Raw genomic sequence first — 70,183 nt, 5'->3', positions numbered from 1 at the left:
GCACAGTTGTTTTGAATAAAAAGACATCCGCTAGAAGAGCAGAGATGTTTGAAATAAAGGACAATGCAAATATGCTGTACAGAAAGATCAGGCAATTTTTGAGCATTCCATTACCATGGGTATCTCGTTACACACAAAACCTGCCATTAGTGTTTTAAGTGACAAGGAAAACTTTTTTCAGGGATTATGTTAAGTCAGAAGTTCATGCAAGGAACCGAGGATCAAAGCAGTGCCTACTTGAAATGGAAAACAAGCGACATACTAGGCCAATAGCCTACTTGAAGCTTCCATGTTAGAACATGGACACACTGTATGATTAACCCGTTGAGAGAAATATAATGGAACCCACTAGGAACGAATTGAAATCTACGATATTTCCCAGATTATTACATATGCTAGATTGCTAATGAGCATTGTCATGTAAAATCTCTCAAGTTGATATGCTAGGTCAGCACTGAAGTTCAAAAGCCTTGAGAGATCATTTAGCACACCAACTTATTAGAAGGCATACCACAGCGCTGGTGCGTGACCCATAAGCTGCCCAAAGTCCTCCTGAGCCAGAATCATTGTATGGATATGAAATGCAAGCCTGCATAGTATGGTGGAAAAATAATATCAGATGCACGCCCCATGTAAAGAATAGGATGAACTTTATAAAAGAACTTTTATCATAACTAAAATAGTGACTTTATCAGTGTTGACAAAATTAAATTTTTAGTTCACATGGGATCTTACTATTGGTTGGCCATAGTCAATGTTTTGACCCACAAAGAGAGAATGCTTATTATCAAAAGTCAAATTTGACCTCATATGATCACCAACCGTTTTCCTGAAGGAGTCACCTGATAAAAAAAATGAAAGTGTTACTGTAGAACGTTAAACGACCAAATGAAACCTGATGTAACATTTTAAGAATTCTGTGTAACAAGATAAACAGTTAAAGAAGAAACATCATCCAATACTTCGATATGTTTTTCTTATGCTAAGTTGCTAATCGAGTAAAGGTCTAAGCCGACCCCTCAACTTGCGATTGTCATTTCTACCTAGAGCGTTACCAATCGCTTGTGCCTATCCTGAAGAACATTCCTAAGAAACTAGAGAAAGAAAAACATTTACTCCCTCCAGTCAACAATAAGTAATGTTTTAGAATGTTTGTAGTTAGACTCTACCTCTTTTAGTTTGCACAACAAATATATGTATGAATGTTCGGATTGGACATATGAAAATGATAAGTAAACTTGCCCTATAACTTACTAAAATATTATTTTATTAGGCTTTAGAAAGATATTAAAATAAAAATTTGTGGTTAATGTTATGTTTTGGAGGTCATGGCCATGACCAAAACAACAATTATTTGTAAACTTTCAGAAAAAAATTATTTGTGACAGGAGGGAGTGCTAGAATATGGTTTGTGAATCAGCACGAGCAGATGTGTGCTCTCCGTCAAGCTAATTTTGAATCACGTTCTTGTTGTGTAATGAGCACTAATACTCATATAGATAAGCGTGTGTGCAGTGATACAAAGTATTTTGTTCAATGCTCCAAAGACCCAAGTTCTTCATGTGTTTTCGCTCAAGAAAATCTCAGTACACGGCCAAGTCTGGCTTTCTTTGTGGGTATGAAAATGAGATTCCGTACGACATAGATTTCCAGCATATGTCGTTCAAATTCTTAAATCATAATGAGAAAAATACTTTGTGGAGTAAGAAAGCACGATCAGCATAACACACACCACCAAATAATTTTAGTTACTAAAAATACATTCCTATTACTAAATTACTAGTGTAATTTTTTGCTATCTTTACATGAGCAGGCCTGAACTCTTGTATTTTTAGGCAAAGATAAACAAATGAAAGCTTTCCTCCAGTAAAGCTAGACTGCTAGACTACCTCAGTTTACTAATCACAATATCACTAGCTAATATATGAACACGCACATACATGGAAAGATTAGAAGGATAACAAACAAATTAAGAGGATTAGTCCTTACAAACAATAAGGGGCAAAGAGCAAACGAAACCTGAAGACCAGGCCGCGAATTTGGACACTAATCATAGAAATGAAAACGATGGCCGCATGACTTCAGTAATCATACCATCAGTTTTTATGATCCATAGAACATATGTCAAAGAAACAAATAGCACTATATAAGCACATGGACAACTAAATAAAAAAAACACATGGACAACTAAGAAAAGTCACCACCAACACGAAGCATACTGGAGTATACACATAATCCCTTTTCCCAAAAACATACATATAGATAAGGAGTAGAACAATACTACAAGCAGTAAAAACACCAAACTACTACATGATACGGGGCCAAGAACCACGATGGTATGCCAACGAGTCCTCCACCACGATCTAAAAGACATCCAATAGCAGCATTTCAAGTCCAGAGGACTAGTCAACTCCCTCCATATGCCATCAATCTTTGTGTCCAAAAGGACATGCAACCAGATCCTCCCACACACCACCGTATCAAAACAAGATGTTCCCAAAACACAACCACGATCTAAAAATCCGTAAGTGCGAACTAAGAAAACATCTGACCAGGCAACTTCAGTAGAACACCAAGAACGCATGCGGGAAATAAAAACTCCAAGAAAGCAAGATTACCAGGGCAGAAGTCCAAGGACTCTTACACGAGAGATCGACACAGCAAGAAGGCTACTAGTCTTATGGCGGAGGGAGAAGGAAACCTTTGGAACCGGAAGAGGAAGACGAAGCAGGGAGAAACATGGCTCCCAGTCTCCCACGCTCCTCCCTCGGTGCGTCCGCCAAGCAAGGCTGCTCTTTGCGCCTGCTCCCCTCCCCGCCGTCCCTTCCGCTGGTCTGGCCCCCTCGACTGCATCACTCCCACTTGCGCTGTTCTTTTATCCCCCATCTCGTTCCAAGGCAAGGAGCCCCCACAGCCCTTAATTTGCTGCAATTTTGTATGTCTACATCAGGTGTGCTACTGTTATGTTATGGCAAGTGGGTGCAGGAGAAAAATTAGGTTCAAGAAAGTGCAAATGGTTTGGCTCCCTCAAGAAAGCTGCAGGCTTGCCACTTTGCCAGTACAAGCTTATATGGATTGTTTTTTTTAAGGTGGTTGTTTGTTTAATACCAATGGTTTAATTTGTATCAAGATCCTGGATACACATTAAGTATATATTGCTATGAGCGAGTAACGAATGATGGAAACAAATATTATTATGATCTATATCGCATGATCTAATTAATTAGTAACGATTTTTTAGTCTAGATGAGAGTAGTAAATTGGTGCTGGCACAACTTGATACATATAATGATGTAGTTGTGTGATGACTTTCTACAGTTTCGTATACTTTTCTTCAACGATACCATGCTTATATTTACTTTATTTATGTTGACATGTGAATATGGTTGTGACAATGTTTCTTAAATTAAATGTAGTAATATTATAATTTATTTTCTATCATCTTTGTATATTTATTGAAATAAAATTTAGTATGTTGAATTAGTTGCAGTAATGATTTTCTCTTGTAATTGAAAACAAAAGCCATCAACAGCCAACAGGATTTTATAAGGCAAATAAAAGAAAAAAATGGTTACTTATTGCATGTTTATATGAGTTGGTCTCATCTATTTAGAGGCAGGTTGTTTGTTTTATTAACAGTGGGGACCAGTTTGTATATTGATTCTAGATATATTAAGTTAGTTGTTTCTATGCGTGAGGAGTGAATGATAACTTAGATATTATTATAATTGGTTTACATGGTTTGATCAATCGTTGTAGTAATATTTATTTAGTCTCGATGAGAGTAACAAATTGGTTATGAGGCAACTTGATACATATAATTTAGTAGTGGTATGTCAACTTTTCAGAGTTTGGTATACTTTTTTCAAGAATACCATGCTTATAATTTACGTTACCGACATGCTATGTGTACACTATCACAATAGTATTTATTAATTACCTAAGTAGCCATGTATTGTAATTGTTTTTCTTTCATCTTCATATATTTTAGGGATCCCTATATTTTATGGAGTAAAACTTGCGTGGATTAATCTTAGTAACGAGATTTTCTAGTAAATAAAGATAAAGAACCATCGACAAACTACATGACCCTTATATAAGTCAAAAGAAAAGAAAAAACCACTCTACATCACAAAGTTAGTGTACCCATAGCAAGGACTGTGGTTATCGTGACACATTTGGGTAATTAAAAAGAGAAAATATGGCACTCGACCCCATGAGCACCGAATTTTCCAATTGGCAACGTCAGGCCATGGGCCATCCCTGATGTCACCTATGGTTCGTTGGGGGAGCATCCAATGATCCAATGCGCTGGCAGGGGGCTGGTTCGATGAATGGGTAGGGTAGCTAGGTCCCAATAATTTATTCCGGGATTTGCTATCTATAGCAACGTTCATTAAAGATAATTAAATGGAATATGGTTTGTGGCACCCACGGGTTCGGCGATGACGATTTGATTTTAGGTTACTATCTCATCCAAATATAAATTCATCAGAACATCGACACGATCTTCGTAATATTATGACTAGCATTAGCTATAAAATATATTATTTTAAATAGAGGATTATAAATTATGAAAGTATTTTTTATGATGAATTCAGTAATATTAATCCTATGTTATCAATTTACCACATTCGTTCTTTCTTAATTATCGTTTAGAACAAGGATATAGTCTCAAATGCACATGCTTTAGCATTATTTTTTATAATCATTTTTAGTGAAATTTGTTAAACATATAATCATATGAAATTATTTTTCATGAGAAATCCACTCATATCATTTTCATGTGTCTAATGCTAGCAATTTTGTGCGTATTAATGGTCAAAGTTTTTAAATTTTGATTGCACACATTCTAAAACGGTATATATTTGAGAATGAGTATATATTTTTTAATAAATTTATGGTCAAATATAGAAATGGTTGACTAAATATAATTATAAATAAATTTATATTTAGAAGTAGAGGAAGTACTCCTACTTGTTAAATTAGACAACTCAAGTGGTAGATATAACGCGCGGCATGCAAAAATACCAAGAATCTTCTTGTCCCCCCTCGCAGTGTCAGTGTCTTACTACCCAAGCATTACCACCACTATTAGTATATTTGAGAGTCTCAAGCTTACTACTAAGTAGTAGGCAGTAGAGCAGCAGGCTCACGAGGAACGGACGAAGGGTACGGTCCCCATGAGAGAAGCCCAAAAGAGCGTGCGTGTACTCGTGCAGTGCCCGCTGCCCCCGTAAGATACAGCAACTTGCATGTTCTGCCGTAATGGAGATCGAACCCGTGCAAATATACAACGCCAAATTGGGCATCGCCGGACCACGGGAGCACCCGGCGAGCCCTGCAGGTAGGCAGGCGATCATGCTATCCACTTTGGGGGCTCCATGCGCGCCAGGCTTCCCGAAGTAGCATTATTCTGCCCATTGCTTTCCCATTTCTGCCAAAGGTTGCCTGCTCTGTTAGCTTTCATGATGCAGTCCAATGGCAATCAGGTCCGGGTACTCGGTAGCCATGATGTAAGATGTTCCAGTTTCCAAAGGACATGCAAGTGCAACAGCATGAGTACTTTGGTGGCCTATGAGCCTATCAGGAGGGAAGAGACACGGTACACCGTTTGGACCTTCGGTTTGTGCGTAGCTTCCATTTTCTACACGTTATTTTTTCTCAGGATTCACGAAGAAAAAAGGGAAAAACCAGAAGTTGAGCTCATCGCCGAACTCCGGTCACTGTGTTGTACTGTTTCGAGTGATGAAAAAGGAAGAACAACCGCAGCATAAAAAATATAGTACGACAGAATGACGAGTGATCAGTTGATTACTTTGTAACTCAAGTTCCCACTTCTGATTTCTGAATAAACAGTGGCTCTGTACATTAGCAGAACCTCTGGACTTATCTCTACACAGATATAACCGAAGTGGTGGATATTTCTTTTCTTAAAGAAAGTGGTCCTAATAGGATTCTTTCAGCATCTTACTGAGAAAGTTAACCACGGTATATGATCACAGCGCAGACAGGCAGAAAGCAACCGATGGATCTAGACAAAGCTAGCGGGCTACAGTTGAAGCCAAAGACTACTGTATCTAGCAGGCAGAACCAAGAAGCAGGCCTCCACAGAACAGAGGCGATGTGTTTGTAGGTGACGACTCGACCATCTAAAGCCGTGGAACGTAAGATCACAAGAGATCATGGTTGTTCCAGAGGAAACAGTCGCTTCACGTCAGATTTAGCATCACGCACGGTCGCATACTTGAGTTTTTGCTGCAATGCGGACGGCGTCAATTCAGTGATGCGACCGTGGGGATCCAGGCCGGGGCCGACGGCGCGCCGTGGATAGAGTAACCGAGCGGCCTGCTGTACTCTATGTTGGGCTCGCTCTCTCCAAAAAGTCCAGATAGCTACGTGTGTCGCCCAGTGGGCGGCCTGTATCCTAAGAACGAAAGGGGCCTGCAAGAGAGCCTCTCTGGAATCAAAACAGGGACCAACTGCTGCTTATTTGATCAACGTTCCTAATCAACAAGTGCAAGCCATCTCAAAAAGAGGAATGCAATTGCTTGATGGAACATTGGGCAAGTAGCAATACACCAGGGTGAAAAATTGCGTGCATCATATATACTACCCTTGAATGTAGACATTTCGATGCATTTTTAGCCTTTGTCATGAGCTATTGGAAATTTCTGAATTTGTTTGTCTTATGCCACCGGACAGAGAGTAGTACGTGGAAGTGCCATGATCCTTAACTTGCATGATGCATCGTCACATTGGGTGCTGGAGAGAGAATGAAAACCAAGCAAATGGAAAATTTGTAATGCCATTTCCAGCATTGGCATCTAGAGATTTAGCTTCAGTGCCAGATAAAACCATCACAAAACAAAAGGCTCAACTTTGCTTTGAGTATTTGAGATCACACAAACCACCAGGACAGGTAGTTCATCGTTATACAACTACGATAGGTGAACTAGCATATCATAAAACGCGGAGACGCGGGCGTGCCAGCCCAGCGCCGGCGGCAGCTCTGGGACGCGGCAGCTCGGTGTCTTCGAACGCCGGCGGCAAGCTCTCGAGCTCGAACAGGTCGGAGCTGGACTCGCTGCTCTCCTTGGCCCTCTCCCTCTCCCCCGCCACGCCGAGCGCGCGCAGCAGCTCCTCCACCCTCTTCTCCGCCTCCGCCGCGGACTCCTTCACCGACGCCACCTCCATCTCCACGTCCCGCAGCCTTGTCGCCGTCCCGATTCCACGGCCGTGCTCGTCGTCCACCACCAACGCCACCGGCGAGAACCTCACCGCCCGCCTCGCCGGAGTCAGGATCCCTCCCGTCGCAGCAGAAGCCCGCCGGGAAGCGCGCGACGAGAGGATCGACCTCGCCGACGCCGGCTCTGGCGCCGCAACTGCAGCGGCCGTAGCCCGCGGTGTATTGTCGACCGACCTGGCCGACTTCCTGTTGCAAAGCAGAGCGTTCAGAAGGCACGCAAATGGCGCCACCTTCGTCTTCGTCTTCTTGTTCTTCCTGTTCCTCTTCTTCTCCCCGCGGTCACCCGTTGACCCATGAGGCGGCGGTGGCGTCAGGAGAAGCAAATTAGGCTGCGGGTCAGGCCGGACACGGCACGGTCGCGGCGGCCTCTGCAGCCGCGGCGACCGTACCGAAGAAACGGACGGCGACAAGGTTGGCGTAGGACGATGACGAATTGAAACCGGCGTCCGCTGCGCCGGGGACGCTGGCGTTCGGCGAGTAGCGTCGGTGCTTGCGCGCGCGTCGGCGTCGGCGTCGGCGTCGGCTTCGAGGGAGTGGTAGATGGCATCGAGGAGCGCGGCGGAGAAGGACGGCTGGTGCCCCCGGTTGGGCCGTGGCGGCGGGGGCTGGATGCTGTCATGTGGCGACATGGTGGCGCGCACGCACGACCGCGGGTGTCTGCGGCCGCGTGCGGGGGTCGGTTAGAGTTGGGTGATCGGTGGACTTGTCGAGAGGAGAGAGCTCAGAGAAGGATGGCCTGCTTGGTGGTGGTGGTGCGTTCGTGCGGAGGTGTTCAGGGGTTTGAAAAATGCCGCGCGCACAGGTGGAAATGGAGGTGGGTGACACTGTCCGCACTCCGCACTCGAGTTTCCGATTACTTTTTTCCCGACGCTCTCCCCTCCACGATGGAGTTTGTTGGGAGTTTTTCTGCCATAATGCTGTAAAATGACAAAGTGAGAATCGTGAGATGATGAGATAACGAGGGCAGTGTGAGGATGACACGTGCGGCATGCATGCCAAGTGGCGCCAAAGCTGTTTCCGGGAGCAAAGAAAAGCCGCTTCTTCGCCGTACTGGTGTGCAACGAACAATTACTTTGCTTGCAAGACATCCCGATGATGCATTTCTTTTCCTGACTAGGGTTCATGATCGTGCAGCCCAATACGAGAGCATAAAGAGTGCTGCTAGTCGAAAGAACATAACTATTCTATTAGAAGCTCGATTCCTACAAAAGCCAAAAAAGTAGAGAGGTTGCAGAGAAACAGTGAATCTAGGACGCACTAATTGCGATCATCACCACGCCATGATTTATGTCCCGACTTTGATCGTGCCAGCCAAAAGTAGAGCTCCATCTCGGTGACAAAGAGACTATCCGCTCTGACCCTAGCACTCTTAATAAGTGACAAACTCTTAATAAAAATGATCTTATGTTTCAGATTAACTTGCTAGGAATTTAGATATCTCACTTGTTAAAAATAATACCACATGAGTTACTATATATGATAGATCATTAATAAATAAAAATTTAATCAGTATCCTTTACACCACTAAAACACAATATGGATCCACACCTGCCCTCAGTGGCTCAATCCTCATGTCCCGATGTTGACACTTGCAATGACATCAACAGATACAAATAGGATTTACTAGCTTCGGAGCTGCGGTCCAAGTCGAATTAACAAGTTGGCCCTGTCCGGCGCCCGAGTGTCCCACGCGAGCCGTCTGACGGTTGGAAGGGTTCACCATGCCGCCGCGCATGGGGCCGCAACTCCACAAGGGCACCGCGCCGAAAGCCATGATTACCCGCGCCGGGGCCGTGCGCCGCGACATCCACCATTCGGTTTCCAGCAGGGCCTCACCATGGTAATCCTCACTTCGCCGCCTGGGCACCGCGCCGCACGGCCAGGCCTGACGCCCCGAACCATGCATGATCCCAGCGAGCGGGTGGAGCGACACAACTCCACGATCCCGCGTCGGCCGCACGAGAAATCTCGTCCGCGCCCACGCTTCGGCCGGCCACGGCCCACCCACATTCCGGCTCCACCTCGGCCGCGGCCGAATGCTCGAGAGACCACACGTGCTCACAGAGAGGAGCTGCCGCGAATTCAGCCCAACAGAGCAGTCCCCGTCTCAGGCCCGTGCCACCGCCCTTATCTGCTGCCCCCGGCGTTGGTTTCCGCCCGGGCCGCAAGGCCGAATCTGCTTCCATGTCTCCGAAGCGCATGCACACAACCTGCCAGTCTGTGGTTAGCAAAATTGGTCCATCGACCCTAGTAAGCTTCACGAATGTTAAGATATGTGTATGATTTTTGTGTCACACCAAACTCTTCCCAAAAAGCAAAGAATCCGATCTCAAAGAAGTTGATAAAAAAAAGGCAAATAAAGACGACATTTTAACTAGTCTTGTCCTCTTCTTATAGTCTTCCCGAACCGTCGCTCCCCTGCTACAGTAGCACGAGGCGAACACAGTGCTATTTACCGATTTTTGTGTGGAACCGACCGGGTCTTCCTCCGACGGGATCTCACCCTTAGAAGTAGGGATATTAATGGGTATTGTCGGAGGATGAACTCTTATCACAGAGATTTGGAGAGACTTTTTTTTAGATTCGGTCGGGGGTGATTCTGAATATGTTTGCGGGAGAAATAAATGAGTGTAAATGCGATGGCAGGTGGGATGGAATGATCGAATGCAGAATACAGTAAATGCACTGGAGGGGTTTTAGACAGGTTCGAACCGCACTGAGCGTAATACCTTACTCCTGTGTGGATGCTATAAATGCCCTGGGAATGTCCCCTCAGGGATGGTGCTGGTTACAAAAATGTTTGTCTATTCTAGAGCTTCGGGCTACTTGTTCTTCGGTGGTCTGAGCTTCTGTGCTTGTACTGAGTGTTCTTCGAGTCTTGGCGTCTGTGTTCCAGAGTTTCTCAATCTCCGAGAGTGTGTATCTGAGCCTTGTCTTTGTCCGTGCCCACCGGCTCTCTTAAATACTCGTCGGCGTTAGCGTGCCCCGAAAGGGAGGGCACGAGTTCCAAGACGCCATAAATGGAAAAGCAGTCATCATGTGCCGCTGCGCGAAACGCCCCCCCCCCCCCGCCCGATCTCGGTCGTCATGATGGCGCTGGCGACGGGTGACGTGGAAAGGGCCCACCGGGCAGCCGCAGAGCAGCCCGGCGTGCCCGTCCGGTCTTGTTCGTCTGACACAGCAGGGCGGCAGGCGGGGCGCCTTGGGCCTTGCGATGCTATCCCGAGGCGCGTCGGATGACGCGGGATGGGACCCGCGCATTAAATGTCCGCACGCCCTTCTGTCAGGATATGGTAGGGACTGACACCGAGCGTGGTAGGAGCAGTTGGAAGTGACAGGCCACGCGTCCTCTTAAATGCGGCATAGGGCCTTTCACAGGCTGACACCTCACCGCTGGACCCCTGTGGGGGCCACTGGCGAAGGACTTCTTAGGCCGTCGGGGAACCGAGTGCTCAGAGGCCACTGTTCACGGCCCCGAGCACTCTCTCCCGGAATTGACTGTTCGGACCCTCGGGAAACCGAGTCCTTGTGGGCCGCTGTTTGCAGCCCCGAGCACTCCCTCCTGGAACTACCTTCCTGGGGTCCTCGGGGTACTCGGGTGCTCGGGGGCCACTGTTCGCAGCCCCGAGCACACCCTTCCCGGTACTCGGCTCTTCTAGTCGTCGGGGGACTTGGGTGCTCGGGAGCCACTGTTCATGACCCCGAGCACTCTCTTCCCGGTACTTGGTCTCCGCAGATCGTCGGGGAACTCGGGCACTCGGAGACCACTGTTCATGGCCCCGAGCACCCCCTCCCAGGACTTAGTCTTCTCATACTTCGCAGAGATGATCCCTGCGGGAGGTCACCACGTGGCAATCTGCTGGTCTGGCCTCGGGATTCGGGGACCCCTGGTTCCTGATTCATCGACAGGTATGGACCTGCCAGTTAGTGTCATCTCGTATTCATACCCGTGTAAAAAAAGCATGTCCGTTATAATGCCCATATCTATCTACGGGTATAATATTTTTCCGTACCCGTACCCATGTGATTAACGGGTACTCGGCGGGTTACCCACACCCGTGTGTGGCCTGTTGCAAACTAGTGGTCACACGGTGGCGGTGGCGGCCACTAGAGTTCAGTGGGGTGGTGGAGGCCAGGAGGATAAGGTGGCAGCGACACTTGAGCACTCGAGCGGTGTGGATTCGGGACAAGTCACGTCATGAGCCAGGGAAACGCAGCCGTCGCGCTATCACATCAGACCCTTGCCTTTACACCTCCTAGATGAGGAGTCGTGACAAGGTTGGATGCTCCCTAAGACCCCAGGTGCGCTGCCCCTTGATCACGTGCTGGACACGTTCTCCACCAACGCCGAGCAGCTCGGGAGCAGGTAGGAGTCCACCATCAACGGTCGATGTGGGGAGGGAGCCTGAGCTGCTGGTGAGAAAGAGGAGGCGAAGGGGGCAGATATCATGATGCACATGCCGCTGTTCTACGCCACTTGTGCCCTCGGCAGGATCCTCAGCACCGGCCTCACCCACCTCACGGCTACGCCACTCTATCTTGTCAAGTACAACATGCAAGTCCATGGTGTGGTTGGGATCTGGCGGTGGCCAGGACGAGAATGGCAGATGACATGGGGCACGGGGCGACTGCACAAGTCGATGAGGACAACTATGCAAGGCTGAGGCGCGACCACACGAGGGCTGATCCACCAAGGGCCGAGGACGAGTGGGAGTGCAGGTGAGCGGCCGTCAGGCGACGAAGTTAGGGAATAGGGACTTAAGGTTACTAAGTACCGGTTACGTGGGCCGTTTGGGCTACGTGGGCCAAATCTGCAACATGTGGAAGGAGATGGGGGACCCATGGGTAAACCACTTTGGGTACAACAAAGGTGAATCTAATGTCAAAGTCACGTACAACCAACACATTCTATGTTGAATATCCATAGCGTCCCACATGTGCAACCACCCTAGAGAAAGGCACAACAACATGTACATGTGTGCCATCTATTGCACCTATGCAATGATTCAAATATGGCAAGAAATGGACATCTTAAAGTCTAGATGCACAGTCTTGAACTCTGGATCTCTTGGTTTAATAATATCTGCAGCAAGAAGGTTGATACTATCCAATACTTGATGGAATTTCCTACTAATAGTTTCAATTGACCTCTCGAACCGATTTTTAACTTGGCTACATGACTATGGTGCCCCGATAGTCCATAAGAACATGCCTAAAGATTGATTCAATAGAACTCATAGCTCTCATTGACTTCAAACTATAATTTGACACCAACAAGTCATGTAGCCTATCAAACAATGGTCTACTCATCCTAAACATGTTATAGCACTCCGTCGGATTGTTCAAGGTGTTTGTCGGTGTATTAGGAACCAGGGGTCCCTGAATCCCGAGACCGGGTCGGCCATCCGCCACATGTCACCATCCCGCGAGATCTACCCTGCTGGATAAGAAGAAACTAAGTCCCAGGGGAAGGTGCTCGGGGCCGTGGCCTCTAGGCTCCCAAGCACCCCAGTTCCCCGATGATCCGCAGAGTCCAAGTACCGGGAAGAAAGTGCTCGGAAGGTTTCTCACTTACCCCCGAGTACTGTAGTCCCCCGATGATCCAAACACCGAAGTGCTCGGGAGAGAGTGCTCGGGGCTGCACGTGGCAGCCCCCGAGGACTCGGTTCCCCGAAGGTCTCACCGAAGTGCTCGGGAGAGAGTGCTCGGGGCTGCACGTGGCAGCCCCCGAGGACTCGGTTCCCCGAAGGTCCCACCGAAGTGCTCGGGAGAGAGTGCTCGGGGCTGCACGTGGCAGCCCCCGAGGACTCGGTTCCCCGAAGATCCCACCGAAATGCTTGGGAGAGAGTCCTCGGGGCTGCACGTGGCAGCCCCCGAGGACTCGGTTCCCCGAAGGTTCGCGCAAGACCGTCCGATGACCCGAAGGGTCCCATCGTCGGGGGGTCAGCCAGTCAAAGGCCCAATGCCGCATTTGATAGGCACACGCGGCCTGACATCCTGACATTCTCAGCTGCCCACGCCCCAGTGTCAGACCCTGCCATGCACTGGCAGGGGGGGCGTGGGTCCATTAAATGCACGGGTCCCGTCCCGTTTCATCCGAGTGCCTCGGGATAACGTTGCCAGAATCGAAGCGTTCCGCCTGCCACCCTGCCCTGGCAAAAAGACAAGACAGGGTGGGCGCACCGGGCACCTCTGAGGCTGCCCGGTGGGCCCCCTTTATGGCGCCCGAGGGCTTCCACAGTGGCGGGTGGTCGGATGCGCGCCGTATTTTTCCACCGCCCCTGTCACTTCGCCAAGACGGAATGATGACGCCTTTCTCCGTGACATCTTGGCACTCGCACCCCCTCTTTCCCATTCAGGATATGTCGAGGTCGGCGCGCCTATAAAAGGAAATGATGGAGAACACGTAAAAGGGTGTGGAAAAAGAAAGAGGACGCAGACGCTCGAACCAATTCAAGCCAAGCTAGAACACGAGAGCCTCAAGCTCTCTGTAAGCTGCTCTCTCTTGTAACCAGATACATCCTTGAAGAATTCCCTTCGAGGATAGATATAGCACTCACACAGGAGTAGGGTGTTACGCCCCCGTGCGGCCCGAACCTGTCTAAACCCCGGTGCACCCATCTTTCTCGCACTAGGACGATCATCTCCCACCAGCCACCGCATTTATTTCCGTTTCCCGCTTATTTCCCAAACAAGCTCGCTCAGGATCATCCCCCCGGCCGAATCTCTAAAAAGGGGGTCTCTCGGGATCCCTGCGACAGGAGTTCATCCTCCGACAATGTTCATTACCCAATCAAAACCTGAAAGAACATATTATCTCTTCTTTCTTTTGTTTAAGATTTTCTCACCATAATACATACCAAAAGCACATGATATCACTCCATATTGTTCAAGGCGACGCTGTTGACTAATTGTAATCTCAAATATTGCATCATCATCATCATCATCACTACCACTTGAACTTATCTACAAACAAATATAAAAGGTAGGTTACATGCATGTCTCAAGTAGTAGCAAGGGTGAAACCAATATTATATATAGATGGTTCAAATAATAGCAATACATATAGATAGTTGGTTCAAATGGCACAAATAAAGACAGTTTAAATAACTACTTATTTTTCTCACACCACCTCTTTAACCAATTGAACCTCCTTTCTTTCATGGTTAAAGTGAGAAACATATCACGATTTTCAGCTTTAACAAAAAACTTACTAGTCATGAAATGCTATTCGCTTCCTTCTATTGCTTTACACTCCACAACCAAACCCATCACTTCCTCAATGGATTCTGACCTCATTGAACCTTGCAGCATCTTGTTAGATACCGCAATAGAAGATTGCATATTTTCCAAAATATCTTTCATTATCTTAACTATAGGGTTCTTCCTATGCTTCTTAGGGCTATCGGTATTGAGAGACGCACTTTGCTTTAATTCATTGGCACCCTTCCTATTGATACTACTATCCTCAAGGCCTTTGTCATCATACAATTGTTCCTTGTCGACATCTTTACTAGCATCTACTCCTACTCCTTCGCCTGGAACACAAAAAGAGAAACCATCAATATGACTATTCTCAAACATTCTTGTGAGATTTTCAGGTGGCCCATTCTAAAGCTTTTTCCATTCTACATGTCCTTGATGAAAAAGATAATGAAAGGGAATGAGGTTTTAGATGTCTGTTGGAGATGAAGAAGATTTAGAGAGATGATCTTTTAATCATGGCTTCCTATATAAAGATATAGAGAGTGAGTTTTAGAGGTCTCTTGAGATGTCCTTAGTCATCGCTTTATCTTTTCTCTTTCTTTTATTTGCTGGCTGGGTTAAAAAGAAGGAGCACGTCCTGTTTGATTTGGCTGGAGCGTGGGACATGCTATTTATTCATGGTTAACTACTCAATTAGAGGCATTAAACATGTTAGGTACTGCATGCATGCATGTAGCAAGGTGCCGATATCTGTTGAGACGTGGATCACCAGCATCCTGCATATGCATGCTTTAGCTGTCATGTGGGGCATGTTCGTTAGCCAACTGGAAGACCATTTTCCTGATACATGGGACCCATGAGTCATATTTGATTAACTCATAAGGACAGTAGTTAGCGTGTATATATTAAGCTACCCAATTATCTAATTTTAAATCAATAAATTAAATATTTAGTTTTCGTATATTATTTGTATTTACGAGGTAATCCACCGGCGGACCGCGTATTCCTGCTAATATGGCGTGTTTGCATGTTGATGCTACGCGAGGGTGCGAATCTTGATGCTGCTCGTACTTCACGATTTATTTTCACATGTGTTCTCCTTTCGTGGCACAAGAGAAATTTTGCAACATTGAATTATTTCACTTTTGAACTGAATTTAACTCTAAGAATATTTTTATTTATCATTTGAATTAATATCACACCATACTTCAGGCTCACTCCAAAATTAGTGTCTAACACCCCTCCTGCTGGTCTTCGACAAATTCAGCGGCCTCTGCATTAACTCTGAGGATGGCCATGGCAAGTGACTAGCGATATATGGCTCTGTATGTGTGAGGCCATAAGGGATGCTTTTGTCTCCTGTCTTTTGTTGTTTCTGTGTATGTGTCTTTAGGTTGCTGGTGCTCAGGCCGGTGGTCACAGAGATGAGTTTTAGGTCTTTACCTTCGGCGTGGCTAAGGGTGATGGTGCTGGAATTATGTTTCCTCTACCAACTTTGACGTGGAAGTCATTGATGCTCTTTTAACACGATAGATGCGACTTAGAGGTGATTCTAACTCGTTGACTTTTGCAACTTAACAATGGTTGGGCTCTCTCATCGTGCTCGGTACGAGGACTTATCGATCTACGCTGGTCAATATCGACTTAGCGGTATGTCAACTGACGGATGACCTTAGAGTGAAAGAAGATTGCAAAGAAGTTCTCGATGCTTTTTTTTGTATTTTATGTTATTGTCGGGTATTGCTTCTAAGATGTGGATGTATTATGTAGATAAATTAACGAAATCTCTCCTCTTTCGCGAAAAAAAAAGACAGAAGAATCGGTAAGAAATTGCATTCTCAGAGAAAAACTATACGAAGCAGTGCAAATGTACAGATAGCAATATAAATGCTAGAGAATATCAGAGCCAAGACGAAAGAAAATTCTACGAGACTTGTTCTCTTCTTTCTCTCAGTTATATGTATCTCTCAAAATCTTATAAAAATCTTTGGATAAAACATCTAATAAAATTTTCAGCCCAGACGCGTTACACGCCCGCTTGGCTCACTCGCCAATCTTTGCGTGCCCGAGGAGCCTTTCCCCACTCCCCAGTCCCCATCCGTCACTCGATGCCCAGCCGTCCGATCCGCATCTTGACGCGATCCCAGCCGCCTGCTGGCTCTCCCACCCCTCGAATCATCTTCCCCTCACCTTTTCGAAACCACTTCCTCGGCTCTTCCTTCCGACGGCAAGGAAGCCTTCCGCCTCGACCTTTTCCTACCCTCGCCTAGATCGCACCGAGACCGAGCGTTCCGGCAGGAACGAAGCGGACTGAGGAATCCCCGTTCCCGTCGCGCGATCTGATTGGTCCCTCGGTCGGGGCGTTCAGGGCAATGCTGCGCGGATCGAGCTGCTGCTGATCACGGTGAGCCGGCCCGCTCGGATCCGCTTGATTGGCTGATCGTCTACGCTCTTTTTCGCGGTTAGTTTAGGTGGGATTGGGTGGTTTGTTTGTCAATTTGGGTTCTGCGTGGCCCGACGCGTCGGATTGTAGTTCGTTGGTGTGTTTCGCGCTCGATTTTGTGCGATGCGACGATTGGTGGAGCTGCGGGAAGGGTGATTGCTCTAGAGTTTTGCTGGGGTGTTGGATTAGTTAGTATTTCTGTGCTGCAATCTTTGCACGTGACATGAGTTTTGTTTGAGGTGAAAAGAAGTTCTATTCCGCCTAACCTTGGGCTGAAATTGGTATTTTGAGGACTTCAATCTAGCATTTTGTAGTGTTAAACAAGGCAAAGTTGGTTTGATCGCTCCGATCGTTTAGATTTTAGCGTACTTCGTTAGATTTTGGTGCGGATGTTGTTTCTGTTTGCATAACTCGAACTCTTCATTTACTACGTAGTAAATACATGGGGAATCTTTGGTCAGTCGATGAGTTCTTACACAGGTGGAGGGTGGTGGCTGTTTTAAGTGTGAATTGAATAGTAGGAAGAGCTATTTTGGGAAGAGCTTGCTGTGACCACTCGGAAGTCGATTGGGTTTAGATTTGTGAATGCCTCGCTTTAGACGTGATCCCTTTTGTTATTTTTTAGGGAGGAGTTTGATTTAGCTAAAAATTTCGGTGTTGCCTAAAGACAGTTTTTTAGCTTAACCCTAGAGCTATTGTTTCGTTTTAGCCTTTAGGAGCAACTACTGATGTAACTTCTTGTTTGAGCTATATGCTGGAATCGATTATCATTATGTTGCTTCAGTTCCAGGTAAAGCTAACCAGAGCAGAAATTTGTGTTTTCTGTGGTACTTTATGTACAACCTGAAATGTATCTATACTAGTTGAGCTAGCATCCATAATGAAATTCTGTCGGGTCAAGGTAGTAAAGCTTCACTCATCTGTATCTGCATGTTAAAACATTTGTCGGAAAGACCTTTAGTTAGATCACTTGGAACAACTCAACTCAGTGCAAAGTGTCTTGTGTACCATTTTCATGATGCATGCTTGATTAGTTCTGAGCAACCAATCTGTTTCGTAGAAAGAGCATGGGATTTTACTTACATGCTGGCATACAGCAGGAAATTGATTATTGATTATGAAGCTCTCAATCTAGCACAAGATAGAGCTTATTGAAACCATGGTGGTTGCATAATCCTGGTTAGTTGGGTAATAACATTTTTGCTGATTTCGCACTGCATTATCTTTTATCAACATTCTGCTCTTTATTGAATGATTGGCAATTGCCTCTCCACCGTACTAGAATCGATGGTTTAACCACCTTTTCACTGAATTCTACACTAATTTGTTAAAGTTTAATCATTAACTGATGAATGATGATATAAGAGCCGCACATAGCTTGTATTGTTTCATCTTGCAATAGCTTGTATTCAATCACCCAGATCCTTTTGTTTGCCTCCTTTATTCATTATGACAATTTTTCATCTCTGTCTAACCAGAATTACTCATTGCATGCTTTATATCATTGCTGATATGATTACTGTATCACTAATCCTATGAATAATAATTTTGAACTAACTTGATGATTGTAGAATTTCATCCTGGTATCTTTTGATTGCTATGAGCATTGGATGAAGTTAATGCTAATCTATGGAAGTGGATGGCTCACACGGTGCTCTAGTTAATAAGAGTGAAGACAATGACTTCGAAAAGAAAGGCAGTTCCGATCCTGTGGTTTACCAGCTAGTTCGGGTAAATTTATACTTAGTTATATGCTTTACTGGCTGTATATGCTTTACCTTTACTGGCCGTATATTAAGATACAAAACTCAGCATGATGTTTCTGGATGCTTACTTGAGTCCTTCGAGAAACACTTAGTCACTTATTTCAAATTTATTCAGGTTGAAGGCGATGGAACACTTGTTCCTGCTACAGAGGATGAGGTTTTGCAGTTTGAACATTTCCTTCACGATGAGAAGGTTGATCTCCCGTCTATTGAAGATGTAGGGCATGTAGAGGAGCTTTTCAGCAATGATTGCATGTTACTGAAAAAGTCTGACTTGGAAGGTGATCTTACTTCGTTAGAACAAGACTTTATGCTGTTTCATTGGAAGACAGCCTGCTAGCCTAGAAACTGACAAAGTTCATGATGTATTAATTCAACTGCTTCGACTGCTGCTGATGCTCGCTGTTTATTAAACTTGCACAGGGGGCTCTTCAAAATTGGAGACCACAGAAGTAGGCACTCAAAAATTGGGTGCTGACTTAAAGGTATGTTGTTTATCTCTTGTTCATCATAAATATCTTCCGTGGGAGTACATTTTTTTGTTCCGTTACCAGATAATATGTTTATGCTACTAGATAATAGTTTTAGTACATCGTAAGATTCCTTGTTGTCAATATTTTCTAGCTAAACTTGGCATGGTGCTGATATGGACTATGGATTATCTGGTTCTGTAAAATTCGTAGTTGAGAGCTCAATTGCCTTGCTTCAGTAAATTTTACTGTATATACTAACGTCAACTTAGTTAAAACTACTTTTGTACATGTTTATCAATGCAACTTTAAGAAGGGCATATCATTGCACAGGAAAACATGTTACAGTCACAGGATGATTCCCTTAGTCCTCCAGCAAAGTGTACAGTTGTTCATGGTCAGCAGACAGATAAATTGCACACAGACCAAGGGGACAACAACATCGTCCAACAGGACAACGCTTCAACCAAGACTACAAACTCAATAGTGTTAAATGACTCTTGCATTGCTGAAAAAGACAAGGCTGATGTCTGTTCAAGACCTGTAGACAACATATCTACAGGACCATTTGTTTCTGGAGTTACTAGTTCAGTGCCTGATTTTTCCATTTTAAGAGGAGAAGTCTGCCTGGATGATCTTACAATTAGAGAACTTCAGGAAACATTTAGAGCCACATTTGGGCGGCAGACTACTGTGAAGGACAAGTTATGGCTCAAAAGACGAATTATAATGGGCTTGACCAATTCCTGTGATGTTCCAAGTTCAGGTTGTGTAGTTAAAGACTATAAAATTGTTGGCAAGGATGCCAAACATGAGATACCAAAGATGGATGAAATACCGAAGGTTGAGCTTCAAGCTACTTATTTGGTCAGGGACCAAGTCATAGATCCAGGAAACGAAGGAGACTCACCATCTAGCTCTTACTATCAGAGTGAGGACCAACAAGGATCCTCCAAGAGGCTCAAAAGAGTACCAATACATAACAATGAACCGCAAGGAAATCTTGTGGCCGACCAATGCACTAATAAGAGATCTAGGAAGCCAACAAAAAGGTACATTGAGGAGTTTTCAGATATTGAAACTCGTGACTCCACTGGAAAACTTTCTTCACCAGCAAAAAAGCCTTCATACGATGAGGTGTTTCTGAAACCGTGGGTAACACCTTTCCATGATGTTGATTCATTGAGTACAATCTATCCTACTAGAAAAGATACTCTTGGAGGATTTAGTGTACAAATTCCTTATGTATCAAGGATGAGAAGGGGGAGTCGGCGCCCTAGGAAGGACTTCATTTCATTTGTGGTAATAAATCTACATATGCATAATTTATTTTAGCAGCTTTAGCCAATTTAATGATCCTTTATTATTACCGCGAAACAAGGCAGATGTTGAATCGCGGTATATATGGAATGATGTTACACATGTCTTTTCTCTCTTTTAATAAAGTATCTTTTCTTCAGCTAATACTGCACTTTAGCCCTGCTTGATTCTCAGAATAATAAGGACATGCAGAAAGCGCTCTGTTGATACAGTTTGACTCATAATTTTCATTATGCCCCCTAATAAGACAAAATTGTATGGAAAATGCACTTCAATTAACTCTGTTCAATATTCCTGCCTTTCAATTAGGTACATTCTGTTCATTTTTCCATTCAACCCCTACCCCATTTTGATGGCTTTTCAATCCCTTGTGCCATTTTGTTATCACCAAAATGTGTCCAAGTCTATGAAATCGTTGAGTGATTCAGCCATGTTGTCTCTTGAAGAGCTCAGCATATTGGTTTCACACTTTTCACTTGTATCTCTTCTTCATCCATATGCCAATAGTCTGTTTGATCTGACATGTAGGGATATGATATGCATAATAGGTAAGGAAGGCTTGCTGTGTCATATTTCATTGAATAAGTTTTTATAAGAATTTATGATGTTAAGTCAGATGAATTGTCTGGATGGAAAAATAATGTAACGGAGTAACTTAATTGTTAGACATCAGAAAGCTGATGCAACCTGCCATAGTGCCCAGCTGAATGGATGGAATAAATTGCAGCCTTTGTTATTAGACATGTTTGGTTGTCTTGTCATATTGCTTAACTTGTTTTTGTTACCTTCAATAACAGGATAATGAACCTTCTGTGGAATGTAGTGTGGCTCAGAGAGCAGTTGGTGTGATGTTGGAAAAAGATGGTGTAGAACGGAACCACGTGAGGAAAGCATTTGAAGTTCCACTAGTGGTATGCCTTTCGTCATGTAGGACAGCTTAATAAAATGCAGGACAGCTTAATAAAATGCAAACTTGAGAAGCTAAACAAGTTCCTGGAAATAGATTTTGAAACACATCGTATTGGCCGTTGCAATTTTACCAGGTAAATGTTGAGAAAGGACATATAGAAGCAGCTGATAATAAGGGGGTTCAGAACCTACAAACAAACATTTACAATGCTGGTGCCAAGCCCAAAATGAAGCGGGGTTTGACGCGGAAGCATCACCGAGCATGGACACTGTGTGAGGTCATGAAGCTGGTTGATGGTGTGGCTCGGTTTGGAGCTGGCAAATGGTCTGAGATTAGAAAACTTGCCTTTGCCTCGTATTCTTACCGCACTTCAGTGGATCTCAAGGTGCGTTTGCTTGTACAGCTCAAAATTTACTTGTGACGACTTGATTTTCAAATAAACCATGCTGCTTATTCAGGATAAGTGGCGGAACCTGATCAGGGCCAGCCAGACACAGCTTCCTGCGCAAAAAGATGTAATCACTTCTCCTTCAATGCTCATGAACACCGTTTTTTCTTATCTGTTCTTATCTTCTATCCTGCAATTTATTTGCTTCCTGATGTTTTCTTCACTCTACTACTCTGAGCAGGGTGGCTGTCCACGGAAGATTAACCCTTCTATCACACCAATACCACCATCCATTTTGTTACGAGTGAAGGAACTAAATGAGCTGCAGTCGCAAGGGGGCGGCTTCACGGCGCCAATCAAGTCCTCTGGGCAGAACATCAAGGTTGTACAGGGAAAAGGGTCAGGATTTTTGTGATCCGTGTAATGCAGATAGAGAGAGAGAAAAAAGGCTAGCAAGATAGTTACACGCTTTTGGACGATGGATTGTACATATTATTACTACGAAGTTGTGGTCACGTTATCCGTCTGCAAAATGTTCTCTACAAATGCATTGCACGTTGTCCGGTGTCTCCTGTGAAATCGAGCTGGAGCATGCTGCTTGTTGTCCAGAAAACCTTGCTGTGTTTACATATGTAGAAGGCAGACGAGAGACTTCGATCGCGCACGCTCTAGTACGAATCCCGTTGACGTAAACCTACAAGTATTGTGGCAGTACGTAGCAAACACAAAAAATTGTACGGTATAAAATGAGTTGGTTGTGACAACATTTTTTTTTACTCTTTCTATCTTAATAAAAAAATCATAAAATTTAAATTATTTATTTATTTTTATTATCTATTCTCATCCTACTATCTTTTTATCTCGATTATGGACATATGATCCGTTTTACTCATAAAAATAAAAAAATAGGAGAAGATTAACGGATAATCTTTTTTTTATCTTATCTGAAATCAAACTACGACATCACTCCTAACGTATTTGTTCAGCAACACTCAAATCTTCATACCTTGAATTTGTAATTGATATTACTACTAATACCATACATAATATTTATATTTTCGTTGCAACGCACAGGTACTTAACTAGTTAAGTGCAAATATCAATCTATTTGGAAGAGTAAAACAAGATAAAAACATACGTAAACATACGTGGCCATGTACACGCATGGAGGGATAAAGATATTCTCTTCCATGAAATTAAGCCAAAGTAACAGTAACAGCAGAATTTAGCTAAGAGGGGCTGTACAAAATAGGACTTCCAGAGAAACTACAGATTGTTCAGTTAAACAGGAAAGAAATACTATAAGCAGCCGAGATATTACAGCTTTGAGCTTCACGTATCTGGTACATACCAAAAATGAAAATCTTTACTGATAAAGAGTACTGAACGAATAAATTCCCTAATTAGGCAAAGAAACCTTGGGGCGTGCGAGTGGGAGAGTGAGAGCTATTGGTAATACCACACCTCTCAGGGTGACACATGGAGCAGCAATCGCTAGATGTAGAATAAAGCTCTTAATATGATGCTGTCAACTTTGAAATGCAATCAATCAGAAATTTACTCTCAGCCGAAGGATCCACCCTCTCCACCTTGGCCACGGTGTTCTTCACTCGTCGCTCATCGCCATATGTTTCTTCTTTGACTTTCAGCCTCAGCAAATACTGATGATACAAGCACTGGAGCAAAATATCTGCATAGCGAGGATCGTCGTTCTCTTTGTACATGTAGAGCTCTCGTGCCGAGCAACCAAGTAGTTCATGCCCAGACTCTTGAAATGCTGTCGCCCAGGTTGTTCCTGAGTGATCTTGAATCTGTAACTGCAGGAGATACCTGTAATCACACTCTGGAAACTCTTGGTTGCACTTGTCACAGAGCCAGTTGCCTGCGTCAGACTTCGTCACCTTCTTATTGCATTGCCTGTCGCCAACCACGTTCGGGCAAGCTGTGTAGCAGAAGGAGTCGGTCTTGAAGAATATAATAGCAGCCTTCACAGTGACCCAATCAGGTTTGTCCCCCATTCCCAGACCATCATCCTTTATCTGTGCTACTGTCTTTCGGATCTCATTCCTTGATGCTGCAGGAGTGAAATCCCTAGATATGGACTGAGTAGAAGCAGCTCTTCCTCCACAATCAAACCACTGCCTGAGACTATGAGCTTCAGCAAGATCAGGGTTTATGAGGAGTTGAGATGAAGAAATTGTGCCAACAGACTTGCCACTGTAATCATTCACTTTTCCAGCTTTGACAGCCAGTACAGGAAAGGCCCCAGATTCAACCATTTCTTGCAGCTGCGAGCCTTCTCTGTTGCAGAAGTCACCCCACATGGTAACCTCAACGCTTCGACCAGACATATCCTTCAGGGTAATTGTCCTTTTCTGAGTTTCCATGCCATTTTTCCTCTGTATTGTGGTACTAGGGTTGACAGATGTAACAACACCTATGACATCAAGAATAGCATTGTTCTGTGCATCTTCAATTTTATCAATTGATGTGAAGCTAAACCGCTGGGCGGGAATGGAGCTGTTCTCATCAGGACAAAGTTCAATGGTTGACTGAGATTCCAAGAAAATCTCCCACTCATTCTTAAGATGGTTGTAGTCCTTCTTTGCAGGTTTCAAGTTTCCTCTTGATACCACATAGACCTGACCAACTTCCACAGCTTCATAGAAGCGATCAACAAGAGCATTGAAACATGTAACCCGTATCTCACTGCCATCAGAATCAAGAAGGTCAAAAGAGAACACTTTGCCATCACCTTTTGTGTTATGGTACCGGCGGATCTCTCCCTTGGCAGTAACTCGAGCCTTGATAGCCCAGCGGCCCTGATAAGGATTTAGAGCAGATATCGGGATTATTCTAGCAGGGGCTTCGTTTTTCATGATTGTGCCATGATTTCTGTAACTGGGTGCAGGGCGATAGGATGGCTGTACTGTTGGTTGGAAGACCTGAGCATTGTCGCTTGGCGTAGTGCCCATGTTCGAAGAGTTCCCTGCCATCGAACGCTGGATTACTGGAGCATTGTCAGTGGGCCTTGTCACTGTGTTCAAAGTACTCCCTGCCATTGAACCATGTCGAGATGCTCCATTTAACTGGTCTATTCCCATGGAATTTGAATTAGAAACTCCAAGCTCAGCAGGCATTACTGGATTCCCAATAATCTCACGTTCTGGAACAAGAACTTCCATGTTCAGAATGACCATAACCCTATGATGTTGCAACCAATCAGCTCATCATAACAAGAAATATCTTGTACCACTTTGATTCACAAAGAGCACGAAATAAATGAATATGATCATCAGTACAAAAGACTACAAAATAATACAATCAGCTAATTAAAATCTGAAGCTACGTGCGCAGCAGCGGAGAAGTAAATTAGAATGATCAAATATCATTTCATGACACACCCAATCAATATACAAGAAACCTAAGTCCCTAGCTGAACCCAAAGATATGACAGCTACCTAGCGAAAATTCGACGCATAGCAAAATGAAGGCATCAAATTTGACGTGTACCACAATACCATGCCATTTTACTAGACATTAGTGACCACTGACCATCAGCTGCACGGCCAGATCTACCAAAGCACAGATCATGCTACTTTTTATCATGAAGACGAAAATTCCAATCAATTCAAGGCTTGCAAGCACCAATTTAGTTCCGAACATGCCTATCCCAGATTAGCACTCGGACCTATTCTGACCATAAGTTAGAAGGCGAGTACAAATTCAATTCAACCAGCGGCACGGTTCATGAGCAGAAATTCAAATGATGGCGCAAACAGGTCAACTAAACCAGACATTGGGTGCGTTAATACATACACCAGCGAAACACATTTCCCAAACTACTGGCTATAACAATCGGAACCGCGGGCCATGGCCAAGCCAACAACCACTTCAACCGAATGCAACCCGCACGCACCAGCTAGACGAAACAATCAGGCACAAATTTAGGCGCAAATTACGACCAATGAATGATCGCGCGCAGGCCCAAACCCTAGCCCAGACCCACCAAACCGCACGCAATGAAATCATCGATCTAGGCAGGGGGGAGGCGGAGGTGGAGGCAGGAGAGATACCTTCTGCCATTGACGTTGTTGACGAGGTACTCCAGTAGCTGCACGATTGCGCCGCGGCGGACAAGGCCGGAGCGCGCGAGGTCGCATAACTGCGCGGCGAGCAGCGCGGTCGTCGTGGCGGCGCCGTCGGAGACGATGGCGCGGAACCTGGGCCCCGAGCCGGGGGGCCCGCTGACCGCTATGCTGCGGAGGTCGACGACCTGCACCACCGGCCTGAGGTTGGTGTCCCCCGCCAGCGCCGTCGGCACGGCGTTGGGGGTCAGCTTCGCCGCCGCCGACGCCATCGCAGGCTCGCAGCGACCCTAGTCGGAAGGCTCCTCCTCCTCCTCTCCCGCCTCGATCCGTCGGAGCGGCTGGACTGCGAGCGTGCGGGACAAGGAGGAAATGAGTTTGAACGCTCAAAAGTATTCGAGGCGGCGGCAGAAATGGTGGGAGGGGGACTAGTACGGTGAGGCAGTTTGATGGCGTCGCGGCTTCTTCCCGAGGAAGACAACGTCAAACGCTCATCTTTGACAGATTTAGCCGTTGGATCTTGACGGCATGCGCGTATCGGACGGCTGCGACTGCCCCGGCGTCGCGGGAGCGTAAGCCGCATGCTCTCCTGGGCCGGGCTGGGTCTGCGTAGGGGTGGTCCTCGGTCCAGTAGAAGCCAGTGTATAAATACTATGGGCTGGGCCGTGTACGGAGCCAGTATTAATCCAACGAGTTTTTATTATTTTTATATTTTTTAATTAAAAATTTAAGTAAATACATTCCTCGTAGAAAAAATTGCAAAACTAGACATCTAACGCCCTCTATGGAGGAGTGGCTAGACCGTTCCATAGACTCATGAACAGTAATCTACGGTGAACAGTACTCTGAAGTTTAATTTTAGTGAAGAAGAATATTAGTGAATTTTAGAAATTATCACATCACATCACATAAGAAGAATATTAGTGAATTTTATCAAATTTTTAGAAATTTATTTGAGCACCAACAGTTGCTACAAGTTATAAAAGTAGTCTTTTTTTTTTTTTGAGAATTTTAGTTTAAATTCTACACTAGATTTTTGGGTGAATTCAATTAAAATAGGTTGCACATGAATTATGGAATATATACAAAAAGTTTTAAAATTTTTGGAGCAATAGAACATCATTGTTTTGAATAGAGAAGATCCAAGGTGAAAGAGTAATGTTCATCGCGGATTACTGAAGTGTGGTATGAGTCTGTGAGATTGCTACTTTTGTAATTTTTTTCACGAGTAATTAAGAGGGCGGTAAAAACCTAACTACCCCATGAAAGGGTGGTATGCGTCTAGTTTTACAATTTTTTCTACAAGTAATCTATTTATTTAAATTTTTAGTTGAAAAATATAAAATTAAAAAAAACTCTTAATCCAACCCGATCGTTTCATATCCGGGAACCGGGGCGAGGCGATGTGTGCATGGCCCATGGGATCCCTGCAAACTGCGTTGATGGGGAGTTTGGACCACAGATTTTAATTCCGTTTTACATTTTTTTTCTTCGTCAGCGAAAAGATCTAAATTCGTGAAATTTTATTAAAAAAAATATCATTTTTTGTCATCTGCCTCTGTAGATATCAAATGTCAGTGAAAGAAAATTCCAAAATTTTAGACATTTTTCGTCCAGTAGTCCCTCGACGTGATACTTGGCCAGCGTCGGGAACGGGCTCCACCGCTGCTTGGTGGCGATGCAGTTGTCGTAGAGCCGATGCACGTGCTCGACTTGGGGCAGACCGCGCTCCATTCCTTGTTGTGCCAACTTGCATAGGGCATCGAAGCGAAGGTGCCCGTAGCGCTTGTGCCATAACCACGCACCGTCCTCGCGGCGGATTGCTAGACAAACGGGGTGTACGATGGTGAGCCGAGGGTGTACAGGCGATTCACTGAGCGCCTTACCCTTGCGAGGAGACGCCGGTTGCAGTATCGGATCCTAGGCACCCTGCCACCGATCAGGATCTTGCATCCTTCTTCGTCGAGCTGGCCAAGGCTCACGATGTTGGTGGTCAGCCTTGGGATGAAGTACACCCCCGTGAGAGGGCGATGCTCACCGGTCTTTGCTTCAACAGGATCATCCCGTGGCCCTCGATGTCGACCACAGAGTTGTCGTTGAACTTGACAGTGTCGCAGATCTGGGTATCAAGGTTGAAGAACGCGACGCGAGCCCCAGACATGTGGTTGGTGGCGCCACTGTCGAGGTATCGTAGGGTCTCATCGCACTCCTCATCCCGATCAAGCTGAGCGAGGACCTTGGCCTTGACAAGGCGTAAAAGGCAAGTCTCAGGCGCAGGTGACTCGATGATGGCATCGTGCGGTATTGGGGAATTGAAGACTGAGACAGCCCTAGCCATCAGCAAGGTGGGATCGTCGTCTTCTTCTCCTTGCGCAAGGTGGGCCTCAACCCTCTTGGGCTTACTGTGGCAGTCCTTAGCCCAGTGACAGGTCTTGCCACAGCTGCGGCACTTGTCCGTCGCACACTCCTAGCCCGCTTCTGAGGATGACCTGGCCTTTCTGTCATGGGAGCCACCATTGCGCCCACGATCGTGTGGCTTTGTGTGCTTCTTGCCGCCATTGCTGTTGCTCGATCCACCATGATCGTCATCTTGCTCGCGGATCTTCAGCCGCGCGAGCCACTCCTCCTCCGTGAGGAGAAGTCGCCCAGCCTTGTCGACGGTTGGGGTGGGCTTAGCACGGCATTGCTCAACGACGTGGAGGCGGCCCGTTACCTTATTCGATTGATAGCTCATTCACGTCAAGGAGCGTTTTAATCGAGATCACCACTTGCGATAGTCTATCGGGAACGACCTGCAAGAACTTTTTCACTACCTCAGCGTCGGTGATCTCATCACCGAGGGTGCGGATGCTGTTCACGAGACTGGTGATGCGGAGAGAGAATTCATCCACGAACTCACCGTCCTTAAACTCGATCTCCCCGAACTCCCGAATCAGTAGTTGCGCATTGGTCTCGCACATGCGCTGCATGCCCACGCGAACGGTCTTGACCGCCTACCACGCCGACTACGCCGTCCACTTCACCGCGAGGGATTTGAGCATCTCGGGTGGCACCGCACGCAGGATGGTTGCGAGTGCGAGCCTATCCTCGTGATAGTCACGACCTCGTCATCCTTCGGCTCGACGACCTACCACTGGCCTTGAGCCTGCAAATTCACGCGCATCAACAACGATCACTCCTGGTACTGTGTGCACATGAGCATAGGGTACTGGACGGTGGCACCCGTCTCCTTCGCTACATGCTGCACAACGACCTCGCTATGGCGTCGACCATGGCACGGGGAAGGAGAAGGAGACGAACAACGGTGACACGGTGGCGTCGGTGATTGCCCCACTACTGGTGTCGATTTCATCAACATCAGCGTCTGTGATCAGTCATGCTTTGATACCAAATGTCAACCAAATTCTCGACCGAACAACTCGAACGAGCTCAAGAACTCCATCAGAATAAAACAGAGGAACACTGGTTTTGCGCTGCGATGAACGTTACAACTTTTATAGTTTTTTTCTTACCTATTTAACAACGAAACAGCTAGCAGGGCCGTTGAAAAACCACCATGCATTCGTGCGCCACCACTTGTCACGACGTGCGCCATTCCGCACGCCTGGTCGTGCCGCGCGCGACGTGGATTGAGCTCCGACGTGAACGAGCATGCCAGCCGAAACTAACTCAGCTGTTCTCTAACAGCAAAACATGCTAATTGAAACACACACTAACACAAGTTTACAGTAACAGATTACAGTTATAGAGATGTTCACTAAATATGAGTGGTGTTTTAGTAATAGAATCTATGATTGAGCTTAATTTATTCATGTTAGGGTGTTTGAAACCTTGTAATTTTCATTCGGTTTTTGCAAGTCTAGTGTGCAACTTTGTAATAATGAAAGACTGTGCATATAAGGGTGTAAAGACCGGGTTAGTTTTATTCCTTAATTAAAAAAAAAGCACCTGCCCTGCTAGACTGGTAGCCCTCGCCTGCAACTCAAGACTCTTGATATTTTACTCTACATACTTACGGCCACAGCCAGATCTATAAGAACGCTAGGACAGCCTCTGATACACAAAAAAACTGGATATTTCCTAAATTGAGTCAATATCATAGTGAATCAAAACACTCCCTCCAGTACTCCATATGCATTGTTTTTAAACTTGCAGAGCATTATATTTGTTTTGTCTGTTCTTTAGGTTGTTTCCTGTTTCGTATTCTCTGTAAGACAGTAAAGTTTTATTTTGTTCCAGCTCACTGACAACCAGCACGGTGTATTAAACCTAAACTTTCTTCGTTTATGCAAGATACACAGTGCTCATATGCATTAGACAAACCAGACTATTTAAACGAGGGCATCCTCTTAGTACTCTGGTACACAATCAATTCAACATTTTGGGTGCAATATTTGGAAGAGGAAAGAGGTATGATTGAAAATAAAAATCAGCATGAAACTTTGCTATCGTTGTGTCAACAATGGATGTGAAAGAGCTTTACAGTGGCTAACTAACACTACAAGTCGAGTTAATTTACATTCGGAATTTTCCGTAGCCTTTTTGGTCCATTTTAATTATTTTCTGCAGGTCAGCCCCATGCTGTGGACAAAGCATAGTTTACCACCAGCTTCCCATCAATACCAAAGTTCTGCAGTGTTAACACAAGATGGTTAGCCTTCTTCTTTTGACCATAAAAACTATGCTAATGGGATGTGTAGCATATAATTTGCGAGACTGCAAATTGGATGGAAAGAATAAGTTACCGAAACACATTCAAGAACTAATTGATATTGCAACAAAATGGTAATGGTCTTTCAAACGAAATATATAAGAATGTCAAAGGTAGGGTATTCCAGAAGCAATAGCGCAAGTACATATGAGTTAGAATCTTACATTATACAAGTCAATTACCAGTTCGTCTGGGTTTGGAGAAAATGCACTGTTGATATAGACAAACTGTGGGCAACACAGAGAACTGTCAGTAAAATTCCATCATATCACAGATCAAATTCCCATCGAAATGACAAGTATGTTCTACCAGTGTATCCTGATGAAGTTGTCGGCAAAGAAATTCGATGACTTTCAGAAATTTATCTCGCCCTGAAATCTGACACGAGATACACCGGCAACAAGTTAATTAAGTCCATGGTGTGCAACACAAGGCAAACACCGCCAAAGCCAATTTCAGGAACAGACTGCAACTATAACCGATGATAACAGGATACCGATGAATTCAACCAATTGAACTATTCAGTAAGAAACATGTAATTTCATGAAGCAACTGGGTTGACAAATAGTCAAGTACATGATGAACACTACAAAAACATACGGGTTTAGTTATTTTCTACCTTTTCATAATCACTGAAAGGTTCAGGGTTAGAATATAACTAATGTCAGTAATAAGGTAAGCACTTATTTTCATACGAAAGTTGCTTTCTCAAGTTGCCTACAACCAAGACCAAGTTGCTGCAAGGTATCCAATCTATGAGTTCTGAAACTTATTCCCCACTGTTGTGGCAACGTCCAGACACCTGTTGGACATCGTGTTTCTAAAATTTCAGCTCTTGAGGCTGCAAGCAGCCCCAACTGCTACAAGCAACCATCAAGGCTGTGTTACCATTGACAATTCAGTCTAAATCTTTTTTATTCTTGGGGAATCCCAACCAATTTCTTATTAAGCTGAACAGGAACAGCAGTAAGTTGCCTCTTGATGAACTGGAACTATGCCAAGGTCCTGTTTTAATTCCCATATTAACGCATTCACCATGAGCACAAGCGTTTCAAAGGCCAGATGCATTAGTGGCTTGTTTGGCAAGCGATGGTAAGGGGAATGGGAGTTAGAGGAGGGAGTTGGGCGGGAGTTGGACTTTTAATCCCTATCTCTTGTTAATAGAGTTGACTTGTGATGGGAGTTAATAGAGGGATTTTAGGAGGAAATACTTTTTTCACCGTTTGGTTGGTGGGTTGAAGAGTGGGGAGTTGAAAGTTAAGTTATAATGAACGGTGGAGATGCAATCATTTTCCATTACACATACAACTCCCACCCAATTACCACTCCTCCCCTAGTAAGATATTGGTGGGAGTTCGTCCAATTTCCTATCCCACCAAAATTCCCACTCCTACGAAACAAACAAGAGAATTTGAAACCCCTGCCTCAAAACTCCTATTCTCTCACCAATTACCCCCAACCAAACGCACCGTAATAATTCTTGGCAACTCCCTCCGAATTCAACTCTAAGGTCTATTTGGCGGAGCTCTAGCTAAAAGAATTCTTGGAGCTAGATATTTTACCTCCAGAAATTCGTGGTGATGGAGTTATGGGTACCTTGAGGGTGAGGGTATTTGGGTGAGCCATTTTATTCCAATTTTAAACTAAAAATAGTAACTTAAACCACTTTATTATAGCCTACAACCGCAAAATCTGGCTTGAGGCTGGAAGCTGGAGCTCTGCCAAACGGTGTCCAAGTATCCCACTTTAGATAAGTCCCCCAATTCTGCCAGAACGAAGATCAAATCACCAAACCCTACCTCTCAGGCTATACCGCGAATGAAATCAAGATCTACCTACAAAGCTACAAGAAAAATATCTCGAATCGCAAGCAGAAATACGGAAAAGGGCGAGGGGAAAACGAAGCTCGCACCTTGAATTTGGATTGCTTCAGTATCGGCGCATCACCCGTCGACCGCACATGCACCACAACTGCAATCCCGTGGAAACAGAGAGCTGAGCACAGTATTTCAGGAGGAAAGGAAGGAGACAGTAACAAGCAAAAGGCATAGAACAGTGGCGGAGCTTGCAAGAACCTTTCTGATCAACCTCCGCGGCCATCGGAGCTACGACGACGAGGCCACGAGGTGGTGGTTTCGACGGCGACACAGCTCCGAAATCGCAAGAAACAAGGGAATCTATCAGAGCTCTGTTCGTAGTTATGGACCAAGGCCTTCACGGTTGGGACTCGGAAGAAACGGATGCGTGCGACTCGGCCCAAAATGGCCTGGAACCCGGCAATGGGCTGAGCCAGCCCATATTACGTGATTTTCCGTTCTCACTACAGATTGCCTTCAGAGAGAGATCTTCCCTAAAACATATAGACAAAGGGGGGTTTTTTTTGAGAGAGAGACGCTAATGAGTAGTAACTACTATGCTGCACGCGTTTTGTACATCAGACGTGAGAGCGTACAGAATTCATACAAAAGGGCGCGTGAAGTTGCAGGAGTACTTGTGGCTCAAAGTAGCGCATGCAGAGGCTACGGGACTCACACGGGAGGATATGAGAGGGGTGGGAAGAAAATTGAGTATTTATTGAATAGTATGAGATGAGTAATTTTTATGAAATTTAAAATTAGTCTACAGGATGGGAAGTTAAACTACGGCAAGGAAGCATTGTATCCTTTTTAAGTAGTAGTGAGTGGAAACATGGGGCAATACCTTTATGTACTGTTAGAGACTGTTTGGTTCAACATGCCAAATTAAATTTGGGTATGTCTAAGAGTCACTAGTAATAAAAAACAAGTCAATATTTAATTAAAAAATTCCAAAAAACATACTTTTATAACTTCTATCAATTTTTAATGCCTCAAATAAATCTAAAAAATATAGAAAAAATCACTAATATTCTTCTCATATGATATAATAATTTATAAAAATATTTTTAACCCTAATTTATTTGGTAAAAAGATAAGTTCTTTTGTAATTGTCTATTTATATGTATTTTTATCATTTCATGTGATATTTTCTTTTTAATTTAATTTAAATTCAAACAAATTCAAACATGCACAAATTCATCTAAATACATATAAATATAAATAGATCATCATATACACTCTAATCTCACCAACAAAATAGAAAACTAGTTCATCATATCCACTTTAATCCCAACAATCAAAAAGAAAAATTACTCATCCTATCTATCCCAACTAAAAAAATTAGATCATTTCATAAAAAAAAATAGATGCTCTTATCCTATTAAACCTCATCATCTAACCAATCGCACCCCAAGCCAACTGTTGGATAGGAGAGGGTGCGGGACAGGGTGGGGGCAAACGGGGCAGAGACACTGGTACGTGGGCCCGGAAATTTGGCTCGACCGCTCGAGGATCAACAGAAATATCAGGGAAGATTGGGACAAATCGAGCACTGTTTTACTTTGATGTATAGATTGGATGCCAATGGAATCTTTCAGCAAACTCAAGCGTGTGCATCACTGATGGGGTAGCAGTGTAAGGCTGACATTATGGCGAACATAACTGATGACACCTGACCCGACCCAGCTGATCAGCAGAGCCGGTAGAATAGTAGATGCTGATGCTCCGTAGATAGAGAGGTTGGTTAAACACCTGACACGAGAAATTCTGTCGCGAGCTCTGACATTGCCGAACACGGAAAACCAGGTTACATCCCTGCATCGGATCCCCTCAAAACCAAAACAAACCCAAATGAGGGCTTAAACTACTCGAGAGGCGCAGTAAGAATCTACAACAACCTCTTGCCCGGTTTCTTTTAGCACGCTTGTACAAGTAGGGATGAAAATAGTTATAATGGATAGTTCTCAATCACTATTTACTTATTTTTTTATTAACTTAATTTGGTGAGAGTAAATCTCAAATCCATTTTTAAGTTTTAAATCGACCTAATTAAAAAAATACAAAATATGTATTTCTATGGTCAGGACTACATTGCAGCGTCTCCTATCAGTAAATAATCATATTAAACCTTATCTCATATATTTAATGGTCAGAACCAATTCATGATATGATACGTGCCATTTTATTTTCTTTTTTATTTTTTCACCTATGATTTTTTTCTAACTCATCTATAGTTTTTATGATAACTTATACTACATATCATACTATGAATTAGATCTAAACCTTAAATGCATGATATAAGATCTAGTAGGATTATTTTCTCTCTTATCCCAAAGTGTCGAACGGCTCATCAAAGCACAATCACTAAACCGAATAATCGGGTAATTAACATGTCTAACCTTCAGGCTCACCGGCTGCGCGTGCGCGGTAGTTTATGGACTTGGTCTGCCGAGACTTCGAATTCTTAGGTCGTCCACGTGCCATGTGTGCCGTCGAGTAGAAGAACATGCATGATGAGCTCCTTTGCTGCTTCGGTTTTGCTAATTTCTTGTTGCCACTTCACCATGTTCCATGCGCTCCATCTGCGTGTTCGTTGAACTTTCCGGGGTGATCAGGAAACTATGTCAGTTCAGGTAACTACAGCCAGACATGCTTTCGATCGTCTTGCTTTTTGCCACTGCCGTGTGCAGGAAACACGTGCCGGCTCACGGCGTTGAACCTAACCTCCCGCTCGAAACAAGTAAACCACCACTAGATATTCACTGCCGCAACGTGCCACGAGATCAGGCACCACATGCACGTATACACACAAATGGTCAGGACAGGTGAGGTCAGGCAGGAGTGACACTGTCAGTAGAAGAGTAATGCCCTTACCATACCTAGCTCGACTGTAGCGCAGTAAGGAGTAACCTTTTTTATCCTCAATAATGCGGACACCAAGTTACAGACCTTTAAATCAAGGTGTGTTTAGTTTATCGGATAAAGTTTTTTAAAGTTGTATTGTGTAAGTAGACTAAACCGAGTTATATTTATTGAAAAATATTTGTATTTATTGTTGAGTTAAGTTTGTATTTGATTGTTTGAATCTGAGGCCGTATGAGCAGATGCAGGAGTTAAGATTGTGATTGATTATTCATATTAAGATGATATTATAACATCGGAAAGTGGGTTTCTATCGGGTTAGACTGCAGAGTGAAATTCAAATCAAGTTTTACTCTCGAACCATGATGAGATTGTATATTTATACATAGCTAGATCATGTTGCAACAGAATATGCAGAAGATGCAGCCAACTAGAGCTGGCCAAGCAGACGGAGAGCTATCTCCAACGGAGTCTTCAAATCTGCAAATTTCAGTGCCACAGTACTTTGCGGTGTACTGTAGCACTAGAAATTCGTAACCATCTGATCCTGTATCCAGTGATACAATACTGCTACAGTGTTGTTGATAGGGGATGCTGTAATAGTATTTTGAGGATGAAAATTTAATTTAAAGTAGCTGTTGGAGATGATCTTAGTCAGCATTACAGGCAGCTAAATAGTTTTTTTTTTCAAAATTCTATGCATCTGAGGATGGGAGAGATCAAAGAACCAAATACACACCCAATTAATCAGGCTCAGCGAGCGAGCGAGAGCTGTACGGGGCGGGGTCCGCAAGCCTCAGTCACTCACGTGCGGATCGCTAGGCGCTCATGCCTGGCGCTGCGCAGGTCTTTCGTCTTTAGGGCGATCGAACAGCCTCCCCGCGCGTGCGCTCCGCGTCCGTTTCGCCATTGAATATCAGATGGTGGCGTGGTGGTTTTCTGGCAGGGGTGCAGGGGAGACGTACCTTTTGGACCGCATTTTGTCGCGAGCACAGTGGCGCCGTGCGCAGCGGTGTCGAGTGCCCATTGGCCCAACGGGTTGCTTAATTGGCAGGTAGCACAAGAATATCTTCTAGTTCAGCTCGGTGCATGACCGCTATTTTTTCCATTTTGCTCCTTTTTTTTCAGATTTAGCACTGCAATCAATTTCTGCACGTCCGTTGCAGACCTCTACAGCTACAGTAGAAGAAGATGGTTTGATCGCTGATAAACCTACGGTTTTAACATGCGACTTCTGCTTTCTGGAGTGAGCTGGATAGGAGACAAGACCAGGTTTTGGACTTGTGGTAATCTGCTAGTAGTGTACTAGTCAAAGAGAAGGGTTGGGCGTTTATATGGACAAGCTTTTTGGCATAGCCAAACGCTCCTAGCCGTGTCAATTCATACGCAACAAGCAAGATAGTCATGTTAATAATATGTTTAGCTTTGTTATAATATCTTATTATAATAATTTTTGATTAAAAATTAACTTTTTTTAGTTTTTATGAGGTTATATCATTTAGTTATAAAACACATAAAGTTAGAAGAAATAAAAATTAGATTAGATTAGACACCTTCCACCATTATGCCCCCGTGCGCAAGCTGTCAGCGTAGTACGACTACTGCCTGCCTGCCTTCCCCATCGACCGCCCCTCATCGGCTGACTAACCCCAAAGGACTCCCCTTCGCGCACTAGCCCCCCTAGTGCCTCCTCGGCCGGGTGCCGCTGCACCCCTCGTCGTGAATGTGTCGGATTAAGCTGCCAATGCGGTCGCTCGACACTGTGCGAGCTAGGATATGTCAATTTTGACCCGATCAACATGAGCTTTGACCCATCATTAGAATATTAAGAGTGAAATATGGATAATATGTTGAAATATAAAGATATATGAATAAAAAATATTTTTAAATAGTTCTTAATATAATGATATAGACAGTATAATTTAGATAGTCTACTAAAGATACTCTCACTTAGATCATCTCCAATATATACTCTAAAAATTCGTTCCCTACCAAATTATTACAGCACCTACTGATAATATTACAGTTCTCTATTTTTTCATCTTTAATAGCTACCCTATTTTTACCTTTTATTACTCTACTTCTCTGCTCAGATTCACGTGTATACGCTATGAACAGTGACATAGGCTCTGTATCCGTCCGCAAAAATACCACCACTTACCTTTTATCTGAAACACTGTTTACCAGATAAGTATTATGTACATCACCATTCGATATTTTACTATAGCATTAAAAAAAAATACAGATATGAAATCCGATTGGCTTGGCAAAAATCCAAAATTAAACAACATACGTCACCGTATTTACCGAAATAGACAACATGTCAGCGTATTTACAATTTTAGCATCTGTATTCGGCACACCGTGTACCGGTACACGGTGTGCCGAATACAGATGCTAAAATTGTAAATACGCTGACATGTTGTCTATTTCGATAAATACGATCGCGTATGTTGTTTAATTTTGAATTTTTGCCGATTGCCTTAGGAACAATACTACCGGTACGCATGACTCGCGATACTGTAACGGTGCCGGGACGACCGCAAGTGCAGGCTTTGAAGGCTGCTGCTAGGAGTACAGGCTACTAGGCTGATTCCACAGTAACCTACTACTGCTCAGTTCACCAGCTGCTGCGAGCAGTGTGCATGCATACAGCAGGGGACAGCAACGCTGGTGCGGCGGCAGCAGCAGTGTGAGCCTATACGGTTATAAGGACGGGCTGACGTAAAGGTCAATTGTTACAGACATATCAACCCATGTATAAGGGTCTCGTATGTCAGTGACTGTGTCCCTTTAGCATTGATGAAGTCAGAGGAACCGGTTCTCGGCTATAGCTTATAGAGAGAAATTTTGTGAGATCGATATGTATAAGATTTCGATAAGATTTTTATCTATACTATATATGTGTGATCGAACGGTACGTACATGTGTATATTTGTACACGTGAAAATATGTGTCAATACACTGCACAGGTCTTATAAAATTTCTCTCCATAGCTTAGAGAGAAATTTTGTGAGACCCACATGTATAAGACCCCGATAAGACCCTTATCCACACCATACACACGCGATCAAACGGCACACACGCGTGTATATCTGTACACGCGAAAACACATGTCAACACACTGCACAGGTCTCACCGAAAAACCCGGTCTCATAAAATTTCTCTCCATAGTCTAGAGAGAAATTTCGTGAGACCCGCATGTATAAGATCCTGGTAAAACCCTCATCCACACCATACACACGCGATCGAATGACACACACATACATACCTATACATACGAAAACACATATCAATATACTGCACAAGTCTCACCTAAAAACCCAATCTTATAAAATTTCTCTCCATAGCCTATAGCATTCAATCGCATGGACGGAAGCAAAACCTGGCACTCCGATAGTGTCTCAGGGCTGGCGGCTGGATACAGCACCAAGGGCTCTGCGATTGCCATTGAATTCGTGAAGACTGTGGGTCAGTCTCAGCTCTCTGCTCGCTGGAGTGCAACCCTGCATCTTTCTGTGCCCTCGTTGCGTCGGGTTAACGGGAACGGCTCAAATGAGTCAAAGAGTCATGACTCAAGTGCCTGGGGTTTGGACTTTGGAGTGAAAGCCTGAACAGTTCGGAGTGACCCTAAGTACTGTGCTAGGTTGTAGAGTAGAGCTCTACAAGTAGCTCCGAGAAACAATCAAAGATAAACAAATAAAACCTCACGTCATCACCACTGTCCTACTCAGCTTGCTGCCTCACGAAGCATGGTGGTTATTGTTCTGATTAAGTTGTAACCTATGCGAAAGTATGATGTTAGAGTGCAAAGCAGTCTGACCTAGCTTGCTGCACCCACGAGCCTACGACCTCCAATCTAGATTTGAGTTTGCCCGCTATACGCATAGACTCAACATCTCAACCGGAGCCATGACCAAACTCTTGAGCAACTTAACCTAAAATACTACTTGATATGTGATATCATCTTTTAAGTTACGCTTCTCCATCATCAACTTTCAAAATGAGGCTAAATCCAACAATTTCCTCCATTACAGGTTGATCTTAACAATCTCCCCCGTCATACACCATCCTGAGACGTTTCGAACTAACCCGGTACTGACCTAGAGATATTTCGAATTTACTACCTCTGATATCACTGAACATATAATAAATTAGGCCGCAGAGCAGGTGGGCTTCTAAGCTTCTAGCGGAATACACACATCTGACAAACTATCACAGGCAGAGGAATCCGACAGAGGAAAAGGGAAATCCAGAACTGCGCACGCTCACAAGATATTACACGGACTGACAAAGTGCTTAAGAAATTAGAAAGCCTCATCTCTGCTAACCTCAGCACAGCTCGACCGGGAGAGGCAATTGCAGGGAAAATGTGAGACTCAAAGCAACATTACAGAAGAGAGGACAGAAAAAGGAGAAACGGAAATGATCATTCTTAGAAGGTTTTCGGTCTTTCAAGATCCTCAAACTATGCACCTCTGGAGCAAGACGGTAGAGCTCAGGAGCAGCACGCCAGGAAAGAACCAGTCATTGTGTTCCAAGTCGATGTGGCCTTGTCCCGTAGCAATCAGGCAACACAAAGCTCGGAGAATCGGGCTCACTCAGCTGCAAATTGTACCAAGCGAAGCACGAAGTAATGATCAGTACAAGACCTTGAAAAGGAAAAAAATGATGCAGACTAACACCATACTACAAAAATGCAGATGGATCAGTACGCAGTACGCACCATTACGGTAGCGGGAGGAGATGGGGAGGTCGTTCGTGGCCATAGGGATGGACATGGACAGCTGCGTCTCGCCGTCGAGCCCCATCCACGGGCCTTTGTTGTTTTTCTCGTGCGGCCACTCGTCGAAGAAGGGCCGCAGCGGCTTCTGCGCCGCGGCCTCGGCGTCGTGGCCAGACGGCCTCTCCAGCCTCAGGTCGGCGCCCAGCACGAAGCAGTGCTGCTGCTGCTGACGCCGCCTTTCTTCCTCGTTGTCCTCTTCCTTTGTCAGATCAACGGAGTACGCCGACGCCGAGCCATTCCCGTACCCGCCACCCGGGAACAGCGACGTGGCGCCCTGCTTCGGCTCCATGCCGAGCGGCTTGAACTGCCACTGTCCCGCGGCGTGACGGTCCCTCTCATTTGTGCCCTCGGAGAGGAAGGCGTGCTCGCCGACCTCCTTAGCTGTGTGCCAATAGGCATAGTCCCTTTGTTCCACGTAGTATGACGCGGGCGGGTGTGGGTGAGTGGTGTCCAGGTGGAGATGGAACGGGCTCACCTGCGCGTGGTAAGATGCAGCCGGCCCGGCGGAGGCTGCGTAGGGGCTGCCGCCGTACAACGCGTGGTACGGCGCCGCGTCGTGCGCGGCGGCCGCCGGGCGGTGGTAGGAGGGCGCCGGGGAGGAGGTGGCGGTTGTGGCGCTCGTGGCTGATGCAACGTTGGAAGAGGTCGGCGCCGGCGTGGCCAAGGACATTTCCACAGGCTTTCTTGAACGGTTCTTGCCGCGATGCATGTGCTTCTCACAGTACTTGGAGTCCGGGTAGGCCTCCTTGGAGCAACGCCACTTCTTGCCGTCCGTTCGCCGGCACCTCCCGGGCTCCGGGTCCTCGTCCGCCTTCCTGCTGAACCCCATCCCGAAGCAGCCCCACCCCACTGCATGCAAAGATACCACGAGTTCATTTCAGTTAGTACCAGCGCGTACGTGAATGGAAACATCAAGCAAAAACGGTGCAAAGGTGGCAAGCGTGCGTGCGTACGCGATGGTTGGGGCGGGAAGGCGAGGGAGGGGGAGGTGGAGATGGCAGAGTCGAGGATGCGGCGGAGCGGCGGCATGAGGTAGGAGGGGATGGGCTTGCCGAACGCCAGGCACTTGTAGATGAGCGCCTGGTGCTCCAGCTCCTGCCACTGCGATGCCGTGAACGGGTACCGCCCAGGGGCGCCGCCCCCGCCACCCGCGCGACCGCTCATCATCATCATCTCCGCGGTCACCGAGTGCCGGCTTCTGTCCGGAGCTATCTGCCGGAGCTGATATCTAGCTTAACACCGCGCGCAAGCGCACCGGCAAGACACTGAACGTGCTGGTCGGAGCGTAGTGAGGCTTGGCTGTTGTTCGGATTCTGGTGGTGAGGTGCCGAGAGCGAGGAGTTGAGGCGCAGCGGCGAATGGAGTGAGCACTCTGTAAGCGTCAGTGGGAAGGGATTTTGTAGTGGGTGTGGAAGAGGACCGTGGCCCCGTGTCAAGATCAAGATGCAAGCGTCGCCGTAGGGTTTCTGGGGCTGCAACAAAGTTGGGCCATCGGATCATGTTTCCGCGGCTCTGATCGACCTGAGGTGGTAGGAGGAGGCAAGTGTTTTATATTTCCTGCCTCATTTATCGACAACCATCCGTTCCGATCCAACGGCCGCTGTTCCGTCTACATGAAACCTACGACCGCAGGTGATTTCCGTTATTCGTTCCCGATGATTCAACAGGACAATCCACGTCAACAAGGCTCATTAATATGCGAGGGGCGTGATATGCAATTTGATTGTCTCCGCTAACCCGTCAGTCCGTGCGTACCAGTGTTCCATAGAAGTTTTTAACATCGGAAGCAGGAGCAGATGGGACGTGCCGTTCCATCGGGCAGTCGCTCGCTGTGCACGCATCCGTACGTGTGACCGAAGCAAAAGAGCAGGCGTGCTGCGAGACTGGTCAGTACCTTGGATCGTTGCTCCATGTTGAGGTGAGGTGCAGTCCGGATTGGTCATTCAGTCAAGATGCAGAGTGCGCGCTGCAGAATCTGCTGTGCGCAGGCGCGCAGCAGCTGCAGCACGCCCAGACTGCGGCTGCTGCCACTCGCTCGCTGCCCCGCGCAGACGTGGAGCGCGGCGACCCAAATTTTCACCGGTCCGCGGCACCAGAAACCCGCTCCTCGTGGCGTTTCCGCTTGCGGGCTGCGAAGCGGCGGCATCCGCGTCGGCGTGCCTGTGCCGCGTATGGCAGGTCGCTAGAGATGCCATGCAAGCTCTGGGCCGAAGGGCGAAGGCCAGCGGCTCACGCTCTCGCTGCCGTTGCCAGTCTTTGAAGTCACCGGAAAGGACTTCTACTTCCTGCCCATTTGCTCTTGCTGCTATCCAGACACCTTGCACCATTCATTAGCTGTTTGCAGCCATAGGGCCTAATTTTTTCACCAAGGGCTCTTTCGTGGAGTATGCAGCGCTACAAGAAAAGCACTCCCGTTGTTCTCTTTGTAGACCAAATGTTGACCTCGCTAGTTCAAAAAAACTCGTGGTGCTTGCCGCTTGTCAGTTTGAGCATCCTCACGATGCATTACTAGAGTATATAGATCCTTTCTTCTAAGCGTATTATTCTACACTGGACCATGATTTACAAAATAAAAAAAAGGTTTACATCAGAGAGATCTCAACCGTGAATATTATTTAATATTGTTATTGATATATTAGCAATCTTAACCGTGAGAGTAATTAGAGCAAATCAAGTAAAATGTACAGGTCCCCTCTCGTTGAGAGGACTATCTATTCTCTAATACGGTGACGACATAATCCTCTTTATGAAATAAGACATAGAAAATGGTAGAAATATGAAACTCTTGTTGTGCGCTTTTGAGCGATTGTCTAGTCTAAAGATCAATTTATATAAGAGCTAATTAGTTTGCTTTGGCAAAGCCAAAGATAGTATGAGCTAATATGAAGATTTATTCGGATATGCTAAAGGAGAGCTCTCCATGCGCTATCTAGGTATTCTAATAGAAGAAGTATCATCTGGTTAAATGGAGTGTTCCTATGCTAGCCTAAATCTCGTTTCTCAAAACAACACCCTACTTTGTAAATAGTTGTTTACATTAACTTCCCAAGATGGGATTCGACAAAACCTCATCCGGGATAAATATTTTGGTTCAAAACCTCTTTTGCAAGTTTCCTAGAAGGCCGGAGATTCTTATTTCTAGGTAGATTTGATGATGGTGAAGCACCATCTTTCTCGCTATGGCACGTTCATAGTCAAATATGACTCAAAAATCTATTACTGGAAGATACTTGGTTAGATGTGACGCTTTTGAGCTACTAATATCCTAGTCTTTATAACATACCTCTGAACACCAAATTGATAGAGAGGAACGAGCTACTCCCTTGCCTTACCAGCATCACCCTTACTGAAGAGCCCGACAAATTTCAGTGGACTTTAAACCGAGTTGGAATTTTCTATGTTCATACTCTTTACCTGGTACTTATTAAGTAAATTTGGAGGATTAAAATACCGATCTTTCTTTGATATATTCGTAGAGGGGTGTTTCCAACGAAGGATAATCTTTACAAGAGATAATAGTAAGGTAATAAAAAGTGTTGCTTTTGTAAAAAAATGAGACAATTAACCATATTTTTTAAATTGCCTTTTTTGCGATATTTGTATGGTGTATCGTTCAAGTAACTTTCAATCTTTACCAATCTAAAAGTGTTCAAATTTATTTGACAATTGACTTTGAAGGATTAGTAAGCATTAGAAGGATAAAATAATGGTAGCGAGACTATTTTTTTTTTGTCATTGTGGTTATACAGAAATGACGTGGTTTTTAATAAAATGAAAATTAACTCTCCACTGTAGGTTATTTTTACTTGTATTTGATTGTTCCATACTTGGGTGGTGTTGTAACGGTAGGAGCACCAATTTATGTGGTATCAGGTCAAGGAGATCTTTATTTGGTTTGGATAACACTTTAGACTTTGGATTATATCTCCTTCATAGTTCGCTAGCAAACCATCTTTTTGTTTTCTTATTTTTTTCTTTTTTTAATATTTATATCCGTGCTATATAAAAGTTGGAAGTGAATTATCATGTGTTTGTATTATTTTGATGTAATATTAATAATAAATAGAATTTTCTGTATACAAAATGCATTAATAAAGCTATCTCCAGCAGCCACCTTAAATTTTCATTCTCAAAAATATTATTACAGTATCCCTTATCACTATTACAGCAATCCTTATTTTTTCATCTCCAACAGCTACCTTATTTTTTACCTTCTACTGCTCTTTTTCCTCCCTCTGAACCCACTGTCACCATCTATCTACAGTACGGCTACAGCAACTCCGCAAATTTGCAGTTCCATATTCTCCCTCGTAACACTGTAGCAATACTGTAACTTCGCAAATTTACAGCCGCTACAACGTTAGATGAAGACTCTGCTGGAGATAATTTTCAGTGCTACAGTCCCCCCCCCCCCCCGAAATAATGTAACACTGGATTCTGTAAATCTAAAAGTTTTGTTGGAGTTGGCCTAAGAACATCTCCAGCGGTGAAAGGAAATTTGCATAATATAGTACTGTTCAGAGAGGTTGACAGCGTGACCGAAAAAGATAAAAAGAGAAGTAGAAAGTAGGAAATAGGGTAGCTGCTGGAGATGAAAAAATAAAGAATATTATAATAATGATAGCGATGTTAAAATAGTATTTTTAAAAATAAAAATTTAAGATAGCTACAGAAGTGACCTAACACTGGTTATTGCTACCCGTGTGAATGGTAGTTGGGGTAGTAGTTCAAAACGGGGGCAATGTTGGTTGGTGTCAGACGCGCCCTGCGGGTGGACGCTGCCACTGTACCACCAGGTGCAGGAGAGACGCGACCCTACTTGAATACTACTAGTGGCATTGTCATACAGTAGTTGTTAATTATTATTGACTGAAGCGGTGCAGGTTGCAGCAGGTGGCAGTGGTGAGGAGGAGAAGACAGGCAGACTCTGACACCCCACCCAGATAGCCTGCAGCCACCCACCCCACCATTTCTCTCTCTCTTTACTCACACTTGAACACCAATACGAGTTCTGGTTGTACTCCAGAAATCTGTATTGTTGTTGCTCACCAGCTACTCTGCTACAGTGGTACATCACAAGATACCCATCCCGCGAGAGCCAGTCATCACATTGTGGTCAAACGTCTGTTTGCAGTGCACATATTAAGCTGTCCCAATTAAGACCTGAAGAACAATTAACAGTAAAAATGCTCTATTAGATCTAGTAATAAAACCTATTTTTAACTCTAAATGCTCTACTAATCAAAGACTATGTGCATACCGGCCTGTACTTCTGGGAGAAATAGTTTCTCTCTCTAGGTGGCTTTAGTTGTGGTAGCTAGGGTGGATGTGGGGGACAGGACCCATCTCTGAAATCTGCAGCATGGCTGCTGTGCTCTTCTGCCTTTTGTTGCTGCTGTCTCTGACGGCCTGCTTTACGGAAACTCATAAACAAAGGCCTGCGCTGCACTGCACTGCACTGCGAGTCTGCGGCTCCCTCCCCCTCTCTTTCTCTCTCTGATTTTCTACTGTACACACATGTGTGTCTGCTCAATTCAAAGCTTGCAAAGCTTCCTGCCCTGCGCGAAAGCAAGCGGGAAAAGAAGACAGCGAGAAGATTACCTGCGTATGCGTGCAAGTACTGACGCCGCAGCATACACAGACAGGGAGAGGGAGGAGACGTAAAGATGATGAGAGCGCAACTTGCACCGTACGCTCGCTCAGTCGCTCACACGCGCAGGCTTTTGCACACTGTTCGTGCATGCCGCCTGCCGTTTTGTTCCATGTGTCTTCGCGAATCTGACTTGCGAGTTACGTGTGCATGATTTTTGTTGCTGGAGAAATGTATCCAGCCAGAGCATTCATATTTCAGAACGATTTTTATTGCGGGTTAAAAAAAAAATTCATAACATAGTCGCTCTAAGTTAAGTAATGCCAAGGATTGAGAACTTCCGTGTTTTTCAACTTAGACATCTCAAGACGAAACGATTTGTCTCGTTCAATAAAAGAGAAGATATTTGTTGCCGACAAAAGTAAAGCCGAAAGTGCAGGCATGGGCGGAAAAATAGGTCGCGAGCTTTTCAGTTTCCTCTGATTCGTTCCGCCAGGTGAAAGACGCAACAAGCTTGCTTGCGTTTTCTTTCCCCGACCGATGTGATAGCTCATGGCTCGTCGCAATCATGGTTTCTTTTCCTTTTCTCCATTTTACTGCTAGTGTCGTATGGGGTTCCTACAACGTGAATGGGATTCTTTTCTCTTGGACAAAAATTGCTACTCAGATCTCGGCAGGAGCCGAGCACACAAACAACGGTATGCCGTTGCCCACGTTCTCTGACTTCCGATGTGACGGTCCTGTCGAGGCTAGATTTTCATCTTTTTTTTTTTGTTTCTTTCGTTTCCCTTGAGAAAAAAATACGAACAAAAACAGCTAAGCAAGTACCAATACACGAAACCACAGGCATTGATGGGCTATTCTTTGCTTGATCTTATGGGCCACTCCGCTTCCATGAAAAGATCGCCAAACTCTGAGGAAAAGCACGGAACAAAAAGTTAGCATTTGCATCAAGCATAGTGATTAAGCATAATAATGCACAAAAGGTGCTGTTCTGCAAACAAAGATCAGTTAAGCCACATTGCTCTTGCAGTACTTTCTCAAGCATCGAATACACTTGAACCCCCAACTGTACTTGACTGGTCAAAGCAGGGAGAAAGGAGGCATGCTCACTGACACCAACAGACGGGTCCCATGGGCCTGCACTGTGAGCCACTTCTGGGCTCAGATAAGCTAGCCACTTAGTGATCAATGGCCATCACCACTCAGACAGCACACACTGGGAAACACTAGTTACTCTGACATAATGATGATGTGCCTTGACCCTTAGGAGAAAGTAGATATAAAATATATTTTTTTGTTGAATTGCCATTCTTATAGGCACTTCGCATTCTGATGTGCTTGGTTACGAACTGAACCGAACTGATCCATTACTAACGGCACATTTCAGCCATTTCATAAAGTTGAGACTATTTGGAAACAGAGTAAGTATATTCTTTTATGCATGCTCAATAAAAGTTGTCAAATATTTGGAAACCGAGTAAGTAATATTTTCTCTCTCTATTTTTGTTTTGAATTCTCCAATGGACCTCACTCTTCTTGTCTCTTTTCGGCAGCATAGAGGGAACAAACTACAGAGAGAGATAGGGGGCTCCACGGCAGAGATGGGAAAAGATGACTGACGAGGCCTCTCTTTTAGCTGTGACAGATAAGGGTAGGCAAAGCATGCATGGATTGAGACTTGCAAGACACTCTTTCGGATCACCCCAGCGATCCACTGTAATCACAAGTACATGTTTCTCTCTGTCTTCCTCTGCTGCTTTGACTATGTGTCATACAAACAAAATCTACTTTGAAGTTTACTTAGTTACTGAAAAAGCGCTGCTTTGTTCTTTTTTATAGGCAAGCAAACACAACAACTTCGACTAAATACGTACATAGATGTAATACCCCGTCCTGTGGTACTAAGTTGGCACAGAGGTTCATGTTAAGGGTTCCAAGAGTGCAGCTTCTTCCATTTTGTCAGAAATACAGCTGACAGATCAGCACCGTTAGTTGATTTTTTTTTTCAGGCAACAATTCTTGTCATTTTGATACGCTTAGTGGCAGTCAAGAGTAGATGTCTCTGTTTTCTTATTCATGTTCTGCCACCGTATGATTCAAGCATGCCTGAATGCATCATGTTGCCAAAAGCAGCCACTACTATCTGCTCTTCCTGCCAGAAAAACCACAGAACACCATCAGATCCACAATAGGTGCCTGTCAACCATACATTTTCCTCATTTCTACCTCTGTTTTCCATTCACTCTACAAAGCCAGATCAGACGAGCAAGAACAAAACCATGCATGGCAAGCCAAGCATCACACCCTGGGCCATGCAGGAGGAACAGTAACACACATCACTAACTCACTCGCAGTCATAGCACATGTTTTGTCCCCAAATGCAGCTACGCGAGCAGGGCGCGTGTGTCAGGGGATGAACAGTGAATGCTAAGGCCCTCGCCTCGCCTCGCCTCTCCCTTCCGTGACGAGTCAAAGAAGCGGTCAGTCAGATAGGGCGCAGGCGGCAGGCCTTCCCGTCTGATTCACAGATGCATGGCATATGTTCAGTGCAGTAGTAGCTGCGCCCCATGTCGTCGTCCTCTCCCAGCTGCCCTCTCTGCGCTCCCGGCCACGGACGGATCAGGACTGGTCACTTGTAAGCATGCATGGTCGGTCAGCCAGTGAGCAAGTGTGCTGCTTGTCATGCACGGATGGAACGGATGGATGGACGGACGCTGGCATCTACTCGTCAGAGACGCTCCCATTCCCGTCCACTTTTGCAGTTTGCTGCCGCGTTCGCAGCGGTAGTGCAGTGCAGAGCCCTCGGTGAACCGGTGGTGAAGCCATCTCCAACAGTTCCGCCACGCTTCCCATCGGAAACAAAACGTGAGCTTCAAGGGTTTCCGTAGCTGGCCGGCACCGAATGGGATAGAAGTCATAGAACAGAGGTTTTCACGTCTCTAAGAATCTCTCTCATATCCCTTCGCTAATACGTGTAGCGGGATAGGAGCTAGATGTTAAGGGGTGCGTTTGGGCGAAAGAGACGAAAGCGGGATAGGAGCTAGATGTTAAGAGGTGCGTTTGGATGAAAGAGACGGAAGTGAGGGACAGCGACGGCGACGTGTGCGAGGGCGGAGGAAGGTTGGCGGCGATAACAAGAGGATCGAGGAGGCTTGATACAAGCATACGTGTGGAGGGAAACAACTACGTCATCAGAGACTGTGTGCCAAAACTATAGATATGATTGGTAATTTAAAAAATAATGGCCCACTTATTCGGAACCTTAGAAGGTGAACCGGTAACAAACGATTTGAACTCACCACACATGCGAGGGTACTGGAGTACTACTGCCATGACAGAAACGAGTACAAGTTCATTTGGACTGGCTCTACGGATCAGCAAATACTGCTACGCTTTGCCATCCTATGTTTGGGTATTGTGCACATGATATACTGTGTTACCGGCAACACAAGGTAAATTTTAGTGTTTGCTAAAATATTGTGCTGCTGATCTATATGGAACAAATTGTGATGTTCTCCTACCTTGCTGTGGCGTGTTCGGAAATGCACTATCTTACAGGTGAGAACGAAGATAGATCAGCAAAGACAGCCACCGGAAGAAAAAGATTCAAAACACCCACACACATTCCTGCTTGTATCGAGAGTTTCAAAATCCACGATGAATGAGCGATGGAAACTCGATAATGGAGTGGGCGATGCTGATGAGCAGAGATGGAATACATATATACACACACTACACATCCATTTTAAGAAATGGCAGAAATAGGCTACCGTCGTTGGTTTATCATGTAAGAATAGGATGTCGCTCGATGAACGGATGAGATCATATGGGCCTTGGCAGCCAAAGCATTAAGAAACTAGAAGAAGCAATATGTCACCCGTTCACCGGGGGAGACAAAGTTGCCATCCTCTGAACGGACGATATCTTTATCTCGAAATATACGCAAACTATTATGATTTGGTATATGAAAATGATAGTAATGAATTTGTCATAAAAAAATATTTTGATATTATCTAATTTTTATCAACTTTTTACCAAGAGCTAATTATAAAAAGTATTAGTCAAACGTATTTATTGGAGACCGTGTCGATATCGTAAACGACAAGTAAAAGAGAACGAATATAATATTTTAGATACCCGAATTTGACAAAAACAGATAGTTGAACATGATGATTTTAATAGGAACTGCGACATACATGGACGTTGGCATGTACACTACACGATCATTATAACCTAAATCAGTACCGCCTCTAAACCTAACATATCTTAGGGAATGTAAACAATAAGAGTACAACATCTGGTCTACAAAGTACAATGTGGATACTTTCCCTCCTCGCCACTTACGGTCCTAGCTCATGCGTCTGACGTGCCCTCTTGTGCTTCCTCTCACTCTCCGCCTCACGGGCCTCCACCATTATACGGTTACGCTCCTCCCTCATCTTTTGCTGCTCCTCTTGAATGCGCTTGTGCATAGCCTCTCTTCTCTCGTCAGCTTCCATCTCATAGAAGCATCTCCAAGGGACGTGCTGCTCAGTATGAAGTAGGAACACATCCACTTTGGACTGCTCCGTATCCAACCACTTTAAGAAGTCATATTAATGGCGGCAGCGACTGCAACGAGGAATGAAATGCTAAGTGGTAAATCTTAGTTATTTCTAGAGTAGTTTGGTTAGAAAATATTATCTAGCGGCTGGACCTAGCATTGTTGCTTCCCTGTGGTGGATCTTACTCATAGTTGTGGCATATGAAGAATATCCTTTCGTAGGTGTAGGAGAGTTTGGAGGACTTCATCACCCTATAAAGGTCACCACACCAGCACATGGGCACTTCAACCTCATCAAGCATAGTATCCGATATGTATTTCTTGGGAAATGGATCAAACACCATTTTCATTCGAGTTTTGCAGGTTGAAGCTACTGGTGTGGTTCTACATGTGGGCATGCAATCATTTATTTATACAACATATTCGTCCTGGCTCATGGACCAAGTCCATGAAAATAGGCCCTGCAAAGCAGTTGATTCTGCAGTAAAGTATGGTCATATCATTTGAAAATGCTACTTCTGAAAAGATTACTTATGAAAAAGCTACTTCTAAAAAGCCTACATCTAAAAAATTTACTTCTGAAAAGTCTACTTCGAAAAAGTTTGTTTAGTGATGTGATCAGTTGTAGTAGAATCCGTAAATTTTATTATCATGGTTGGATGTGTACAGGTAACATAAAGTTGACTACCATCAAATTAAGATCCGATCGGGATGATATTCTGTTTAATCATCGAGGTTGTGATTATAAATGATGATCTTCCTGGTGATTAATTAGAATATTATTTGGACGGTTTCTCACAACAACCCAGGTTAAAAAGGATCAAGCGATAAACAATGTCAAGGGAGGGTAATGCAATAAATAAGATCTAACCCAAAACCCAACATAAAAGTCATTTATATGCAAACATACATAAAACATAACTTATCAATTGACACAATATATGATCCAAAGTAATGAGATAAAAATGCTTAGATGCTTGACTTGTTGATCAGCTTTACAAGTAAGTGAAACAACTTCCGGATCGTCCTCGATTACACCCACGTTACCCTCCGGTCCTTTGATCACTAAGAAGAATGCACGCAATGATGAGCTTAAAAGAGAAGCTATGAAAATGCTATAAAATTTTAATGGGGATGTGGTACTGGGTAATGAACATAATGCAGCAAGAAACACTCGAATTGAAGCACATAGGCTCATGGGATAATTAATTGTGATTTAATTAAGCTGAAACATATTTTATTAATTGATTAATTATCAAAAAGTATTTTCTTGAGTTCTACCATTTTTAACATGTTGTTATAGTCATATGAAGCTAACACAGCTGGTTTCATAATTTTTGGAGTTTATATAAATTAATAATGAAATTTACAAACTATCAGGAAAGTAAATGAAGAAGAAAAATGTTTGATAAACAGTAGAATTCGTATGCTCTGGGTTGGAACTCGGACCCTCTGGGTTTCGGAGTATCCGATTGAGCCTCAGGGTAAGAGTCCTTTGGTATTTTTGGTTAGGATCACCCGAAACCTCCGTGTTGAACTCGAACCTTTAGGTTCTGGAGTCTCTGGGTGATCCTCTGGGTGGGGGTTATTGGGTATTTTTGGTTAGGATCACTTAGACCTTCCGGGTGAACCTCTGAGTTTGAGTTCTGGGGTATTTTTGTTACGATCACCCAATATCCTTGTGTCAAACCTCCTTATGTTAGGCAAAACTGATATTTTCTCCCCTAATCATAACTGGATGAAATAATAGATCATAACTTGGGTGTAATCAACATACACGGTTACATGTTATGGTAATCGCAACTAGGGTGTGTTCGAAATAGTAACTAGCAATTACAACAATCGCAATCAATCCAATTTCTTTTAGGGCAACAAGTGTAATCAGGATTGAAACCAATGAGTATCAGCAATAGTAACTAGGATGTATTGAACATGCACGGTTACATGTTATAGCAATCGCAACCAGGGTGTATTCAAAACCGTAACTAGAAAGTACAGTAACTGCAGTTAAGTATCAGCAATTGTAACTAGGTGAAAGTGCATCTAGGCCCCTTATGTGTTTTGGCTAATTGATGACAAACGATTAAGAGACTAATGAGTTTATTAAGTTTATGAATATTTTTTAGTCCCATTGAAAAAGGTTAAAAGAAGTCGATGTCCCTAAAAAAGAAAGGAGAATTAGTCCCATTGAAAAAGGTTAAAAGAAGTCGATGTCCCTCAAAAAGAAAGGAGAATTAGTCCCATTGAAAAATGTTAAAAGAAGTCGATGTCCCTCAAAAAGAAAGGAGAATTAGTCCCATTGAAAAAGGTTAAAAGAAGTCGATGTCCCTCAAAAAGAAAGGAGAAACGACATGAAGAAACTCATAGAGTTCAATTCATTTTAACTTTAAATTTGAGCTTAGGAATGTCGTACTATAAAGAGGGATGCTTTTTTAGTCTTGGTAGTGTCTCAATGCTCAAAGTATTTTATGAAAACCAAATTTTGAGAGACACCATCACTCACAGACATTGGAAAAAAGGGTAGAGTTGTCTGAGCCCGGAGTCTTTGGGTTAGCCCGGATACTCCGGACTGTGCAAGTGTTTCGGAGTCTCCGAGTGAGACTCCGAGAGAGAGTCTCGGTTTCGCTTTAAAGTCTGAGCCTGGAGTCTCCGAGTGAGACTTCGAGAAAGACTCTCGGTTAACCAAGGATGTTTTAGTCGGAGTCTCTGAGTTGGTCCAGAGTCTCCGGGTCTTGATGCTTCCGGACTTTCTGGGCATCTCCGAACTAGTGTTCTAGTCAGTTTTTCTCAAAGTGTTACCTGGAGTCTTCGGGTGAACTCGGATACTCCGGGTCTGTGTAACGGCTAGTTCTGATAGGTTAGGTGCGTGAGTTTCTGTGCTATCCGAAACCTCCAAGTGAACCCGGATACTCCGAGTCTATCTGAATAGCACAATAATGGCTAGTTTTTGGGGAAAGGGTATAAATACCTCTTCACTCCCTTTCATTTATTGCTGCTGAACCACAAGTGAACAAACACTCTCTAGAGCATTCTATAGCCCTCACAAACCCCTATAGTGCTTGATCTTTGCTAAGATTTGTGAGTTAGATTTGGGGAGTGAGATTTGGAGCAAGAGAGCAACAAGAAAATATTTGAAGCATTTTGAGTTCTTGCCAAGCTACGATTTGCGTTCTTTTCTCTTGAAGCTTTGTGCTTCTAGAGAGCAAGAGGTCACCCGTAGAGCACTCAATCGTTGTGGAGTGCCACGGGAAGTTTGTATTACCTACGAATTGAGTAAGAACCTTAGCTTGATCTTTGTGGTCGCTTGGGTAAGGATAGGGTTGAAAAAGACCCGGCTCTTTGTGAACTCCTCAACGGAGACGTAGGCAATTCTTTGTGAGGTGACCGAACTTCGGGAATAAATCTTGTCTCCATTTAATTTCTTGTCTCCACTGTAGCGAATCGAGATGGGAGGGATTCACGTGGCCCTGGCACTGTCGCTCCACACATTGGCATGTTCGGCGCCGCGTCGCATGCTCTATTGTTCACCCAACCATGCTGCGCTACAACGCGTCGTGGCCTCTCATCGATACAAGTACTACATGTCGTGCCACTCATTCACGCGGATTCGCCACTGGCCGTGGCACCGTACGTGCTTTTGTTGGATAGCGCGAGCGGATAGCTGCATCTCGCTCGAAGCTTGCTGCTTGCACACCGAACATTCATGCCAAGGTACAAATAGTTACAACATGGTACTGCTTTATAGTAACTGATTTTTCTTGTTGATCATAACTATACTACTTTTGTGATCTTAACTGGAGGCGTGTATAGAGATGAACAAGTTCAATCACATAATAAAAAGTACATAATTATGACTAGAGAAGGTACCAAGTTACGACTATATATATTTGTAGTAACTGATAGATCTTGTAGATTGCAACTGTACTATTTTTAGGATCGTAACTAAGAGTGTGCACAGAATTGAACAAGTTACGATCATATGAAAAAATATATATAATTACAACTAAGATAAGGTATCAAGTTACGACCATATATATTTATAATAACTGATATATCTTACTAATCACATCTATACTACTTTTATAATCATAATTAAATGTGACATAATAGTAAACTACCATACACCTAACTATATATATTCGAGCGAGATGGATGGCAGAGTTAGCGCAGGGCAGTACGAGGGGCCGGAGCGGCGTGCAGATGGGGACAGCCGTCGGGCGGTGGAACCCTTCCGCGGAAAAATTGCTCCTTGTGGGCCGGTCTGCAGGAGGCAGCCATGACTTTCTGGCTCCCTCAAACGGGCCGTTGCCATGCATCCTCTTATCACTCGCCGTATTAGCCATGGACTAGTAGCCCGATCGCCATCGAGCACACCATGACCAGCTTAGGACCATCCATGGCCAAGGATCACGACGCAACCCCTTTGGTTTCTTTTTTTATTGAAACCCCTCAACACTGAAGTACAGATGTAGTATTTGAAAGTACGTACAAACATACACTCCATCCTACACATGCACACTAACACACACTTAAAATACATATTAGAACTACAACCTATACACATCACATGCTCTAAGAAAATCGATGAAGTCACATGCACACTAACACACACTCTGAGATGCACCTGCAACCTATACACATCACACGCCATTGGTTCGCAGACGACGCGTCACAGTTTTATTATGGCTCTATGTGTAGGTGGGGCTCGCACCATGGCTCCCAGCCACCGAGCTAAAAGGTCGTTCTCAACCCTTTGGTTTCGTGTAGAAAGGCCGTGACCTACGCAGCTGATTAGCGCCCGTTTGTGCTTGGACGTTCCCACAACCCTACCACAAAAGATCCGTGGTCTTCGTCGTCTGCCGACCCGGGTTCCTGGCACGTCTGGCCAGAGGCTTTACTCTGGCCGGTGAGAGGGGAGCGAGCAGCAGCGCGGCAGTAGCATCAGGAGGCAGTCATGTCAGGCAGGGCAGCCGCACGCAGCAGCGCCTTTCCAAGCGCAACTTGCGTTCCTCAATCGCAGAAGGTGGCATGGCAATGGCATGGCCTCTCTCTCTCTCTCTCTCTGTCTCTCCGTGTGGCTGGCACACACGGACACGGGTGACGACGACGTGCCTATCGGCTATCGCTTTGTAGCGCGGTGTGCAGCATGGCGAGCCTGGCGAGCAGCACATGCTGCGGCTGAGCGGGAAGGGGCGGTCAGAAAGACTGCGGCAGGCAGGTACGCAGGGGAGCAGGCAAAGGCAGTGTGACGACCACTGGCTGGTTGAAAGCGCTCGGTGGTGCTAGTACCTGTGGCAGGCACATTCACTGCGCGCCTGCGCCCACCGCCCCACGGGCAAAAGTCCTTTCCCTGTGCATGCGCGCGCACCCTGTACCTGTAGCAGCCATTCTTCAGCCCCTGCGTTGCAGATTCCAAATCTCCCAGTCAAAAGTGCCATTCAGTAGGCTAAATCATGGCTGCTGCTGATGAAGCAACAGGCTTTGGAGGATGAGAAGCCACTGTCCGACAAGAGAAGGCCTGGCTAGAGAACATATCCAGTTTGGCCCTCTTGCGTGAAACGAAGCCCAGCATTTGCACTGAGCGAACTGAATGCTATGGTGAGGCGGTCAAGTACCAGGGTTCACGCTAAGCCTCGAAATCTAGACCCTTCTTTCTATGCTTCCTCGCTCACGCTACGAACAGGAGCAGACAGGTAGGCTAGAACCCTGGCCTAACTCGAGACGGACGCAGATGTGTTCCGGCAGCAACACCTACAACCGCGACCACGACTAGACTTGCTGAAAGAAATATATTACTGCAGAACAGTAGGACTGGAACTTATCGTGCGCTCATGTTACCTGCAAAGTAGAGACTGGAACAGATCTGAAAATAACACTGATGTTAGATGGCAAAAAATACAACATATCGATCAGCCTCATTCATTGTACCACACCTCAAGAAAATGAGATGCAAGCTGACCTCTGGCACTGTAACAGTGCACTTCGGCACCGATGCTTTGATGAAAAATACAACATATAGATCGACATCAGGCGGTATATCACAGCTCAAGAAAGTGAGAAACAAGCTACGCTTTGGCACTGCAACAGCAACTCTTGGATTCTTGACATTCTTCAAATAAGTTCTTGGATGTCATGTTGCATACTGATTAAGTTGCGAAATGCACACTCACGTCTGGAAGATTTTGCTGCAGACTTGGTTCCATTAGAGTGCAGGCGTTGTAGGAACAAACCATAAAGGCTTCTGATGGCCACCTACTATTGCCTACAAAATCTTAGATGTGGGTCAACCACACCAAACTAATTTACAACAGGTATAGGGGCGCTCTTGTTCAATATCCATATCTGGATCTCGATAATCTACCTTCTGACAGTATATGGGTTGTCCGTTGCAGCTCTTATCCCAACTCTGAGCTGCCAAAGTAATGAAGGCAGCTCATCTATTCTATATCGATATGTACAGTTGAGCTCAGCACCTAAAGGCTGCAGTGAAAATAGATACATCAGAACTTGAATAGATCATGCATGCAGTAAAACTTTTGACTTAAAAAAGAAGTAAAACCTTTAACTCTGGTAAGAGAGTGCTAAGTAAAGATTGGAAAAAAAGAGCACTAAAGCCGATAGCGACATTATCGCAGGGCTTTTCTATGAACTATGCAGCAACACACAAACTGTGTCTCTGGAGAATATCAAGGGTATACAACCAAAGGTATGAGGCCACTAAAGTCATTGCCCTGTGCCTTAGGACAAAAACTTTGTTATTTTGCATGTAGGTAAACAAGCAACGCTCAATTCCAGAAATCAGGATTCTAACAGTCAAGATAAAAATACCACGGAAAAGGTATGCAGGATCTCACCTTGGCAAGATGAGGCAGACACTCAAGTCCTTAACAGACACTTAGTCCTTCTGATAAAAGGAGAGAACTAGGTCTGTATGTACTGAGAACAATTGTGTGTCCACAAAAAGCTGTCAACAAAAAAAGAAAGCACAATATATATTAGTCTGTGCAACGGATAACTATATCTCAATAGACAGGGTTAGAAAGCAATAGGTTTTGAGCATCTAAAAATTTATCCCCAAAGAAGATACAGCTGAGTCAGGAAAAAAAAGAACATTGGCATTACTTAAGTTGGAACTAAAACTTGGAAATGTTGCCCAAAGATTACATGATTGGGCGTGGGCCTGCTATTCCTTCAGTGTTCACTTTAATGAAAGTTAACAAAGAAACAAAGCTAACATGACTCTCTGCTTCTATGCAATACTGCCAAACACAGAAATTCTGTCAAAGGCAAAGAAGGGAAGAATGCAACTAAATACCTTCATAAAGGGCCTATCCCGGCTTGGGAAGGAACCAATAAAGCTCTCTCTTAAAAGTAAGGAAACCTATGCAAAGAAAAAGACAGTTAGGTAGCAACCAGGATTCCACAATTATATAAGCATGCCAAACATACAAGCCCTCCTGGTGACAAAATAACATAAGACAAGGGTTTTTTTCGTCCAATAAAAACAGCCACAAAAAGGTACCCAGATTTTAGACCAAAACTTCAAGAGAACAAACCTTGTCATTGTTAGATTGCACATTGGTAATTGTATGAGATCTCAAGTTCGAGCACAGAGTATCAAGGTAGTCTCTAAGCACTGCCAAGAAACCTTTGGCCGCTTCCACCTGTATGCTTAAAAGATTAGATACATGACAATATACAGAAGGGTAGACACATTTTAAGGCCTTGACTGAAAATACCAACCCAAAAACGTAAGAAACTGCAGTGAACAGTGACTGTTCCGAACAACTCTAAATTATGTTGGGAAACCAGTGAAACATAAGTTTAGTGATTCTATACTTGCAATACCAAGCAAAAAAAAAACAAATAAGATAATTTTTATGTCCACTCCCAGAGAAGTTAAGAGAAAGCTGAAGGCAGCAAAACAATAGAAATAGCAATTGCAACGCTTATTTGTACATGTGAAAAAAAATGAAGAAAATCGGACAAATAATAAGGTACTATATAATAAAGGCACTACCTGGGCATCCGTGCATTCGTAAACAGGACGCTTTCTTGCAAGATAGCTTTCTCCCACAAGTCTGGAATGATATGGACGCAAGGCAGAGAGCAACTCCCTATGCTGTGGCAGTTGCGGGACTGAAGCAGACTTAATCTGAACGCCACGAAGAATTCATGTATCAGCAACAACCTTTTGCATTATTCACACCATCCAGTCACCTAAGATGCTACAGCAATGTGTTCTTTAAAAAAAGACAGCTGAGAAAACAGTCGTTAAGAAGAGTTCTCCGAATCAGGATTCGTAAATGTAGAGTTAAAGTGCCACTCAGAAATGTACGCATCAGAACTGTTAAGCACCCATCTCACCAGTTATAAAAGTTTGTTTCAACATTTAGAGCCACTTAAGGATACTAACGGGCCCTCCCTCTGTTTTCAATACTGTCGACAAAGTCCTATTTCTTCTGACAAATTCCAATAACTAAAAACCTATCTACAGTTGTGCACATAATTGAATTCCAGAGAACAACAGAGCATCATTGGTGATGAGAAGGTAAGAGAATTTTTAGGTACCTGATTCCTGTTGGCATCAATGACCACAGCATTTGCTAGCCTGTTCAGTACATCAGATGTCTTGGTCTGCACACCAACCTAAAGATGAATGGTTGTTAATTCTTCCTCGGACAGCTACATAAACTCAATCAAAAGCTCATTTCAAATAGATAGGGATGTGCTAAAATCGTAATCACATGTCAACCATTCAATCAATGCGAGATATGCTTACTCCCTCCTCAATTCCCATCTTCCTAAAAATACCCCTTAATAGTTATCCTCCCTTCCTGTTAAGTGTGCCAGCTGAAAACAGATCCCTACCATTTTTTTCCTGTTGCCACTACTTTGGTCAAAACAAAATAATGTCACTAAGCTCGGGAACTTACTATGTATGGAACTGGTGCATCCAGAAAATCCATCATGTCGATAGGCAAAACCTGGAGATCAATGATTCAACAGAGCATATCAAGTAACAGTAGTTATATACCTGCCACGAAGGTCAAGTCTGAAAAAAGGCACAAAGTGGAAGTACCGGTATGAGTAGGCTCTGCCACTGATATGGGCGTATTAGAGGTATGATGGACAAAACTGAAGCTGATAGCATTCCCTGGTCATTAGAAATTGCCAGAGCATGTAAGTGCCAACTTTAAACATTTTTTCATCAGCAGAGACAACCAAAATCTTCTGTGAGCTCAACAGTAATATATGATTTGCCGGAATAAGATGAATACATTAAATTATTTGGGAATTGTCTAGTCACCTATAATCCTCTTCCTTCCTAACATGCCTCCTTTTATAACAGATAAACTCATGAAAGGAACACTGTACATGCTGCTTTAGCTAATGAACAGGCAGCCAAACCAAAAGGCACCATACTATTTTAATGTTTTCCTGTAAGTAACAATTCGCCCATGTTGGTGCACATACAATGCTTACCTCCTAATGCTCAGATGAAGCAACATATTCATATCAGAAGTGAAGTACAAAAAAGAAACAATAAAAATAAAGTTAAAAAAATGCCAAAATTTGTTAAGGCCTCGAATATACCAGATTAGAACAGACAATAACAATCTGTTTCTCCAGGAGCGCAGCAGCAAAAAAAGTCATTACCTGCCAAAAATATTGTTTTAAAATACTAAAAACTGTATATAGGTAAATGTTTAGTCTCCTTCAGTTTTTGTGCCAAACAGATAAAACACATGTACAAAGATGCAGAAGACCAGATAAGTGATTACATTTATAAAAGAACCGGCATTGATCCAGCACAAGGCACTGGTGCATATTTTTATTACAGAATTGCAGCCAACGAACAAGAAGGCAATGAAAAGTGGCATCACACAATCCACGCTAAAGATATAGCCAATCGGAAATACACCTTGTTACCTCAACTAAAAGAGTGCCAAAAAAACGATCAAGGCTACTAGCAAGTTCTTAGAACACAACAAAGCAAAACTGCAGTGCTAAAGCTTCTATCCAGCTTATGCAATTGTCGAAGTATTGCATTGAAATCCTTTTTGATAGACTTGTACATCAAAGATGCAAATACTATCCACTTGTAAATAAGTTGCAGTGGAGGTCCAAAACTTGAAAATGAAATTGATGATTTACTGGACAGGAACAGTAGCACATTTTGAAAGATGATGTTTGTCTTCTAACAACAGTATCAAGTAAGTGTGATAAAACAACTAATGAGGTGATAAGAAAGAATTATATCATCGTGGAATAAATTGAGCACCACAAAAGAATTAAATCATCTCGGAATAAAGTCCATACATGTTCCAACCTAAGGCATCCACATATGGATGCCACAGCCCATGTGGATAAAGCAGTCGACTCCTCCTCGGCAAAGAGTGCATTAAGCATCTGGAAAATGGATATGGCATTCAGGCATACTGATCTTATATTTTTGGACGTTATATATATCAGACATAGCTTCATCACACCAGGAAAGGACAATCTTAAATGCACAATGTGGCAATGCATCAGCATACCTCAGCAACCTCTAAACTTGTATCACGTGACCTAAGCTCAATAGTAGAACCAGCAATATGAAGAACTGTTTCACCTGGCCGGTGAAAACTTAAAGGATGCAGGTGCTCCAAGGGATGAAAAGTAAGTGATGAACCCCTGGCAGGACACTGCAGCTGATAGTACTGACAGACAACTTGCAGAGAACCATACTTTTTTGCCTGGAGAAAACTCTTAAGTTAACAAACAAAACAAATCCACAAAAAGAGGAAGATGAACATAATTTTGCATGAGCTTGTGCATAAACCTTAGCCCATAACAGTATGTTGTTGTGTCTAACTAAGTCTCCATGACCAATGGAAGATGGTTCGTCCACAGCCAATCCATGGGTGTAACTTCTAAAATTTCTACCTTCAGAAGGAGAATCCTTGGAACTGCAGTAAATGAAGGTGACTATTTTATGACTCTAATTAAGCATCGGTGATCATGTAAAGTAAGCATTGCAAATGATATTAGGTCATGCTTAACTATTAGATATCAACAGTCAGTAGCAGGAGTAAAAAAGATGATTCTTTCCCCAAAAAAAGGGATAATTCTAATTATAAGTAAAATTTAAGGAGCCGCGCAATAGTTCTCTGCCAACCTTCACTGATATTCAACTTATATGTGATTAAAGAGTGTTCACTTCCATTCAAACGGAATAAAAAAAAGACAGTTCACATAACACTGGGTACTAAAGCTAGGAACGAGGTCAAACATTTTTCACAAACAGGAATGAAAAAATAAACCCACGGTAATAAGATTCATTTTTCTCCTGTGCTGAGGTCAACAGCATGCTATTGGCTCATTTATGTGGGCATACCATACCTTGGAGATGATTCACAATCTTCACAAAGGCAAGATCGCATAAGTGGCAAAATAGTATCAGTAATAAAGAGATCAAGCTGCTCATTATCCACATTTCCTTGTGTAGAATCATCACCATTCTCCTTCGCGCCAGATCCTTTCTGGATATCTGGTGCAGAATCAAGTTCATGATGCTTAGCTCCAGATTGATCGGATGATAAATCTTCTGGAACACAATGATCGGACCCTTCAGGAGTATCACAATGGGTGACAGGTTCCGTTCCAAGATCATTCTGTTCTTCGTTGCCACAAGAACTATTTTGCTGTTGGACTTCTTTAGAGACAAAGTCAAGTTGGCTCTCTCTACACCCAGAACTGCTGTCAGTGTCAGACAGCTCCTTTGACGAAAGCTCCTTTGACGAAACTCCCATGCTTGATTCAGATGATCTATCCATATCTGTTGTGCTACCACCCAAATACTGTTTCTCTGCTGTAACTCCATTTCCTTCACAAATATCATTCTCCTCAAAGGTTTCCTCAAGTGATAACGAAGTTAGCATGTTAACACCATCTGTGAGCCATTCGAGACGTTCTTCCATAAGAATACTGCATAAGAAATATGGCAGCTACTTATGAAAGGCAGATACGGAACTAACATCAAGTAGAATATCAATATTGAGAGTGATAGCATCAAAACTTCCTGGATTAGCATTACTGTTGCTATGTAATAAAAGAAATTATGAGCATCAGTAATCGGTGCATAAAGAAAGAAACTAACCTAAAAATAAATATAAACGCAAAGTAGATGAGTCATACAGGCGTCAAGATTCAGATATACCGAATACGACAAGATAAAGGTATAACGATTTCATAACCAACTACCTCTGCAACACCCCAAAATGCAGTTCAAAGAACGGAAGCCTCGTTAGGATGCAATAACACCGGGGCGTAGTTATCACGTAATGACTCCGGCGTGGAAAGACTGGCTTTTCATTCGTGAGCATTGAAACCAGCTTTGATGGTCTCTGTACAATCTCTTCAACCAATACACAACATCCATATAGTGTAGAGTCATCAGCAACCTGCAATTTTTCAATGATCAGCCACCAGGTACAGCGAAAGGATGCAGTGGAGAAAGATATAGATATACCTGTAAACGGAACACGAAAGATTGGTTGCTTTCTTTAAGCTGCTCCTGAAATGGGCAAAACAGATTATAAGATTCACAAATATATATAAAAAAAAAACATCAAAAGACTAGATAATGGTTACTTGCAAGTAGAACTAAACGAAAAGGGTTCTATGACAGAGGCTGTAAATCTACAGAGGATTTGGTTTACTGTAGTCTCAGAAGTAATTGATGACTTTGTCAAGTAAAAAGATATCTACAGATTGAAGCAAAACAAAGTCGCAAACATAGCTGAGAAACAGCCACCTGCCCCAGGAGAATTTCATTCAGCTCACTGAATGAAGGAGTCCGTTCAACAGCACGAACCTGATGCAAACATAAACAGAGGTAAATCGTTTGATTTATTAACAAGTAAGGTTTAATTTTAAAAACAATGTATGGAGAACAGGAAACTAAACAGACTCGTTGAGTTGTTGAGGAATTCCTGGTACTGCTGGTTCTGATAGGATAGTTACTTACAATTCATTTTCCTTAGCTCTTTCATAGCATAAAAAGACACCTGAAGACATGTGTACATGACTCCTTCTATCACGTTCAATAACTATCGGAAAACCTCATGTGGACTTTGCTGAAACGTGTTCCTGTTTATGCTCATTAATCTACCTTTGTATCCTCAAGAAGTTTTCACATCTCTATATAACCACACTTTTTGCCTACTTTGTATTCTCTCATAAGCACTGTTATATAAATGACTGTTATTAACTTATTATGTCATGCATTGCTTACATCTGATTATAACTAAAACCCCAATCGGTTAGTAAACTCCAATATTATGAGCTGAACCAAACTTGTTAAAAGAAAGAACAATACTGTTGGTAATGGTATGCTGCATAAATTTGGTTTAAGGGAACTACTCATGAGTCATGACAAAAGCACCATCAAGTGATAACTGCTAAGTGCCAAAACAAAGTTACAAAATGCATGCAAGCAATAACGCAGGAGAAACGGAAACAGTATCATGAGTCAAGAGCCCAATGCATAATGAAGGATAAATATAAGCATTACTTGGTGGTAAGCACTCAATGCATGTGTATTCCAAAGAACAAGAAAGGAAGACTTGAATACTGATTACACTCAATGCATTACTTGGTGGTAAGCACTCAATGCATGTGTATTCCAAAGAACAAGAAAGGAAGACTTGAATACTGATTACACTCTATTACTACAAATGAATAAAAACTTAAGTTACATGTGGCTAAAATATGGCAAACCTGTACACCTCCCGGAAGGCAGAAAGAGAGGGTATCCTTGTACTTTAATGGAAGAGGCTTCTCCGGAGGGTATGCAAAAAGAATCTAAGGGAAAACAAAATAATCAACAAAGGCCTTCTTTTTTGATAATCAATAGTGTTTAGGACACTACCAGAATATGTAATTCGTTAGAGCAAATGACGTGCAACAATAGGTGAAATGAATGGTAACCTGAGGTTCCAAATTTGATATTGCATGAACTTGGTGGTGGCTGTTGCCAAATATGTTTCTTGATCTCTTTCCATCTTCATCATTTCTCCCTAGCGCAATGTTTTCCAGCTCATGGATATCTGCCTGAGGTGGAAGCCCAACAATCACTATGCCCTCAAACAGATGTGACGGTTCTCTGATGCACCTATTACCCTGTTCCAAGAAACAGCTTTGAGTGGTATGTGCTCTCACCAGAAGAACATAGACATTCAACCAATTGTTATTGGGTCATATAACTATGACATATCCCATATGAACTTACTGTAGTAAAAAGAGAATTAAGAAAAATGGCATCCCTACGATGAACGCAAAGTTTAAAAGCCATGATAACAAGTTAACAACAGGGAACACATTCCAATTTCTGGGTCGCTTAAACAACTAATTTCAAAATGGTGTCCAACTTAATTTTGTTGCACTTTTTCCTATCAATTAAAATAGCAGGGCTTCACATCAATCAATCACAACTTACAGATCTGACTAATAACCTGAGTTAATTGGCATAGTATGTCCAATAACAAGCATAGCACAACAAAAAGACATGGAATGCCACATAGGTGGAGAGAGATACACACCAATGACTTCAGTTGGAATCTTGACCACTGTTGTTTTTGTGTCGTGAGCACTTCCGGATTGTAAGGTCCAGATACATCAGGTGAGGTCGAGAATCCCTTCAGGATTTTCGAAAATTGCTGCTGAAGCTTCTGCATCGGGCTGCCACTCTCGTCTTTGGATGAATACACGACAGATGGCCGTGCAGACTGTGCAGTGGCAGCTGAAGCCGCAGCGATAAACGCTCTGGCAACCTCTTCAGTCGTTTGAATCAAGTGCGAAGTGTTGAATTTAAGACCTTCAGACCCATCATTCTTATCCACCATCCTAAATGCCTGCTAATCATGCAAGCAAGTGATCGCCATTTCAGTGGCGTGACTGGGCGTGCACATATCAGTCATACAGCAACTGGAAGTAGGAACTATCAAGAAAGAATTCCAAGGTGACATCCGTGATCCAGCTGTAGCATCTACCCAACAAGTAAACTGTAAGCTACGTTCTCAGCTTTGAATCACCTAATTGCAATCGGATTAAACCCTGTCATCCACACAACCTTGAGATTTTCACTTCTAATAACACCAATGCAGTGGCAGCTAGCTGATACAGAACGGCATGAGACAAGCTTATATCTCACTCTAATACCCAACCAGAATGCCACCTAACAAATAACTGCATGTACCTTTACATAACTTAAAGCCCCCCACTGAGCACACATCACACTTTTCCGGGAGAATCACTGAAGAGCGCATGACGGAATCTTAAAAATAACATCAAATCAAACAAAATCACATAATTGGACACTATTATTGCATTCCCTGCTCATACGGTGACATGAAGCGTCGCTGGTGGAGATGCATGCTCACACACCGTTCCTAAAGGGGAAATCTAACAAAATCCGCAGAGAGGTCGAAATACTCGGTCAGAATTAACGGTTGACTACTCCAAAATCCATCAACCGCAGTGCTAATACTGAGAAGGGAAATCCGCATGCTCCAAACCACCAGATGCCCCCAAAAAATTAACAGCAGAGGTCGGCGAAGTTGCAAAAAAAGCCATGCACAGCCTCCTCCGATCGACGAACCAGTAGAAAATCGGGGAAAATACCCAAACAAAATCGGCTCACCTGTGGTTCCCGCGGTGGCGGAGAGGGATTTGACGCTTCGCCTCGCGCTAGTCTCTTCCTGCTGCGTGCGGCGCCGCCCAAATGGACCCGAACCAGTCCGCGAATGGGATGGTCTCCCTCTCTGTCCTCCCTCGCTCCTCCTCTCTCTCTCTTCCTTCTCTCTCCTCGCCTCTTCCCCTCTCCTTTCTCTCTCCTTTTTTTTCTCTAGTTTAATGCTTTGATTAACTGTGGCGATTCGTTATGAATCGCAGAGATTTAAGTGGTGTGATTTTGGTTCGGTTTGGACAAGAGAAGAGATTTCGAAAGCGAGCTTTTCGTGGCCGAGTGGGACTCTGCTGGAACTGGGACTCGATCTGCCACTGCGTCTGGGCCCGGCGATGAGGGAGCAGGGGGTTCTGGATTCTGGTTGAGTTGACCCGGGCCGTGTAGCCTCCTTTTGTGGCAGGGTGCGCCCGCCGCCACGTCTTGCGACGCGTGGCTGGCTCGGGGCGGAGCCAGCCGGCCCTTTTTTCTTTGGCATGTCTATCTCTGGCTCGGTTGATTTCGGCCCAAATCTTATCTGATTTTTTGTCATTCGATCCTGCTCTTTTTATCTCACCAGTCACTCGATCCCTCCTCCTTTTATTCTTTCGCCTCCATTAAATTTCACCAGCGATTGACTCCACTCGATCTTATGAAAGGAAGGATGAAGATATCATGTTAACGAAGTTAAGCGAAAGGGATATTATCGGTTTATCAGGAACCGGGGGTCCCCGAATCTCGAGGCCAGGCCAGCAATCCGCCACATAGCGCCATCCCGCGGAGTCTCTCCCGCAAGGTGAAAAAGATCGAGTCCCGGGAGAGGGCGCTCGGGGCCACAGTCGGTGGCCTCCGAGTACCTCAGTTCCCCGATGATCCACGAAATCTAAATACCGGGAAGAAAGTGCTCGGGAAGGTGTACGGTGACCTCCGAGTACCCAAGTCCCTCGACGATCAGGAAAGCTAAGTACCGGGAGAAACGTGCCCGAGGCCGCTAGCGGTGGCCCCCTGGGCACCCAAGTATCCCGAGGACCCACCGAAGGAAGTTCCGGGAGAGAGTGCTCGGGGAGGTGAACAGTGCCCCCGAGCACTCGGTTCTCCGAGGACAAGAAAGGGCATTCTCGGGAGAGAGTGCTCGGGGAGGCGAACGGCGACCCCCGAGCACTCGGTACCTCGACGACCCATAGAGCCCCCTGACAGTGGCCCCCGAGGGGCCCACCGATGAGGTGTCAGCCAGTCAAAGACCCAAGGCCGCATTTAAAGAGCGTACGTGGCCTGTCACCTCCAACTGCTCCCGCCGCGCTCAGCGTCAGTTCCTGTCACGTTCTGGCAGAGGGGCGTGGGGTTATTAATTACACGGGTTCCATCCCGTGCCATCCGGCCCGTCTCGGGATAACGTCATAAGGGCCGAGGCATTCCGTTTGCCGCGCTGCTGTGGCAGGGGAACAAGACAGGGCGGGCACACCGGGCCGCTCTGGGCTACCCGGTGGGCCCTCTCCACGGCGCCCGTTGCCAGTGCATTTATGGTGACGGATGACCGGGCGTGGGACGCATTTTCCACCCCCGGTTACTTCGCCCAGAGAAAATGATGACACCCTTTCCATTTATGGTGTCTCGGAACTCGTGCCCCCCCTCTCGTTCGGGGCACGCTGCTGCCGGCGGGTATTTAAAGCCGCCAGCGGCACAAAAGAAACAACGGCTCAGTAGTGTGGGAAAACACAGAAAGTAAAAAAGAAACAACGGCTGAGAGGTGAACAACACGAGACAGAACAGAAGAAAAAGAGAGAAGAGAAGATCACAGGCCGAAGAACAAAGAGCCCCAGGCTCTAAGATAGACCAACATTCTTGTAACCAGTAACATCCTTGAGGGACTTCCTCAGGGCATTTATAGTATTCATACAGGAGTAAGGTGTTACGCCCCCGTGCGGTCCGAACCTGTCTAAACACCAGTGCATTTACTTATTTCCGCATTAGATCACTCCGCATCGCCGGCCATCGTATTCATACACATTTATTTCTCAGGCGAACATATTCAGGATCATCCCCCCGCCGAATCTCTAAAAAGGGGTCCCCCAAGATCCTTGCGACAGGAGTTCACCCTCCGACAGATATCAATGCTACTGACAAGATGACTCAAGAGATCGAAAAGCGGATGAGACTTTCCAACGGTCAAAATCGCAAGACGGAGTACACGCGTCGACATCAGGATATTTGCTTGAAGTGAAAGCAAGTGGCAGCAAATCATATTTTGAGAAGCATGCGAGACGGTTTCACGGTTTGGTCTAAAAAAATGGAAAGATGGAGGGCACATGGTATTATTACGAAGCTTGCATCGAGGCAGATCTAAGTTATGAAAATGCTACAACCATTCGATGAATGGAACAAAAAATGATCAAAATACCCTAATGGTAAGTAGAAAGTCATTGGAAGAGGGGTATTTTGGAAATAAGTAACTTTAAGAACTAAGCTACCTCTCTAGACCTATAAATAAAGGGGTAGAACTGTTTAAGAAGCTTGAGCTGGCCCTTTAAGCTTTGAGTGCTAGGTTGTAGAGGAAAGCAGAGGGGAGATCTTAGCCTTGTCAATAGGTGAGAGCTTTTTATGAGGAAAATACTTTGTATTCTATCTAAAATATGGTTGACTTTTGCAACAAATAAAATGCATGTTTCATCTGATACTTGTGTTTATCTCCTTTTAGTTTTATTCTATTGGCTATCTTGTTTTGTTATGAGTTTTTTCTTTTTGATTGAGATTTTCGTTTTGGTTGATGAGTTAAGAATTTTCCATCTTAGAAATGTGTCATTCTTGTTACCAGATGTATAAAAATCACATACAGATACATATAAATAGGTTTTAAATTTTCTTATCTGTAGATCATCAACCCGGCGAACTTTTTCTTTTGGTGATCTTTACCTAGGACCAAATGTTTTTCCGTTAAGTTGCTAGATTTATGTGGCAATGACTCGTGGGATGAATGTCAATGAAACCTAGTATTCATCTATTACAAGATTCAAGCTTTCCTTGAGAATCTTTTTGCTGCAATTTATTTGTCTTAAGTTTTTGCTTTCGTTTTTAATTTTGAGGTGCGTTGGGTAATAAAATAAAAAAATATCATAAAAAAATGTAAACACCTATTCATCCCTTTTAGTCATAATTCTCGGTCATTCGCAAAGCAAAAGAAAGTTAATGGTACGTAGGCAAATGATAATGAATTAAATTTGAAACAAAGGGAGGAAAGGATGGTGCATGACCAAACAATTGGATAGAGTTTAAGCATCACGCCCTGCTTTACGATTTTTATCCAAATGAAAAGTATTATGACGACCTTTTTCTCATGAAAAGGACCGGTTTTATTTATTCATCACGAATGGTTAGCGTCATGAGTATCGATGACCTGGCATAACAGTCGGCCAGAGTCTTGAATTTGTAGTCTACATCTCGCATGGCCTGCGTGTATCCCCCCAATCAGACGCTGCCTTTCATCAGTGTCGCCAGATTGAAAAAGAGTGCCGTGTCATCCTCCATTTGATGATATCATTAGGCCTTGCCTACCAGTACCATATGCAAGAACATGACCACTTCCTAACTTTGATCTACATATGTGTCTAGAAGCCTGGCAACTTTGGTCGCTTCAATTCTTTTCGTCAATCTCAGTGTAAGCCGACGAATTTCTAGTGTATAGAGACCGGCAAATTACGACTTGAAGTCCAGCACTGCAACTGCAGGTAAGTACAGATATGTGTTTTTTTTTTTTTGTGCGTGTTGGTGTGTTTGATATCATGGCTTCTCTGCAAAATAAATTCTTAAAATGCATATTAGTCTTCGCAAATTCAATTCTTAAAATACATGTACTAGTTTTTGTTAACTGGTTTGGCAAAACAGTAACAAAACTGACTTAATTCATGCTGCTGGCTGGTGCCTGATCACTTGTGATGTCAGACACCGACGCTCTAACGACTAGCTCGCGAATTATCCACACAAACATAAGCAACTGTAGCAGTTGGTGTATTCTTTAACCATCAGCTCCCTTCGAATATTGGCATTGCGATCCTTTGAATGCTTCCACTTGCACAAGACGACCTCTCTCTTGCGGTTCCAAGGTTCAACGACCAACCACTCCAGGAACCAAAAGTAAAAGCTTTGGCATGCTGAAGAGGATATAGTACTCGCAGTAGGTTGCGTCGCTTGATGTAGTGTAGACATACATTGTATAGTATCGCCCGATCGTTTGATAAAGACAGCAGGAAGGGTTTATCCGGGCATTCTGTGTAGTAGTAGCTAGGAAACAGA

At 44.2% G+C, this 70,183-nt stretch overlaps 7 protein-coding genes across 12 annotated transcripts in view; 1 reads left to right on the top strand and 6 right to left on the bottom strand.

The window, feature by feature from the left end:
• The window catches only part of LOC133921099 (nuclear transcription factor Y subunit A-5-like), a 4,406-nt gene extending 1,535 nt beyond the window's left edge, over positions 1–2,871 (bottom strand). The window contains exons 1-3 of one of the 2 annotated variants that reach the window (XM_062365839.1): positions 2,702–2,871; positions 736–842; positions 512–589 (exon numbers count right to left, since the gene is read on the bottom strand). In XM_062365839.1, the coding sequence (XP_062221823.1) occupies positions 512–589; positions 736–842; positions 2,702–2,741 (225 nt within the window). In that variant the 5' untranslated portion in view covers positions 2,742–2,871. Of the gene's footprint in view, positions 1–511; positions 590–735; positions 843–2,618 lie in introns of both variants that reach the window. The other variant, XM_062365840.1, reaches the window with a different exon arrangement.
• Positions 2,872–6,963: 4,092 nt separating this feature from the next.
• LOC133920782 (protein BIG GRAIN 1-like B) lies at positions 6,964–7,878 on the bottom strand. Its single transcript, XM_062365364.1, has one exon. The coding sequence runs from the start codon at positions 7,876–7,878 to the stop codon at positions 6,964–6,966; it is 915 nt and encodes a 304-aa protein (XP_062221348.1).
• Positions 7,879–16,647: 8,769 nt separating this feature from the next.
• Positions 16,648–22,365, top strand: LOC133921098 (uncharacterized). The gene is made up of 9 exons (XM_062365838.1): positions 16,648–16,859; positions 18,470–18,629; positions 18,780–18,945; positions 19,088–19,149; positions 19,468–20,436; positions 21,252–21,365; positions 21,498–21,749; positions 21,823–21,879; positions 21,994–22,365. The coding sequence occupies exons 2-9, from the start codon at positions 18,528–18,530 to the stop codon at positions 22,165–22,167; spliced, it is 1,896 nt and encodes a 631-aa protein (XP_062221822.1). The 5' UTR covers positions 16,648–16,859; positions 18,470–18,527; the 3' UTR covers positions 22,168–22,365.
• Positions 22,366–22,925: 560 nt separating this feature from the next.
• Positions 22,926–26,289, bottom strand: LOC133921097 (replication protein A 70 kDa DNA-binding subunit A-like). The gene is made up of 2 exons (XM_062365837.1): positions 25,829–26,289; positions 22,926–24,956 (listed from the first exon to the last, which is right to left on the bottom strand). The coding sequence occupies exons 1-2, from the start codon at positions 26,110–26,112 to the stop codon at positions 23,267–23,269; spliced, it is 1,974 nt and encodes a 657-aa protein (XP_062221821.1). The 5' UTR covers positions 26,113–26,289; the 3' UTR covers positions 22,926–23,266.
• Positions 26,290–30,165: 3,876 nt separating this feature from the next.
• Positions 30,166–32,775, bottom strand: LOC133921096 (ubiquitin-like protein ATG12). Its single transcript, XM_062365836.1, has 5 exons — positions 32,627–32,775; positions 32,464–32,522; positions 30,861–30,929; positions 30,716–30,778; positions 30,166–30,470 (listed from the first exon to the last, which is right to left on the bottom strand). Exons 1-5 carry the CDS (start codon positions 32,649–32,651, stop codon positions 30,411–30,413), a joined length of 276 nt encoding a protein of 91 aa, XP_062221820.1. The 5' UTR covers positions 32,652–32,775; the 3' UTR covers positions 30,166–30,410.
• A 6,792-nt stretch (positions 32,776–39,567) lies between these two features.
• On the bottom strand, positions 39,568–41,405 carry LOC133920347 (growth-regulating factor 1-like). Its single transcript, XM_062364961.1, has 3 exons — positions 41,008–41,405; positions 39,995–40,903; positions 39,568–39,873 (listed from the first exon to the last, which is right to left on the bottom strand). The coding sequence occupies exons 1-3, from the start codon at positions 41,225–41,227 to the stop codon at positions 39,866–39,868; spliced, it is 1,137 nt and encodes a 378-aa protein (XP_062220945.1). The 5' UTR covers positions 41,228–41,405; the 3' UTR covers positions 39,568–39,865.
• Positions 41,406–56,054: 14,649 nt separating this feature from the next.
• Positions 56,055–66,242, bottom strand: LOC133921095 (uncharacterized). 5 transcript variants are annotated; one of them, XR_009910209.1, is made up of 21 exons: positions 65,876–66,235; positions 64,776–65,087; positions 64,165–64,356; positions 63,955–64,038; positions 62,990–63,049; positions 62,705–62,749; positions 62,437–62,636; positions 61,576–62,160; positions 61,016–61,142; positions 60,732–60,929; positions 60,514–60,603; positions 59,788–59,850; positions 59,273–59,347; positions 59,127–59,177; positions 58,762–58,839; positions 58,211–58,345; positions 57,747–57,854; positions 57,506–57,571; positions 57,045–57,154; positions 56,552–56,670; positions 56,055–56,452 (listed from the first exon to the last, which is right to left on the bottom strand). XR_009910209.1 is itself a non-coding variant. In XM_062365832.1 (20 exons), the coding sequence occupies exons 2-19, from the start codon at positions 65,076–65,078 to the stop codon at positions 57,086–57,088; spliced, it is 2,529 nt and encodes an 842-aa protein (XP_062221816.1). In that variant the 5' UTR covers positions 65,079–65,090; positions 65,876–66,236; the 3' UTR covers positions 56,055–56,670; positions 57,045–57,085. The 5 variants fall into 5 exon arrangements, 4 of the variants coding, with proteins under 4 accessions (XP_062221816.1, XP_062221815.1, XP_062221817.1 ...); XM_062365832.1 differs by having other exon boundaries at positions 56,055–56,670; positions 64,776–65,090; positions 65,876–66,236; XM_062365831.1 differs by having other exon boundaries at positions 56,055–56,670.
• Between the last annotated feature and the right edge of the window lie 3,941 nt (positions 66,243–70,183).

This window comes from Phragmites australis, chromosome 6 (assembly GCF_958298935.1).
Source record: "Phragmites australis chromosome 6, lpPhrAust1.1, whole genome shotgun sequence".
NCBI classification, from domain to species: domain Eukaryota; kingdom Viridiplantae; phylum Streptophyta; class Magnoliopsida; order Poales; family Poaceae; genus Phragmites; species Phragmites australis.
Note: the sequence above shows the minus strand (reverse complement) of the source record. Positions and strands in the feature narration are given on the sequence as shown.

Coding starts and splice junctions, on each gene's coding strand:
- LOC133920782 (XM_062365364.1), bottom strand. CDS start 7,878: ATGTCGCCACATGACAGCATCCAGCCCCCGCCGCCACGGCCCAACCGG.
- LOC133921098 (XM_062365838.1), top strand. CDS start 18,528: ATGGAAGTGGATGGCTCACACGGTGCTCTAGTTAATAAGAGTGAAGAC. Junction 18,630..18,779: donor TGGTTTACCAGCTAGTTCGG/GTAAATTTATAC, acceptor AAATTTATTCAG/GTTGAAGGCGATGGAACACT. Junction 21,750..21,822: donor GCACTTCAGTGGATCTCAAG/GTGCGTTTGCTT, acceptor CTGCTTATTCAG/GATAAGTGGCGGAACCTGAT.
- LOC133921097 (XM_062365837.1), bottom strand. CDS start 26,112: ATGGCGTCGGCGGCGGCGAAGCTGACCCCCAACGCCGTGCCGACGGCG. Junction 24,957..25,828: donor AACAACGTCAATGGCAGAAG/GTATCTCTCCTG, acceptor GCAACATCATAG/GGTTATGGTCATTCTGAACA.
- LOC133921096 (XM_062365836.1), bottom strand. CDS start 32,651: ATGGCCGCGGAGGTTGATCAGAAAG. Junction 32,523..32,626: donor CGCGGAGGTTGATCAGAAAG/GTTCTTGCAAGC, acceptor ACGGGATTGCAG/TTGTGGTGCATGTGCGGTCG. Junction 30,930..32,463: donor TGAAGCAATCCAAATTCAAG/GTGCGAGCTTCG, acceptor ATCTCGTGTCAG/ATTTCAGGGCGAGATAAATT.
- LOC133920347 (XM_062364961.1), bottom strand. CDS start 41,227: ATGATGATGATGAGCGGTCGCGCGGGTGGCGGGGGCGGCGCCCCTGGG. Junction 40,904..41,007: donor CTTCCCGCCCCAACCATCGC/GTACGCACGCAC, acceptor CTTTGCATGCAG/TGGGGTGGGGCTGCTTCGGG.
- LOC133921095 (XM_062365832.1), bottom strand. CDS start 65,078: ATGGTGGATAAGAATGATGGGTCTGAAGGTCTTAAATTCAACACTTCG. Junction 62,750..62,989: donor ATGAAATTCTCCTGGGGCAG/GTGGCTGTTTCT, acceptor TGCCCATTTCAG/GAGCAGCTTAAAGAAAGCAA. Junction 62,637..62,704: donor CTTTCGTGTTCCGTTTACAG/GTATATCTATAT, acceptor GAAAAATTGCAG/GTTGCTGATGACTCTACACT.